Here is a 72089-nt window from a genome sequence, read left to right as displayed (position 1 = left end):
CCACTGAGCCATGCTGCTTCTCTAAGCATGTTTGCATGGCCTAATGGGTAGAACACGGGCCTAGGAATCAGAGGGACCTGAGTTCTAATCCCCCGCCCGCCACCTGTCTGCTGTATGACTTTGGGCAAGTCATTTCCCTTCTCTGGGCCTCAGTTACCTCATCTGTAAAATGGGGGTTAATACTGTGAGCTCCATGTGGGACATGGATTGCATCCAACATGATTATCTTTTAGCTACCCCAGCCCTTAATACGGTGCTTGGAATAGAATAAGTGTTTGTGTGGCCTAATCGATAGAGCCTCGTCCTGGAAGTCGGAGGGACCTGGGTTCTAATTCTGGCTCCGCCACTTGTCCGCTGTCTGACCTCGGGCAAGCCACTTCACCTCTCTGGGCCTCAGTTACCTCATCTGTAAAAAGGGGTTTAAGACTGTGAGCTCCATGTACTACAGGGACTATTTCCAACCTGATTTGCTTGTCTCTATCCCAGCAATTAGTACAGTGCCTGGCACCTAGTAAGCGCTTAAGAAATACCACAGTTATTATTACTGCTTAACCAATGCTACTTATTAGTGTTATTACTATTATTATTATCACTTAAAGTGGGGGCAACAATCACTTTAAAGTCACTATTTTTCTAGAAAACCACACAAATAAATCTGCTTCACTTTTCCAGTTCACCAAAGGCATTTGTGGTTCTGATACACAGTCCCCTGTTCTCTAGGGGCAGGTGGAGTGGGGCTTTATCTGATTTATTTACCAGGCTTTAAATAATAAACACAGGATAACGAGTGGAGCATGGAACCAGAGCCAGCCACTGAAGCAATTAAAAGTAAATCAGCTACCTAGGAAAATGTCATTTGCAGAAACAGTTGTCTCCCCGGCATGAAATACGGAAGAAATACATTAAAGCAGAAATTAATTTAATAAACATTGCATCTCATTTTTTAAAAGAGAGAGATTCCTATAATATACTTCATTAAGCAAAGTTACAGCAGGGAGACAAGAGATAAATATATTTGTTAATGAAAATGAGGAAAAATAACCAGGTGTGAGGGGAAACATTCTCTAGTTGGGATGTGCAGGCTTAAGGTGGAAGGGGAAAATGAGGAGAGGGAGGGAAGGAGAGAGAAAGACAGAGAGAGGATGGGAGGGCTGGAGAGAAGAGGGAGAGAGGAAGAGAAAGGAAAGGAAGGACAAAGGGTCAGGGAGAGGGAGGGAAGGAAGGAGGCAAGAAGGAAAGGAAGAAGGAATGGAGGTTAAGGAAGAAAGATGGAAAGAGGGAAAGCAACAGGGAAAAGAAAAGGCAAATATCCAACTGTCTGGCCCAGAAAGTGACCCAGTAAGTTTCATCATAAGCACTGGCATCCTCTCAATTGCAATGCCGAGGAGGAAACTCGGGTTAACCAAACAAATGACTATTAACATGGGCATCCTCTCAAGTGGAATGCCAAGCAGAAGCGCAGGTTAGCCAGACAACTGGGTAACTGACCGAGGGCGAGTGGAGTACATTTTTAAAAGCCTGGCTAAATGAGTAAAATCGGGTTTGTGCCTATTCGGGGTAGCCATCAACTAACCAAACATTCGGTTTAATGAATTAGCCAGAGACACAGTCGGTAGGGATGGCTGGCTTTCCACGAAAGAAGTAGCATGGCTTAGTGGATAGAGCACTGGCCTGGGAGTTGGAAGGCTCTGGGTTCGAATCCTGGCTCTGCCGCTTGTCAGTTGTGTGACTTTGGGTAAGTCACTTAACTTCTCTGTGCCTCAGTTACCTCATCTGTAAAATGGGGATTAAGACTGTGAGCTCCACGTGGGACAACCTGATTACCTTGTATCTACCCCGCCACCCCACCTCACCCCAGTGCTTAGAACAGTGCTGGGCACATAGTAAGTGCTTAACAAATACTATTATTATTATTACAGAATTAGGATTTGCACACTTTAATCAACCCATGCTCAGCCTCACAGCACTCATGTATGCATTCACAATTTATTTATATTAATGTCTGTCTCTTCCTCTAAACTATAAGCTCCTTGTGGGCAGGGAACATGTCTACCAACTCTGTTATATTGTACTCTCCCATTCGCTTAGTACAATGCACTGCACATAGCAAGTGCTCAATGAACACCACTGGTGGACCGATCTATTGAATTAGGGTCCCTTGTTTGCTCGGTGTTGGGCAGAATACTGTTGCAACAGAAATCATAATGATATTTATTAAGCACTTACTATGTGCCAGGCACTGTACTAAGCACTGGGGTGAAAACAGGCAAATCGGGATGGACATAGTACCTGTCCCACGTCGGGCTCACAGTCTTCAATCCCATTTTACAGATGAGGGAACTGAGGTACAGAGAAGTGAAGTGACTTGACTAAGGCCACGCAGCAGACAAATGGCGGAGCCGGGATTAGAACCCATAACCTTTTGATTCCCAGGTTCAGGCTCTATCCACCATGCCTGGCTGCTTCCTGACACTAAGCGCTTGGGAGTATACAATAAAACAAATTTGGTAGACACATGATTAAGACTATGAACCTGATGTGGGACATGGACTGTGTCCAACCTGATTGTTTTGTATCTACCCCAGTGTTTGGTACTGTGTTGGCACATAGTAAGCACTTAACAAATGCCATTTTTTTTTAAAAAAGATTAAACCCACCACCCATTATCACCCAACAAGTCTTCTCATGACAAATAGGGATTCATTCATTCATTCAATCGTACTTATTGAGCGCTTACTGTGTGCAGAGCACTTTACTAAGCACTTGGAAAGTACAATTCAGCAACAAAGAGAGGCAATCCCTGCCCACAATGGGCTCGCAGACTAGAAGGGGGGGGGAAACAGATTTCAAAACAAGTAAATAGGCATCAATAGCATCAATAAAAATAAATACAATTAGAGCTCTATATACACATCAGAAGAAGTGAAACAGGCTAGAGATGATGGAAGAACGCAGCAGAGTTTACCTAATCTGTAAAATGGGGTTTTGAGACTATGAGACTGTGAGCCCACTATTGAGTAGGGACCGTCTCTATATGTTGCCAACTTGTACTTCCCAAGCGCTTAGTACAGTGCTCTGCACACAGTAAGCACTCAATAAATACGATTGATGATGATGTAGGACAGAGACTGTGTCCAATCCGATTTGCTTGTATTGATTCCATGATTAGTACAGTGTCTGGCACTTAGTAAGTGCTTAATAAAGGATGGAATTATTATTACCTGAGCTAACGCTGTGGAGGCTGGGAAGCAGAAGGGTAGGAGGACAACCAGGCGGGGATTATCATTCATTCATTCCATCATATTAACTGCGCGCTTATTGTGAGCAAAGCACTGTATTCATTTGCTCATTCATTCATTCAATCGCATTTATTGAGCGCTTACTGTGTGCAGAGCACTGTACTAAGTGCTTGGGAAGTACAAATCGGCAACATACGGAGAGGGTCCCTACCCAATAGTGGGCTCACAGTCTAGAGCATATATCTGAGCATACTGCCCCAGCACAAAAGTGCTTGGAAAGTACAATTCAGCAACAAATAGAGGCAACCCCTACCCAACAACAAGCTCACAGTCTAGAAGAGGGAAACAGACAACAAAACAAAACAAGTAGACAGGCATCAATAGCATAAAAATAGACAAATAGCATTATAGATTACGCAACATTAATAAAATAAATAGAATAATAATTATATGCTAAGTGCTTGGGAGAGTACAATATAGCAATAAACAGACACATTTCCTGCCCATAAAGAGGACCCGTGGGTGCAGAGGCGCTTAGCAGAACCACAGTCTAACAGCTATCAGGACCAGTTTGGAGGGTGGGAATTGTAGTCTGTCACTGAGCCTTGTGTCTTAGAGGCCCATGCCGTGGATTGGTTGAAATAATAATGATAATGGTAACGGTATTTTTTAAGTGCTTACTATTTGTTAGGCACTGTACTCAGCAAATCGGGTTGGACACAGTCCTTGTCCCCCATGGGGCTCCCAGTCTCAACCCCCATTTTACAGATAAGGTCACTGAGGCCCAGAGATGTGAAGTGACTTGCCCACGGTCACACAGCCGACAAGTGTTGGAGCCAGGATTAGAACCCACAACCTCCTTACTCCCAGGCCCGTGCTCTATCCACTACGCCATGCTGCTCGTGCTGCAAAGCACAAGCAGAGCAAACCCTGAAGGGAACAATGCTTGCATCGTCTGAACGAAACCTTCGGGAACAGAAAACATTTCCTTTGGAGCCTGGCAAATAGGAAGCTCATTTGGACCCGCTGGCCCGGAGGCACTGGGAGAAACCGCTCCTTCACGGTGAATGAAATGTAAACTTCCAAAGCAAGTTCAGTCAACTCAATTTTTCAGGGGACGATAATCCACTTTGTGGATTTTCCAGGTCCTTTCCATCTCCTTCTCCCTCTGGCTCGCTCTGACTTGGGGGTCATTTCATTACTTATCAGTAGTTCCAGAGCCTAGGCATCAGTATGCAGAAACTCCTGGGTGACTCTACCGCAAGGACTTTCATACACACTCAAGAAGACACATACACACACACACATGAACTGCTTTGAGGAATTTGTTCGATGCTGCTGGCTGTTGATATTCCCAAAGAACGCTGAAATCCTTCATTAGACCACAGCAAGGAAATGCTAAAGATTTCCACTGACAACACTGAATTAAAGTCCAGCCCTGAATCCTGCTCCAAAGCACCATAGAATCCAACGGGGGCCGAGAAAAGACTCGATGGAAAGACGCTATCGTGTCCTTTGGTGAGCGGGGTCAGTCAATCAGCAGCAGATGCCTAACAAGATGGCACCAACGTGGCATCGGGCTTCAGACAAAATTGGAGGGTTGCTTTGTGGCTTAATATCCAGTCTTCTCTAGTCTGTGAAAACTGGTGTCCCGTTTGACCTCTTGAGACTTTCCACCTCACTATGGGCAGGGGATGTCTCTGTCAGTTTATTGTACTCTCCCAAGAGCTTAGTACAGTGCTTTGCACACATTGCGAGCTCATAAATACGACCGACTGACTGACTGAATTAATGTGTCACCTCGGGGTCTTCATAAAAAACAGATCTACACAAGACAGAGAAAATGACAGTTGAAAAAATTTCCCCAAATGTGCCTTGATCTCGTGTACCTCATAGCCCACCCCTTTCCCACATCCTCCTTCTGTCCAGGAACTCCCTCCCACTCCATATATACCAGACCACCACCCTCCCCACCTTTAAAACCTTGTTACAGTCACATCTCCCTGAAGCCTTCCCCAATTATGCCCTCTTTTCCTCTGTTCCCTCTCCCTTCCGCATTACCTATGCGCTTGTATCTGTACTTTTTGGGGTGTCAGAGTGGGAGTTCAAGTCAGAAAAACTCACTACAGAACACTAGCTCAGTAGAGCTGTAATTATTCTTTTGTATGCTGGGTACTGTACTAAGAGCTAGGGTAGACACAAAGTAATCAGGTTGGACACAGTCCCTGCCCCACACAGGGCTCACAATCTTAATTCCCATTTTACAGTTGTGGTAACGGAGGCATAGAGTAATTAAATGACTTGTCCAAGGTCACAAACAGCAAACAAGCAGCAGAGGTGGGATTAGAACTCAGGTCTTACTTGGAAACAATGCAGGAAAGGGAGTTAATTCTGCCCCTTTCTTTTTAACCATACTTGCAAGCATGGATTAGACTTCAGCTCAGTATCAGCTGCTCCTCTTCAAAAATGGACAGCTTTTTCATTTTGTCTACCCCACGGACAGGGCAGAGGGGATTAAAAAAGGAACCCCAAAACCAATCAATACTGTAATTTGATAAAGGTTTTGCTGGGAGAAGAGTTGATAATTATGGTTTCCATGACGTTTCAGAGATTATTTGTGGACAGCAGTTCTGCCCCCTTCCCCCCTCCCCGTTCACTTCTTGTCCTTTGTCAGTCAATCAAGTGGTCAATCATATTTATTGAGTGCTTACTATGTGCAGAGCACTGTACTAAGCACTTGGAAGAGTAGAATACAACAAAATTAGCACCCACGTTCCCTGCCCATAACGAGCTTACAGTCTAGAGGGGGAAATAGGTATTAATATAAATAAACTACAGATATGTACATAGCTGTACATAGAGAAGCAGCGTGGCTCAGTGGAAAGAGCATGGGCTTTGGAGTCAGAGGTCATGGGTTTAAATTCCGGCTCCACCAATTGTCAGCTGTGTGACTTTGGGCAAGTCATTTCACTTCTCTGTGCCTCAGTTCCCTCATCTGGAAAATGGGAGTTAAACTGTGAGCCCCCCGTGGGACAACCTGATTACCTTGGAACCTCCCCAGCACTTAGAACAGTGCTTTGCACATAGTAAGTGTTTAATAAATTCCATTATTATTATTATAAGTACTGCGGGGTTGGGGAGAATATCATGGGTCCAAAGGTCACTGACAGAGGTGCACAGACAGTGCAGAAAAGAGAGGGAGAGTCAGAGAAAAGAGGGTTTAATCAGGGAAGAAGTCTTGGAGGAGATGTGAGATGCTTTGAAGTCAGAGAGAGTGGTGATCTGGTGGTTTGGAGTGGGAGGGAGTTACAGACTAGGGGGATGATGGGGTAAGGGGCCAGCAGTGAGATAAATGAGATTGGGTACCGTGAGTAAGCCAGTGCTAGAGGAGCGAAGTCTGCAGGCAGGGTTTAGAAGATGAATGAGGTGAGGTAGGGTGTGGTGAGCTGATAGAGTGCTTTAAAGCTAATGCGAAGGAGTTTGTCCCAACATTTCGATCTTTATGCCGAGAAGCCGGGTACAGTGCTCTGCAGAAAAATGAGCTGAACAGAACGACTGAGGTAAAGGTCATTTACTGGACCATCTGGTTCATCGATCTGCAGGATCAGGGAGGGGAGGCCAAAATGAACACTGGATGTCTCCTGGGTGTGGGGTGTGTTCTGCTGCCTGTGACCCCTATAGAAACGAGGAACAAGCTCACTCATTTTTAGACTGCACTTTTGCACCTTTCCGCCAACGGGCAAACACAGGCTCCCTGCTTCCTCCTCATACTTCCTCCCAATTAGCAGTCAAGAATGATAAATGTAAGGGGGAAAAAGGGAAAATAGCAAAGCTAGGAGATCTATTTAAAAAAAAATGTTGGACAAAATACTTTATTGAGTGTAGAATTTAAAACACTACCAGCCTGTAAATTGAAAATAAATAGCAAAAAATATCAATTTTCATTTTCACATTCTCCCTCCCTCCCTCCCTTCCTCTCTCCCTTCCTCCCTCTCTTCCTCCCTCCCTCTCTTCCTCCCTCCCTCCCTCCTTTCCTTCCTTCCTTCCTTCCTTCCTTCCTTCCTTCCTTCCTCCCTTCCTTCCTCTCTCTTTCTCTCTCTCTTTTCTCTCTCTGTATTTCTCTTTTCTCTCTTTCTCTCTCCCCCAATCTCAGGCATTGACAGATTGCCACTACCCTGGTCCCACCCTCACCTATTTGGAAAACAGAAAGTGTTTTTCCTCTACCACTCCATGGCCAAGACATGAGCTTCTCACAGTGCTCAAGTGCTTAGTACAGTGCTCTGCACACAGTAAGTGCTCAATAAATACGATTGATTGACTGATTGATTCTCACAGCTTCTCTTGCTGTCTCTGAATATTTCTAGGATTTGTGTGTCCCTAACCTAAGGTACCCCTGTTCAGTCTGTTGAGAATCTGGTTCCTTTGATTGATTTCCCCAGATTTTAGCTCACCGTGGGCAGGGAATGTGTCGTTTATTGTTATATTGCACTCTCCCAAGTGCTTTGTACGGTGCTTTGCACATAGTAAGCACTCAATAATTATGATTGAATGAATGTATGACAGGGGGTAAGGGGAAAATGGTGGCAGTGGCACGCCCACCACATCACTTCCCCATCCCCATCTCTGTCCCTGTTGGCCTGTCACATTCATCTCCTCCCACCAGGGAACTCCAGGCTTGGTGCTCCCTATTAGTGGCTGGATGTGGAGAGAGCCCATTCATTCATTCAATCATAAGCGCTTAGTACAGTGCTCTGCACACAGTAAGCGCTCAATAAATACGATTGATGATATTTATTAACTGCTTACTGTGTGCAGAGCACTGTACCAAGAGGGCCAGGGTCAGGACAGGGGCCGACCCTGGAGACCTTCCCTGGCTCCCTCCTCCTTGGGAGAGGGTGGAAGAAGGAACCAGCATGGCTTAGTGGATAGAGCAGGGGACTGTGAGTCACTTTTCATTCATTCAATTGTATTTATTGAGCGCTTACTGTGTGCAGAGCACTGTACTAAGCGCTTGGAAAGTACAATTCAGCAACAGATAGCGACAATCCCTATCCAACAATGGGCTCACAAACTGGAATAGGGAGACAGACAACAAAACGAAACAAGTAGACAGGTGCCAATAGCATCAAAATAGATAAATAGAATTATAGATATATATACACAGCTAACCAGGTTGGACACAGTCCATGTCCCACTTGGGGCTCACAGTCTTAATCCCCATTTTACAGATGAGGGAACCGAGGCCTGGAGAAGTGACTTGACTTGTGTCACACAGATGACAAGTGGCGGAGCTGGGATTAGAACCCAGGTCCTTGTCACTTGTCTGTTGTGTGGCCTTGAGCAGGTCATTTCACTTCTCTGGGCCTCAGTTACCTCATCTATAAAATGGGGATTACAACTGAGAGCCCCACTTGGGGCAGGGGCTTTGCTAATATCCACCCCAGCATTTAGAACTATGCCTGGAACATAGTAAGTGCTTAACAAATAGTCCAATTATTATTATTATTGTTAAAAAGGACACTCAGAGCCTTCTACTCCTGACCCACTTTCTCCTCCACGAAACTCATGGCAAATTTCAGCACAGTGATGATTTTGCAGTCCAACTGGGTCCGGGTGGGGGATGGGGGATTTGCTGGCACAGTTTTAAACTAAGCTCATGCGGAGGGGTGACACGGTGACAGCAGCCTCTAAAGTCACTGTGGCATTTGTTGAAAATTCCATGTTTCATCATTTAAAATGTTCTGGAATCCCTGAAGGAAACAAGATCATGTTTTTGTTTTAAACTGCTTGGTGAAGACTGCAGCCCAACCGGGGAGGGGAATGTGAGAGGAGGAAGGAGGGCATGGAGGGGGACAGAGAGACGGGACGGGGGCAAGGGGACTTGGGGGAGACAGAAGGATGAGGGAGGGAACACCGGAATGACAGGGAGATGAGGGAAGGAGCATGGGAGGAGACAGGGGGACGAGGCAGGGGACACGGGGGAGAGAGGGGAATAAGGCAGGTGACAAAGGGAAGATGGAGGCTGAGGCAGGGGACATGGGGGAGACAGGGGATGTGATGGGGAAGCAGCGTGGCTCAATAGAAAGAGGCCGGGCTTGGGAGCCAGAGGTCATGGGTTCTAATCCCGGCTCCGCTACTTGTCAGCTGTGTGACTTTGGGAAAGTCACTTAACTTCTCTGGGCCTCAGTTACCTCATCTGTAAAATGGGGATTAAGACTGTGAGCCCCACGTGGGACAACCTGATCCCCTTGTACCCCCCGCCCCCAGGGCTTAGAACAGTGCTTCACACATAGGAAGTGCTTAACAAATGCCATTATTATTATTATTATTATGGGAGAGACAGGGGATGAGATGGGGGATGCAGGGAAAATGGAAGGTGAGGCAGGGCACGGGGAAGACAGGGGGTGAGACAGGGGACACAGAGAAGATGGAGGATGCAGCAGGGGACAGGGGGAGACAGGGGACGAGGCAGGGGCCACAGGGAAGATGGAGAATGAGGCAGGGGACACGGGAAGAAGGAGATGAGGCAGGGGACACAGAAAATGTGGAGGATGAGGAAGAGGACATAGAGGAGACAAAGGATTAGGCAGGGAATATCGGGGGAGGTGGCAGGAAGAGGGGACAATCCACTGGTCTGACCTTGCTTCTTTCCCCAACTCCTTCTTCAAGAGTAGCAACAAAAGTGATGTTCAAAGAGGCTTCAAGAAAGGAACAAGTTTGCTTGTTATACTAGCCTCATGGCCACTAATCTTTATGGGATTCTCCAGATAGCAGAATTTGCCATCCATAAAGGCACATTACCTTTACAGAACCTGGTTACACTGATTTCAACGCCCACACTGGGGGACAAAGTGACCTTCTCTGCAATTTCCTTATTTGCAAATAGGTTCTTCCTTATTTGTTTGCCAAGGATCCATTTCTGGTTGAACAGTGTTCTGAAATCAGTTTCACAATTGATTTGGGCCTTTGTAGTGAATTTTAAGAACTTTATCGAGCCCCTGGAGCCATACCTGCTTCAGAATCAGAGGCTGATAAAAGAGAGTTCATTCTGTCATTAGTTTGAAGATCTTTTAAGTGGCTCATGAAATGCTTTTTAGATTTTAAAATTGCTTCACGAACGTGGATCAATCAGGACAAATGCAACAGTAATGAGTTCCTTTTGCTAGAAAAAGAGCTTGTTAATTATTGTGCTGATTGCATAAAATAGCTTTTTTTAGCCAAAGAAAAGGCCCCTGTGGGCAATGTCCTTCTACCTGCCTACGGGGGGAAAAAAATCTAATTAAAACAATGAAAAAAGAAAAAAAAATTACCATTTGAGTTCATTTCCTCTATCCCCTTTACTGGCAAACCCTGGGAGAGTCTTTCTTGTATATAAATCCCCCCTAAGTGAAGGAAAAGAAATCCCCACTAGGAATCCTGAAAATTCAACAAAAATCTTCTCTTGCAATCAGAACATGCAGAAGAAAGCTGTAACGAGAGGTAAGGTAGATTCTGCTCTTCCAATGTGCCTGAGAGACACAGTTCCAAATAGCTCTTGAAAATCAATCAATCAACCAATTAATTGTAATTATTGAGCACTTACTGTATGCAGAGCACTGCACTGACAGCTTGGAGAGTACAATATAACAATAAACAGACACATTCCCTGCCCACAAAGAGCTTACAGTTACATTAAGCCAGAGAAGCAGCATGGCAGAATGGCTAGAGCACGGGCCTGGGAATCAGAAGGTCATGGGTTCTAATCCTGGCTCCGCCATTTGCCTGGTCTGTGTCCTTGGGCAAGTCACTTCACTTTTTTATAACTAATGATCTGGGCAGCAGAGTGAGGTATAGACTGGATGGGGAGAGACAGAAGGCAGGGAGGTCAGTGAGGAGGCAGATGAAGTTGTCAAGATGGGGAAGATAAATGATTAGATCAAGGCAGTAGCATTTGGATGGAGAGGGAAGAATGGACGTAAGCAATGTTGTGAAGACAAAGACTGTGAGGATTTGGTGTCAGATTGAATATGTGTGTGGAGTGAGAGGGATTCATTCATTCAGTTGTATTTATTGAGCGCTTACTGTGTGCACTGTACTAAGTGCTTGAGGGTTGAGTTGAGGACAATGCCAAGGTGAGATAGGGAGCATAGTGGCGCCGTCTTCAGTGATGGGGAAGAAAGGAGGAGGTCAGGGTTTGTATTCAAACAAGACAAGAAGACAAGAAGTTCATTTTTGGACATGCTTAGCTGGAGTTGTCTGGGGGACATTCAGGTAGAGATGGCTTGAAGGCAGAAGGAAATGCGAGATTGCAGAGGAGAGAGGTAAGGCCTGGAGATGTAGATTTGGGAATTGACTGCATAGAGGTGATGATGATGATGATGATGACATTTGTTAAGCACTTACTATGTGCCAAGTACTGTTCTAAGTGCTGGGGAGGATACAAGGTGATCAGGTTGTCCCACATGGGGCTCACAGTCTTCATCCCCATTTTCCAGATGAGGTAACTGAGGCCCAGAGAAGTGAAGTGACTTGCCCAAAGTCACATAGCTGACAAGTGGCAGAGACGGGACTTGAAACCACAACCTCTGGCTCCCAAGCCCGAGCTCTTTCCACTGATCCACACTGCTGGAGGAAATGAGTCCTCTAAGGGAGTGGGTATTGATGGAGAATAGAAGGAGCTGTAGAACTGAGCCTTGAGGGACACCCAGTGTCAGAAGAGGCAGAAGAGAATCCTGCAAAAGAGACTGAGAAGGTGAGGTCAGAGACATAGGAGGAGAACTAAGAGAGGACAGTGACAGTGAAGCTGAGGTTGGATAAAGTTTCAAGGAGAAGGCGTGGTCCACAGTGTCAAAATCATCTGAGAGGTCTAGGAGGATTAGGATAGAGTAAGGGCCATCTGATTTGACAAAAAGAAGGTCCTTGGTTACCTTAGAGTGGGCTATCTCTGCTTATTCTTTCATTACATTTTATTGAGTGGCCACTGAGTGGCTACCACTATACAAGAGACATGGGAGAGTATAATAGAAGGGAAAGACACAATCCCTGCCCTGAAGGGGCTTACAATTTAATGGCATTCAGTATTTGGCTCTGAGGTGGGGATGGGGATGTGATTAAGCTCCTTGTACTCAGCCCTAGACAGCCTGGTTGTTGGCTGATAGTCACAGCACAGGAGCCACCTTTTTATGGTATTTTTTAAGCACTTATTATGTGTCAAGCACTGTTCCAAGCGCTGGGGTAGATACATGTTAATTAGGTTGGACACAGTCCCTGTCCCACATGGGGCTCACAATCTAAGTAGGAGGGCGAACAGGAGAACTGAAACACAGAGAAGTTAAGTGGCTTACCCAAGGTCACACAGCAAGCATTTGGGAGAGACGGGACTGAAACTCAGGTCCTCTGACTGCCAGGGCCACGCTCTTTCCGCTAGTCATTCATTCATTCAATCGTATTTAGTGAGTGCTCACAGTGTGCAAAGCACTATACTAAGCGCTTGGTAGAGTACAATAGACCAAAAAACAGAAACATTACAAAATAAGCTTACAGTCATTTCAGTTTACAGTCCCATGATAATTCCTCTACTGAGCACGCTCCTTGTGGACAGGGACTATGTCTATCCCTATGTCTATCAACGGAGAAGCGGCGTGGCTCAGAGGAAAGAGCCCGGGCTTTAGAGTCAGAGGTCATGTGTTCAAATCACAGATCTGCCAGCTGTCAGCTGTGTGACTTTGGGACAGTCACTTCACTTCTCTGATCAGTTCCTTCATCTGTAAAATGGGGATTAAGACTGTGAGACCCCTGTGGGACAACCTGATCACCTTGTAACCTCCCCAGTGCTTAGAACAGTGCTTTGCACATAGTAAGCGCTTAATAAATGCCATAAAAAATCTGTTGTATTGGACTCTCTCACATGCTTAGTACAGTGCTTTGCACACAGTAAGCACTCAATAAATACCACTGATGGATTGATTGACTTTTCACTGTGGGAAATTCCCCTTCTTCCAACTTACTGCCTGATTCCAAGTCATTCACAGCATGGCCTGGTGGAAAGAACGTGGGACTGGGAGTCAGAGGAGCTGAGTTTGAATCCTGCCTCTGCCAACTGCTTGTTATATAACCTTGGGCAAGTCACTTAACTTCTCAGCTTCCTCACCTGCAAAACAGGGGTGTGATATCTGTTCTCCTTCCTACTTAGAATGTGAGCCCCTTGAGGGGACTAATGAACTGGGTCCAATAATAATAATAATGATAATGGCATTTATTAAGCACTTACTATGTACAAAGCACTGTTCTAAACACTGGAGCACTGTTCCAATCTGACCATCTTGCATCTACTTCAGCTCTTAGTACAGTGCTTGGTGTGTAGTAGTAAGTGCTTATCAAATTGCATTATTATGATGATGATGATGACCACCTCGGGAGAACTCAGGGCTTCTAGAAGAAGCTCTCCTGAAGTCTGAAAGGGCAATCGACCTACTAAACGTCCAGAAAGGGAGAAAGATTCTCTTACCCACAGAAGCATCAGGAATGATCACAAGCCCCCTGGCTCTGGGACCCTGGTTAAGGGTCACTTAAGGGAGAGCTGTTGACACTGCAGGTGACATCGTATTTGGGGAGCGTTACCTTTTTTATAGTCTCTGTCAAATGCTTTCTATGTGCCAAGCACTGGGGTAGATACAAGTTAATCAGGTGGGACACAGTCCCTATCCCACATGGGGCTCACAGTCTTAGTAGGAGGAAGAACAGGTTTTGAATCCCCATTTTACAGTTGAGGAAATTGAAGAAGTTAAATGTCTTGCCCAAGATCACACATCAGGCAATTAGTGGAGCCAACATCACCCCTCTGGGACCTAGACCCATGCTTTATCTCCTAGGCTGTGTTGCTTCTTTTGGAAGTCAAAAACAGGGTTTCCATCACCATAATAATCATTATAATTATGGTTCTGGTTAAGTGCTTATTATGTGCCAAACACTGTTTTAAGCGCTAAGGTAGATACAAGATACTTGGGTTGGACACAGTCCCACAGAGGGCTCAGAGTCTTCATCCCCATTTTACAGATGAGGTAACTGATGCATAGAGAAGTTATGTGACTTTCCCAAAGTCACATAGCTAAGTAGCAGAGCCGGGATTAGAACTCAGGTTGTTCTGACTTCCAGTCCTGTGCTATTTCCACTAGGCCACAATGCTTTTGTGAATGGCCCTTTTCTCTGGCCAGACTTGTGGTCTTGGCAATGGAAGACGCCAGCTCCAAATCATCCCAGGATTCTTGGCGGGGGTTCGAGCCATGGTTTGAAAGGAACCTTGTTTGTAAGTGGCTTGGGCCTTCCTCCCCAAGGGAATGATAACTAGAGGGTTTACAAATATTTTAAATGAGATATGGGTGCATCCTTTAAATCAAAAGATATTTTCTACCTCTGCTTTCTGGGTCGCCCTGAAATTAAAAGAAAAAAACACCAGATCTGAAAGCCCAGGCGATTCCATCTCAGGTAAATCAATCAATCAATCAATCAATCAATGGTATTTATTGAGCGCTTACTATGTGTAGAGCCCTGTACTAAGAGTATGGGAGAGTGCCTGTGAATAAGAGGCTCACAGCACTCTGAAAGCTGGTTAGTGGGAGGTATTTTAGCTAGTTTGATAGTGCTGTCAATTGAAGCAATGAAATTGACTCAGCACAAAGTGAAAATACAGAGCCCTTTGTTATCTCCCCAGAAAAAAAGAAACATTACTCTTTGTTTGAATAACATAATTTGAAAAGAACTGACTTGCTATTTATTTTCTTGGAGAAAATAATTTTAGAATCCCAGTGAATATAACTTTTTCTTTACTTGCATTTTTCCAGCTGCAAGAATAGTAGATGCATCATGGCAGAAATAAAAATGGGGGGAGGAGGCATTATTGTACATTTAATTTCATTCACCCCTCCTGCAGGTGTTAATTTAATTCATCTCTCTGTGCTGAAGGAATGAGAGAGCTGAAATATTAACCTCAAAGGCAACGACAATATAGGTAATGGGAATGCACCTGTAGTTCAGAATAAAGAGATGAAAGAAAGAGGACTTGCTACTTCCTGAGGAGAAATGAGAAAGGAGGGGGAAAGGCCCTTTTTCATAATGGTTTTCCTCCTCTTCAGTCCAAAGTGATAAAAGCAAATAAATTTGTGTTTGGATTCACAGATGTAACAGAAGGTCATTAGATAAAGATGTTATCTTCCTGGTAAAACTTTGTCAGAAGTTCTTAGTGCCAAAAGCATGAAAAATGGATTAAAATACCACAGAAAAACAGCAGAGATTATCAAAACGACAGAATGTTATTAAACCTGCATATTTATCACTCAATTTTCATCTCAATGGGAAACCCTAGTAGTATACTGAACTCCCGAACAAAACGAGTCAAAAGTTCTGACTAGCTACATGGTGGGAGAGGATTCGGGTTTGATGAAGTAAACATTGGATTTGATGAAACAGAAATGGCTTCTCAAATCACCATCAATCCTGTGTGTGGTTGGAAATGGGCTTGGACTAAATCCAATTCTGGTAGCAAAAGAAGTCCAGGAAAGTAATGCTTCTACCCAAATTCCCCTGGAAGCACCAGGAGAGCTTCCAGGAATTTCAAGGAGATAATGGGAGGATGAGAGCCAAGTAGGGTCGTGAGAGCGAGAGGAAGTTTTAGAAAAGAAAGGCCGGGTATGTCTGGTTCAAAGAACCCTTTTGTAGTTCTTGGAAAACTGGATGATCTTGAGTCTTTCCCTGATGGCTTCTTAAGGAGCAGAGAGCAGGTAATTAAAAGCACTGAGGCAAAGCCTGGGTGGAGTGATGTGAATGATCCTCTTCGTGTGTGTGTTTGTGTGTGTGTGCACGAGTGTATGTGGGAGAATAGAGTTGGGCAGGGCAGACGAAGAAAATTGATGGCAGGATAATATTCAGACAGTTGTGCGACAGTGAGTTCAGATGGGGAAACTGTAATAATAATAATAATAATAATGGTATTTGGTAAGCGCTTACTATGTGCCCAGCACTGTTCTAAGCACTTGGTTAGATACGAGGTAATCAGATTGTCCCACGTGGAGCTCACATTCTTAATCCCCATTTTACAGATGAGGTAACTGAAGCACAGAGAAGCTAAGAGACTTGCCCAAAGTCACACAGCTGACAAATGGTGACGTCAGGATTGGAACCCACAACCTCTGACTCCCAAGCCCGTGCTCTTTCCACTAAACTACCCTGCTTCACAAGTACAATCAATCAACCAATTAATCAGTGGCATTTATTGAGTGCTTACTATGGGGTGGTTCAGAAGAGAGGCTTCGAAAAGATGGCAGTCCCAAGTGACAGAAATGAAAATGGCTTCAGGTACCTTGAGAAACAAATACAACTGTGTGGCAAGGAAGAAAGAGGCTTTGCAAGCAGTGTGGAAGGAATTGGTCTAATCAGCCACTCTTACACACGCTGATAAAATCAATCAATCAGTCATTCAATGGGATTTATAAGTCACCTACTATGGGCAGAGCACTGTATTTAGTGATTTTGACACCTATTTACCTGTTTTGTTTTGTTTTGTTGTCTGTCTCCCCCTTCTAGACTGTGAGCCCATTGTTGGGTAGGGACTGTCTCTATATGTTGCCAACTTGTACTTCCCAAGTGCTTATTAGTACAGTGCTTTGCACACAGTAAGCACTCAATAAATATGACAATGAATAAATGATTGGAAGAGTACAATATAACAGAGTTGGTAGACATTCATTCATTCATTCAATCGTATTTATTGAGCGCTTACTGTGTGCAGAGCACTGTACTGAGCGCTTGGGAGGTACAAGTTGGCAACATGATCCCTGCCCACAATGAGCTTACTGTCTAGAGGGATAAAATGTCCCCAGGCATCATCTTCAAACTGGATAGCAAAGATCCTCCACTCCATTGTAAACTTCTCCATCAGACTGCAAACTCTGCCACTAGATTTTTATACACTCTTCCACTAGATTTTAAACTCCTCAAGGTCAGGATCATGTCTGCCTAATCTATCGTATTCTCCCGAGAATTTAGTACAGAGATCTGCACATAGGAAGTGCACAATAAATAACATTAATTCATGGAGTTTTTAAAATCTGCTAGTTGTTAAGTGCCACTATGTGCCAGGCACTGTATTAAGTGCTGGGGAAGATACAAGATAATCAGGTTGGGCACAATCCATGTCCCACATGAGGCTCACAATTTTCATCCCCATTTTACAGATGAGGTAACTGAAGCATACAGAAGTTAAGTGACTTGCCCAAGGACACACAGCAGAGCAGTGGTGGAGGCAGGATTAGAACCCGGGTCCTTCTAACTCCCAGGCCTGTGCTCTCTCCACTAAGCAACAGTGCTTCTCTAGACTCCATTGCTTCTTTATTGGAGAGTGGAGAATACTATGAATTCTCTGCATAGAATTCTCTAAGGATATATTGATTCAAACCTGAAAGACAGCAGAATATCCACATGTTGGCATATGCAGAGGTGGAAAACATTTTTCCCTAAAGTGAACTCACATCAACATTCCTCCTTGGAATCAGCCTTTTTCCTCACACAGTGGAAGAGGAAAGTAGAAAAGCCAGATCATTACCTCACTGGCCAAGATACAGTCCATGTCCATGGGAATTAATAGAATCCACTGATAGTAGGGACATATTGGGCTGGAATTTTCCAGTAGAATTGCTTAGGTGGGGAGAAAATTTAGTAAACATAGTTCAAGGCAACCAAGCTACAGGTTTCTTGACTCCTTATAAACATAAACCAGGGTCTGTCCTAAGACAACAAATGAAAAATGAGTCAAATAAAATTAAAGCATGTTAACATTTAATGCTTGGATGCATTTTACTTCTGCGATTGCTATTGATCACCCCTGTACAATTTAATCAGGAGGCCGCAGTCACATATTTACACATTAAGCTCCCACCACCAGAGCAGGAACTGTGTCTATGAACGCTGTTATATTGTTTTGTTGTCTGTCTCCCCCTTTTAGACTGTGAGCCCGTTGTTGGATAGGGACCATCTCTATATGTTGCCGACTTGTACTTCCCAAGTGCTTAGTACAGTGCTCTGCACACAGTATGCGCTCAATAAATACAATTGAATGAATGAATGAATACAACTGAATGAATGAATGAATGTTCTCTCCCAAGAGCTTAGTATAGTTCTCTGCACATAGTAAGAGCTCAGTGAATCAATCAATTAAGCACTTACAAAATACATCGATTGAGTGTAAGGACCTCCAGCAGAAAGTCGAATGAGTTTTATTTTTGTTTTTCTTTTGCCTTGAATCCTAGTCTAGGATAACTGCCCATAGCTTTTCTCAATCTCTTGCTGCCTTTAGAAGGTGTTATGGTTTGTTAGAAATTGAACTTGGTGTAACCATGGGGTTACAAATAAGCAAATTGGTAAAGTATCTATTGCCTCGTCTTGATTGTCTTGCCTTTCATTTTCAATGTTATTGTTGTCATTTGAGAGAGAGAGAGAGAGAGAGAGAGAGAGAGAGAGAAGGAAAGAGACAGAGAGAGAAAGAGAGGAGAGTTGTGTTTCAAAATGATAAGGGCCTCATTGTTCTCATGTTTAGCATTCTTTCCATTGGTTAGTTTTTAGGTTAATTACAAAAACTTAAAGCTCCATAATAATAATAATAATGATGATATTTGTTAAGCGCTTACTATGTGCCAAGCACTGTTCTAAGCACTGGGGGAGATACAAGGTAATCAGGTTGTCCCACATGGGGCTCACAGTCTTATTCCCCATTTTACAGATGAGGTAACTGAGGCATAGAGAAGTTAAGTGACTTGCCCAAAGTCACACAGCTGACAAGTAGTGGAGCCAGGATTAGAACCCATAACCTCTGACTCCCAAGCCCATGCTCTTTTCACTAAGCCACGCTGCTGAGTAACAAATTATTATGGGAAAGAACAATTAACTCATCAATCAATCAACAGTACATATACATATGCTTTTTAATGGCATTTATTATTCATTCATTCAATCATATTTATTGAGCACTTACTGTGTGCACAGCCCTGTACTAAGCACACTCATTATGTACCAGACACTGTGCTAAGCCCTGGAGTAGATACAGGATAAAATAAAAAGTACAAGGATACAAAGTCCATGCCCACATGGAGCTCACAGTCTTAATACCTATTTTACAGAAGAGGTAACTGAGGCACAGAGAAATTAAGTGATTTGCCCAAGGTCACACAGTAGATATGAAACAGAGCGGGGATTAAAACCCAGGTTCTCTGTCTTCCAGGCCCTTGCTCTTTCCACTAGCCCATGCTACTCCCTGTTTTGAGTGCTTATTGTACTCAGAGCACTGTACAAAGCATTTCAAAGAGTACAATGCAATAGAGTTAGTAGACATATTCCTTGCCCTTGTTCTTTCATTCATTCACTGTCGTATTTATTAAGTGCTTACTGTGTGCAGAGAACTGTATTAAGCACTTGGGAAAGTAAAATACAACAATAAACAGTGACATTCCCTGCCCATAACAAGCTCGCAGTCCAGAGGCGAGGCAGGCAGCAGTGTAAATAAATAAAATTACAAATATATACATAAGTGAATATGAATATGAATATGAAGAGAAGCAGCATGGCTCAGTGGAAAGAACATGGGCTTTGGAGTCAGAGGTCATGGGTTCAAATCCCAGCTCCGCCAATTGTCAGCTGTGTGACTTTGGGCAAGTCACTTAACTTCTCTGTGCCTCAGTTACCTCATCTGTAAAATGGGGATGAAGGCGTGGGGCAACCTGATTAATTTGTATATACCCCAGTGCTTAGAACAATGCATTGCACATAGTAAGTGCTTAACAAAAGCCATTATTATTATTATTATTATTATTATTATTATTCTCTGGGCCTCAGTTACCTCACCTGTAAAATGGGGATGAAGACTGTGAGCCCCCCGTGGGATAACCTGATCACCTTGTAACCTCCTCAGTGCTTAGAACAGTGCTTTGCACATAGTAAGCACTTAATAAATGCCATTATTATTATTATTATTATTATTAAGTGTTGTGGGGGAAGAGGGGGAAGAGCAAAGGGAGCAAGTCAGGGCTATACAGAAGGGAGTGGGAGATGAGGAAAAGTGGGGCTTAATCTGGGAAGGCCTCTTGGAGGAGATGCGCCTTCAATAAGGCTTTGCAAGGGGAAGAGTGTAATTATTCATTCATTCATTCAAACGTATTTATTTAGCACTTATTGTGTGCAGAGCACTGTACTAAGCGCTTGGGAAGTACAAATTAGCAACATATAGAGATGGCCCCTACCCAATCTAGAAGGGGGAGACAGACACAAAACAAAACATACAGACAGGTGTCAAGTCATCAGAACAAATAGAAATAAAGCTAGATGCACATTATTAACAAAATAAATAGAATAGTAAATATGTACAGGTAAAATAAATAGAGTAATAAATCTGTACGAACATATATGCAGGTGCTGTGGGGAGGGGAAGGAGGTAGGGCGGGGGGGATGGGGAGGAGGAGAGGAAAAAGGGGGCTCAGTCTGGGAAAAGGGTCAGATTTGAGGAGGGAGGGTATTCCAGGCCAGAGGCAGGACGTGGGCCAGGAGTCGGCGACGAGACAGGCGAGATGGAGGCACAGTGAGAAGGTTAGCACCAAAGGAGGCAAGTATGCAGGCTGGATTGTAGAAGGATGGAAGCTTTAAAGTAGTGCTTTAAAGCCAAAGGCTTGGAGCTGACAGTCTACACACACTATTAAACCGATGACAACTATTAAAATAGATGACCAAAATCCTGCACGAAGGAATCTGTACTTGTGCATGTTTTAATTTATTTATATATTTATATCTCTCCTATGAATAGATGTCTTATCATGGCAGGAGAGTTTGCATACGCTGATTAAGCTTGGAGCTATGCCATACAGGGCTACCCATAATGGAAAGCTCTAAGATGAAGCGCCAGACCAAGTTGATTCACCTGTGCTGGGCAGCAGCGGCGTGGGAAAGAGTCAAAAGCAGATGATCAACTGATCAAAATGCTGATCAAAGACAATGGCAGAGACTCACATTTTCACTGCGTGGAAGAAGGCAACAGGAAACCTCCTCTGTATCTTTACCAAGAAAACTCTTTGGATACACATACCAGAATTTACCTTATGACAGAAGATGACACCAATTGTCAGCTGTGTGACTTGGGGCAAATCACTTCACTTCTCTGTGCCTCAGTTCCCTCATCTGTAAAATGGGAATGAAGACTGTGAGCCCCCCGTGGGACAACCGGATCACCCTGTAACCTCCCCAGAGCTTAGAACAGCACTTTGCACATAGTAAGCACTTAATAAATGCCAACATTATTATTATTATGTTCTGAAGATTCTATGGAGCAGCTATTGATCAGAAATGATTCAATGGCAATTGAAGAAGATATATTTAAATGTATATATACATACATACTTTAAATATTTATGTATTTATTCGATTCATTCAATAATGCAATCAATCAGTAGTATTTCCTGAGCACTTACTGTGCGCTGAGTACTGTTCCAGGCTCTTGGGAGAGAACAATACATAAGAATTGGTAGACGTGTTTCCTGCTGGTAGGGAGCTCACTGTCTACAATGGGAAATGAACATTAAAATGAATTGCTGAATGGGGAATGGGAGAGCATAAAGCTATATACTTAGCTGGGGGTGGGTTGAATCACAAGGTCTTAAGGGATATAGTTCCAAATTCATTCACTAATTCATTCATTCAATCGTATTTATTGAGCATTTACTGTAAGCGCTTGGGAGAGCACAATATACCAATGAACAGTCACGTTCCCTGCCCAGAGTGAGCTTATAGTCTAGAGGGGGAGATAGACATTAATACAAATTAATACATTTCAGAGATGCATGTAACTTCTCTGGGGCGGGGAGGGGGGGATGAATAAAGGGAGCAAGTCAGGGGGAAGCAGAAAGGAGTGGGAGAAGAGGAAAGGAGAGTTTAGTCGGGGAAGGCCTCTTGGAGGATAGGCAAAATCAAAGGCCACATAAGGAGCAACACTTTGGTCCTGTTTCATCCTGATGTGTTCATACTGCTTCCTGGTTTATGTGTTCTTCCTCTGGCTTTCACTATCTCTAACAAATTTAAAACAGCCTTTGCATTAGACTGTAAGCTGATTGAGAGTAGGCCAACTGTGCATTCTGACTCTTGTACTCTCAGTGGGTTGAGCGTGTTCCTTCATGGAAATTTGCCCAATTCCCCGCAAAAGCCCACAGAGCCAGGTTTCACTATGGGCCAAAAGGAAATCATAGTGGTTGATGGCAGGTTGTCTGGGCTACTCTTCATTCAGAATGGTTCTCTGTTGAGGAGCTCAGGTAATCAATCAATCAGTCAATCATATTTATTGAGTGCTGAATATGTGCAAAGCATTGTCCTAAGTGCTTGGGAGAGTACAATATAACAACAGACACTTTCCTGCCCACAGCAAGCTCAGAGTTTAGAGGGGGAGACAGACATTAATATAAATAAACAATCAAACAAACAATCAATCAATCAATCAAACAAACAAACAAATAAATAAACAAACAAACAAATAAATAAATAAATAAATGACAGATACATATACAGACATATACATATATGCTGTGGGGTTGGAAGGGAGGTGGAATGAAGGAGCAAGTAAGAGTTATGCAGAAGGGAGTGGGAGAAGAGAGGACGGCTTAGTCAGGGAAGGCTGCTTGGAGGAGATGTGCCTTCAATAAGGCTTTGAAGTGGGGAAGAACAAAGTTCCACCATGTATCAGCTGTGTGACTTTGGGCAAGTCACTTAACTTCTCTGTGTCTCAGTTACCTCCTCTGTAAAATGTGGATTACGACTTTGAGCCCCACGTGGGACAACCTGATTACCTCGTATCTACCCCAGCACTTGGAACAGTGCTTGGCATATAGCGGCGCTTAACAAATGCCATCATTATTATAGGGGGAAGGAGGGTGTTCCAGGGAAGAGGTAGGATGTGGGCCAGAGGTCGTTGGTGAGAGACATGAGAATCAAGGTATAGTGAGAAGGTAAGCATTAGAGGAACTTAAGAATTTCCTTATCAAAGGCTGTTGTCTCATCAAAATCAATTACAGATGAGGATGCAGCAGAGTATAAGGATGCATGTATATTTTGTAGGGCGGGGGGTGAGTATTAAAGTGCTTAGGCAATTCGAAAGAGGGGGAGAATAAGGTGGAGCCATGAGAGGTAAGTTGGGGAAGGCTCCTTGGAGGAGATGTGATTTCAGTAGGGCTCTGAACATGGGGAAAATGCTGGGCTATCAGATGTGAAGGGAGAGAGAGTTTTAACCTGCAGTGATCATGACTTCAGTTTATCATACCAGCACCATCTCAGACAGCAATAGAAACCTGTAGGGAAAGGAGCCAGTATGTATTCAATTTCCCTCACTAGCTGCCGAGCTGAGCTCCTGAGTTCAAAGACATCTATCACACTGGTGATGGATTGTATTTTAGTACAAAAAGACAGTAGAAGGAAATTGATGAATTCTGCTTCGTTAGAAAAGGTTTAAAAACAGCAATCTGTCTTTTATAACTGTGTAAACCTTCTCCTCTTCACAACTGTTTCAGAGATTGTCATGTAGACAGAGAAACCACTGAAATATTTAAATTGTTTCCTTCCAAATCAGAACAATATACTTCATTTAGTCAGAGAGAAGGAATATTGAGAAATTCAATTGAGTTTCCAGGCTCTGGGATATATATATATATATATATACACACACATATATGTATATATATACACACGTATATATGTATATATATGTATGTGTGTGTATGTATATACATATGTATGTGTGTGTGTATATATATATAAACATACTATATATATATAGTCAGAGAGAAGGAATATTGAGAAATTCAATTGAGTTTCCAGGCCCTGGGTTTTATGTATACATATATATATATATATATATATATATATATATATATATATATATATATATATATATACAAATATATATACACACACACACATATATATGTATATATACACACACACACATATATGTATATATATACATACATATATGTATACATATGTGTGTGTATATATACATATATATATATATGTTTGCTTGCCAGTTTAAAAAGAGCAAATTTTATATGTTTCCTAAAAAAAAAGTCTGTTTTCAATGAAGGAAACATACTTCAACTTCACAAATACGGCAATACAACTTTTTCAAGTATATTTGGACTGACTCAATTCTCTGAATTTGAATGTACCTAGTGTTCTCAAGTGGCTTTATCTAAATTCAACATCTCCTATCACTGTTGGGGTGTGGATGAGTCCCTCGGAAAATCCATGGAAAACAAACAGAAACATGTCATCTGAAGCAGTAATTACATCCCAGAAGGATCAATTCCAATGGAAGTAACGGCAGTCATGCTAATTTACCCAGTGAATGTCATACAGCAAAGTTGGTCTGAATCGAGACAGAAAGAGAAATATCTGAGTTACCTGGAGAGAAATTCTATCTTCTCTTCGGCTTGTAAGGTGCCTAACAGGTATGCAATTAAAGTCAAATAATGGTTGCACTCTCTGTAGTAATAGCTCTCATTCTTTTGTTTTTGGGTGTTCTATTTCCAGAAGCAGGTTGGATTTAAGGGAAATTCTTGTGTTCTTGTACTAAATTTCCTGTGCCTCAGTTTTCTCATCTGGCAAATGGGGATGGCACTACTGAGTTACTTCTCAGAAGCGTGGCTCAGGGGATAGAGCAGGGGCTTTGGAATCAGAGGTCATGGGTTCAAATCCCAGCTCTGCCACTTGCCAGCTGTGTGACTCTGGGCAAGTCACTTAACTTCTCTGGGCCTCAGTTACCTCATCTGTAAAATGGGGATTAAGACTGCGAGCCCCCCGAGGGACAACCTGATTACCTTGTAACCTCCTCAGCGCTTAGAACAGTGCACATAGTTAAGCACTTAATAAATGCTATTATTATTATTATTATTATTATTATTCTCAGGCAGATTGTAAAAGAGGACCATAAGAACCTAGACTGTATCTTAGGGGGTTATGGCAACGGTCCGTTGAACCAGTATTGTGTCTCTGATGAAGGATGCTCTTCCTGAAAGCCATCTTCAGGGATGGTGATGGGACGTTTAAACCCCTGATATTTTTCCCCTCTCCAATAAACACACGAATACAGCTAAGCCTATCTTCAAGTTAGTAATATTCTCCATCTCTACAATATCCTGTGATAATGAATTTCAAATGTTTCCTCTTCCTTTTACCATGTTTAAGCTTCAGTGCAGAGAAGTAGCATGGAAAGAGCACAGGCTTGGGAGTCAGAGGTCGTGGGTTCTAATCCTGGCTCTGCCACTGACCGGCTGTGTGACTTTGGGTAAGTCACTTGACCTCTTTGGGCCTCAGTTCCTTCATCTGTAAAACGGGGTTTAAGACTGTGAGCCCCACGTCGAACAACCTGATTACCTTATATCTACCCCAGTGCTTAGAACAGTGCTCGGCACATAGTAAGCACTTAATAAATGCCATTATTATTATTATTATGCTTGCTCATTCCGATGTTGAGGGATTTGGGTGAACAAACACTTTCCTTTCCACTCTCTTTCCACACACTTCATGATTTTGCAAATTTCAATATTATCTTATTTCTGCAACTGTTATCTTTTTAGGCTGTGTCCAATCTGATTAAGCTATTATCTACCTCTGTCCTGCTTGGGGCTCACAGTCATATTTCCTGTCCTTGGCTCAAAATTCCTCTTGAAATGACCCAGGAATGTCAAGCACTGTCCAGGCGAAAAGAAAGGCCCATCAGTCCTGGAGCTAGAGCTACATTCTTTTGTTTAATCACCAGGCAAGCACTGCACAAAATGGTATCCTTGTACCCACGAAGCTGTTCTCTGGCTTCAAGGCCTTTCCTATTTCTCACTAAAGAAAAACTCAGTTGAGTAGCAGGTGCTATCAGTAGTTGGTGAAAAACCCTCATCTACCACTAAGCCTCGTAATAATTTTCCTTTTGGTTCGTTCTGATAACACAAATTCCGCTCTGACAGAAAATAACCGATTTAGAAAGCAAGCATCCCATACAAAAGGTTAGTGAATAATAAGTCAAAGAAAATTCCCAGTAAAGGTGGGTAGCTTTTTTTCTCCTGTGCTGAGACAGTTTGTTTGTTTCCACATCTATTTTAGTGCCATCCCAGCTCGACTTTCAATTTCCCTTTATAATGTAACTGTATATTCTGTAAATATTGGCGCTGCTGACAAGACCATCAATTCAGTTATTCATAAAGACTGTTCAGTATTCTAGCAATGAATAGAAAACAGAAGCAAGTTACAATTGCTTGTGTTTTTTAGCCCCAAACATATAAGCCTCTCCACTACAGAAAAGGAAGAGTGAAGCTACTGATGTTTTCCACATACCCAGAGGAAAGGGACCTCGGTGAACAGAAACCCAGACCCATGAGCAGGAAACAGCATGGTTTTCTTCAGCATTCCTGACAATAAATGTTTGTCTAAGAACAAAAATTGAGCAGGAGGAGAGGAGGTGCTGAATGACAGGATCAGGGGAAAAGAAAAGAACTGTGTGGACTTATTTTGCCTTGGGGGTTGAGAATATATTAGTAAAAGGAAGCAGCCAGATTGAGATTGGCCCTTATTCATCCATAGGGCTGTGGATGAAGTGATCTGGGGTCCCTTTTACCAAATCCGATACCGAGACAGTGTCTCCAACATGTCAGAAACACATCTTAGGCATTCCCTATAGGAACTGGGGGAAAGGGGTGGATGTTTATACAAAGCGAAGAAGGAGGGGCTTTTCAGAGATATGGCAGGGAGTTTGGGGGAGGTATGAGAGGGTTTTGTGGGAGGTGTGAGAGGGTCTCTCTGGAAGGTGTGGGACGGGACTTGGGGGAGGCGTGGGAAGAGTTCTGTGGGAGGGACTTTTGGAGAGGATCGTAAAGGGTTTGGGAGAGATTATAGCAGGTGTTTTTGGAGAGGCATGGTAGTGGTTTTGGAAGTGTGTGGGAAGGGCTTTTGGGAAGATTTGGAAGGGAAAGCAGCAGTGAAGCAACGTGGATAGAACCATCTGGGAGTCAGATGGATGTGAGTTCTAATTCCTGCTTTACCACTTGTCTGCTCTTTGATCTTGGGCAAATCATTTCACTTCTCTGGCTTCAGTTACCTCATCTGTAAAATGGGAATTGAGATTGTGAGCCCCATGTGGGACATGGATTGTGACCAACCTGATTGGCTTCTATCTACCCCAGCACTTATTACAATGCCTGGCACATAGTAAGTACTTAACAAATAACATTAAAAAAAGATTTGGGGGGAAGTGTTAGAGGGGCTTAAGGAGGGGTGTGGGAGGGACTTTCAGAGAATTGTGGGAGGGGATTTTGGAGAAGTGTGGGAGGGGAATTGGGAGAAGTGTGGGAGGAGCTTTTAGAGAGGCATGAGAGAGACTTTGGGAAAAGTTTGGGAGGGATTTTTGTGGAGGTGTGGAAGGAGATTTTGTGGAGGTGTGGGAAGGACCTTTGGAGAGGATGGGAAGAGCATTTGAAGAGGTGAAGGAGGTATTTTTGGAGAGGTGTGGGAGGGTCTTTTAGGGAAGAGTGAGAGGGACTCAGTCTCTTTATAATCAAAAAGCCCAAGGCATAGTGAAGTGAAGAATAGTAATAATAACAATAATGATGGTATTTGTTAAGTGCTTACCATGTGCCAAGCACTGTTCTAAGCATTGAGTTAGATACAAGGTAATCAGGTTGTCCTACATGGGGCTAATGGTCTTCAAAGCCATTTTCCAGATGAGGTCACTGAGGCCCAGAGAAGTGAAGTGACTTGCCCAAAGTCACACAGCTGACAAGTGGAGGAGCTGAATTGGAACCTTTCAAATCAGCAGATTCCATAATGTAAATTTCAGGGATAAAATGGGAAATGAAGGAGGCCAGCTGCTCACCCTCTTGGTGAACCTGTTAAAACTTCTGGGCCTAAGGGGAAGGATTTGGCTGACAGTCAGAGGCCTACTTCTGAGTCAGTCTGAGCACGAGTCATGATGAGGAATGGCCAGGCTGACAGTGATAAATATTTTGCCACAGGATTGTTTATAGGTGATACTGCAAGCTTTCCATTACTGAACAATACAGGCAGAATAATATTTATTAATCACCCGTGTTTGTCAGGCACTGGGCTAAGGGCTAAATCAAATTAACCCTCCCCTGAAGCCATCTTCCTCTGGGAGGGGAGTTAAAATCTAGGCAGGGTGGGTTATCTAGGCTGACAGGCTATCTGCTTCAGAGGAGAACTTCCCTGGGCAGAGTTAGTCACAAATACGGGAGCTGGGATGGGGCTTTCATGCTCTGATTCTTTGGGATATGGAGTAACTGGTATTTTCAAACAATCATTCAGTCATATTAGCTGAGCATTCACTCTGTGCAGAGTATTGTGCAAAGCACTTGGGAGACTATAAAAGAATTAGTAGACATGATCTCTGCCATCAAGGACTTTACATTCTAGGTAACGTGATCCTCCTCCCCAGTAATTATGGTGTTTCTTTAATTTAATTATGGCATTTGCTTAGAGGTTACTTTGTAACAATGCCAGCAAGATTAGATCTCTCATTTTGCAGAATGAAAGCGCTCTCTTAGCAGGTCCATCTTGGTTGAGAGATTTTCCTCTTTAGAGACGCTCTTTTCCTTAGAAGGACCCACGGAAGAGTTCCTCATCACTCCCTCACATTCTTAATATTCCGCAGCACACAATCCACCAAACCTCGATCCGGGCTCATCCGCACCTGGCCGAGGTGAAGGAGCACTAGCCTGAGAGTCCAAGGAACTGGGTTCTAGTTCTGGCTCTGCCACGTGTCTACTGTGTGACCTTGGGCAAGTCACTAAACTTCCCCTTGCCTCAGTTTCCTCATCCGCAAAATGGAAGCGAAGTACCTCCCTTAGACGGTGAGCCCCAGGTGGCTCAGGGATTGTATCCTTAGTCATTTGTATGTGCCCTGGTGTTTAGTGCAATGCTTAGCATAGAGTCAGTTCTTAATAAATACCATTATATTATTATTAGTATTATTAGTATTAGTATGGTACTATTACTATTACTATTTTCCCCCGGTTGCGACTTTGCTTTCTAGAAGATAATTCAAAGACTGAGATAACTTAAACCACCTCAAATCCAACCTCTCATGCTTCAACTCTGACCTCTGGGAAATAGGATTAGTGTTCCCTGATTTCATGGTAAGTCAGGATATGGAGACTGGGGTCTTGTCCCTACAAAAAAAGGCACCACCTATTAGCCGCTGACCCATTTATCCTCCAGGAAGCCAGGTTCCTTCCCCCCTGTAACTACCACCACTACCCAGGGGGTCTGTTACCTTGGCAGAGATTGCTGATCAATGGACACTTAATTTTCTCACTGTAGAAGCAGTAGTAATGACATTTATTGAGTGCCCACAAAGTGCAGTGTACTGCATTACGGTCTTGGGAAAGAACAACAGACAAACAAGGCACATTCTCTGCCTACCAGGAATTTCCATTCTAATGAAGGAGATAGACATAAAAATATTTACAAGCTGTGGGATCAGGATAACTGACTGAATGAACAATGAAATGTATTTATATAGTTATATAGGTATACCGCAAGTTATAGCCGCCACCTGAATACATCTGATGGCTCTGGCAGGGGGGGAAAGGGAGGTTCTTTTTTTTTTTTTGGTATTTGTTAAGTGCTTACTATGTGCCAGGTACTGTAATAATGATAACAATAATTTTGGTATTTTTTAAGCACGTACTTTGTTCCAAGCACTGTGGTAGACACAAGATAATCAGGTTGTCCCATGTGGGGTTCACAAGCTTCATCCCCATTTTACAGATGAGTTAACTGAGGTGCAGAGAAGTGAAGTGACTTGCCTAAGGTCACACAGCACACCGTGCTCCACGCAGAGGGCATTTCCTAATGATTGTTTGATGATGTTGTTGATAATGGTGATGACAATGATGATGAGTGAGGAGTTTCTAAGCACAGACCTGACTTGGCTTGGCCTGGTGGATAGACCCCAGGTCTGGAATAATAAAGTTGTGGGTTCTAGTTCCGGCTCTGCCACTTGACTGTTGTGTGATCTTGGGCAAGTGACTTCACTTGTCTGGGCCTCAGTTACCTCAGCTGTCCATTAATCAATCCTATTTATTGAGGGCTCAGAGCACCGTATGAAGAACTACCTGTCAAATGAGGATTAAGACTTTGAGCCCCATGTGTACAGTGACTGTGTCCGCCCTGATCATCTTGTATCTACCTCTACCCCAGCCATTAATACCGTGCCTGGCACATAGTAAGCACTCAATAAATACGACTGGATGAATGACTGAATGAATAGTAAGCGCTTAACAGAGATTACAAAAAAAGAAGAGCAAATGGATAACAGATAATAAGTGGGAAGAGAGAAACAGGAAGAGAAAGAGAGGAAGGGAGATGGAGAGAAAGAGGGAGGAGTGAAAGAAGCCCCAACATTGGGGTGACACCATTGTAAAGACAAGAAAATGGAGCTGAGGGAAGAAAGTAGCCCAGAGGCTATTGCTGTCACTCTATTGAACCACAATGGAGAAGAAAGGGAAAGGTAGGATTCTGTACTGCCCTCCTTTCCTCTTCTCCCACTCCCTTCTGCATCATCCTGACTTGCTCCTTTATTCATCCCCCCTCCCAGCCCCACAGCTCTTATGTTCATATCTGTAATTTATTTATTGATATTAATGTCTGTCTCCCCTTCTAGACTGTAAGTTCACTGTGGGCAAGGGAATGTGTCAGTTGTTATATTGTACCCTGCCACAGTAAGCAGGCAGTAAGCGCTCAATAAATACGATGGACTGACTAAATGAGAATTTCTCTCCCCGACCCAGCTCTGAGGATTGAAAAGTAATGGGTAAAATATGCTATCCATCTCTTCTGAGCCTTCCGACCTAGATATAGTACGCTTATGAATGGTTGTCTGTGAAAAATGTTTGGTTTCTCAGCTAGTCATTTCCAGTTCTGAATTTGGGTAGCCAGCAAGGGCAAGGACAACTTCAAGATTGAACCAGAAGGGATGAAAGTTAAGCTTCCCCTCAGAGATGGTGAAGCTACAGTTCTTAGGGTCCTATGAAAAGGTCACCTGTATTAAAGCATTTTCAGCTCTTCATGTACTACCGTTTCTTACCCTCCTATATAAAGGATATCCTGGAAAAACTGTGGGAGACATTACATACATGATTTGTAGCCGGGGATACCTTTGAAAAGAAAGCCCTCCATATTTGTATTGGCGATTGCATTTATTGAGCGCTTATTGTTTGCAGAATACTGTACTAAGCACTCGGCAGAGTACAATACAACAATAACAGACACATTCCCTGCCCGAGATAATTATCTTTAAACCACACTATTTTTCACATATCGCCAATTAGAAGACAGTTTTAACTGAAGTATGTAATGGTCAAAGTTTTATTCTTAATGTGTATGAAAATAAATGGAAAATGCAAAAACTCCCATTGGTCTTTGATTAAAGTGGAATGAAAATGCTTTAGAGTATGGGAATCTTGAGTCTTAGGTCAAAACCTCCTTCGAGTTTACAATCCAAAGACCCCCATTAATGACACTGACCTGGTTCCACACTATCTACAGAAGTTTACCGGAGGATTTTATGGTTATTTAATTGAAACAAACATATTTTCAAAAAGCTTTCTCACTCTCACCAACCACCTGCAACCTTTTCTCCGCAGACACGAATGTCCCGGAATGGATTTGCTTGCCGGTTGTCAAGACCTTCAGAAAACAATAATCTTAGCTCTGGCAACACATCCATTCCATCAACAAACTGAAATGACAAAATACCTACAATTACTCACTTAGAGGTTTAATCAAGGCTATTGTAAGAAGGCATATGGGAAAGGTAACAAAAAGGCGCCGTGTTTTCTGAATTCCTTAGCGAAGTGGAAAGAAAGTGGAAAGAGTCTTTCCCCTCTCGCTGGGTGTTCAAGGACACAATACTAATTCAATTTAAATACTTTTCTCAAATGTGTGTAAACCAGCAATCAACTGCATTTACTTTTAGGAGAAGCAGAATGGCCTAGTGTCAAGAGCACAGGCCTGGGGGTCAGAAGGTCATGGATTCTAAAACCGGCTCCACCACTTGGCAGCTGTGTGACCTTGGGCAAGTCACTTCGCTTCTCTGGGCCTCAGTTCCCTCATCTGTAAAATGGAGATTAAGACTGTGAGCCCAGTGTGGGAAAAGGACTGTGTTCAACCTGATCAATTTGTATTTGTAATTTGTAAGAGAAGCAGCGTGGCTCAGAGGAAGGAGTCCGGGCTTTGGAGTCAGAGGTCATGGATTCAAATCCTTACTCTGCCACTTGTCAGCTGTGTGACTTTGGGCAAGTCACTTAACTTCTCTATGCCTCAGTTACCTCATCTGTAAAATGGGGATTAAGATTGTGAGCCCCACATGGGACAACCTGATCACCTTGTATCCTCCCCAGTGCTTAGAACAGTGCTTTGCACATAGTAAGTGCTTAACAAATACCAAAATTATTATTATTATTGTTTTGTTTTGTTGTCTGTCTTCCCCTTCTAGACTGTGAGCCCACTGTTGGGTAGGGACCGTCTCTATATGTTCCCAACTTGTAGTTCCCAAGTGCTTAGTACAGTGCTCTGCACACAGTAAGCGCTCAATAAATACGATTGATTGATTGATTGATTGGAGGCTGGACACAGATGCTTGGGCTGATCTTGGTAGCCCAGATCCCGCTCACCTCCTTTCCTCTTCTCCCACTCCCCTCTGCATCACCTTGACTTGCTCCCTTTATTCATCCCCCCTCCCAGGAGAAGCTGCGTGGCTTAATGGAAAGAGCACGGGCTGAAGTGTCAGAGGATGTGGATTCTAATCCTGACTCTGCCACTTGTCTGCTTTGTGACCTTGGACAAGTCCCTTCACTTCTCTGTGCTTCATTTCCCTCATCTGTAAAACAGGGATTAAGACTGTGAGCCCCACGTGGGACAGGCTGATTAGCTTGTATCTACCCCAGCGCTTAGAACAGTGCTTGGCATGTAGTAAGTGCTTAACAAATACCATAATTAGTATTATACCTCTAACTTATTTATTTGTATTACTGTCTGTCTCCCCCTCTAGACTGCAAGCTCACTGTGGGCTGGGAATGTGTTAATTGTACTCTCCCAAGTGCTTAGTACAGTGCTCTGCACACAATAAGCACTCATTAAATAAGATTGAATGAATGAATGAAGAGGCTGGGGAGGTAGGGTTGGGAGCCCCTCATTAGAGGGAGGATGGGGCAGAGAGGGGGAAAGAAGAAGCAGAAAGATGCTTCCCACCTTTCCTCTCAACCACACACACACTCTCTTTATATAGATGTACAGAGAGCTTTGAAGATGGCTCTAGGTGAAAATTTAATCACTATGGTAAGATTGATACACATCCAATAATCCTTTCCATGTTGTGTGCACCAAAGATTGCCTCCCCTTTCAATACTGGTGCATTTACTTCTTGGGAGTCTAGTGCTCTTTTTGCTTTTCCCTCATTTTTTGTGGGGATCTTCTCGCAGCCTCCGTTCTGTGAAAATCATCCCATTTCTAATTTCTATATACTAAGGTGATGTGCTACTGGAGTTCCCTTCCAGTCAGTTAATCATTCAAAGGCATTGATTGAGTGCTTACTGTGTGCAGAGCACTGTACTAAGCACTTGGAAAGTACAATTCAACAATATAGAGAGACAATCCCTGCCCACAATAGGCTTACAGTCTAGAAGAGGGGAGACAGACATCAAAACAAGTTAACAGGTATCAGTATAAATAAATAGAATTATAGATATATACTGCTCTCAAACAGTTTACATTCCAGTGGCCTCTCACTGTCCCCTACTATTTAATAATAAAAATGATGGTATTTATTAAGCTCTTACTGTGTGCAAAGCACTTTTCTAAGTGCTGGGGAGGTTACAAGGTGATCAGGTTGTCCCACGGGGGGCTCACAGTCTTTATCCCCATTTTACAAATAAGGTAACAGAGGCACAGAGAAGTAAAGTGACTTGCCCAAAGTCACATAGCTGACAAGTGGCAGAGCCAGGATATGAACCCATGACCTCTGACTCCAAAGCCACATATTCTGTCCACTTCTGTCCATTTCTGTCCACTTGGATGAGACTTATAAGGCTTAATAATTGTGGTATTTGTTAAGCACTTACTATGTTCCATGGACTGTTGTGGATACGAGCAAATTGGTTTAGACACGGTCCCCGTCCAACATAGTCTTAATCCGAATTTTACAGATGAGGGAACTGAGGGAAAGAGAAGTGAAGTGACTTGTCCAAAGTCACACAGCAGATAAGCGGCAGAGCCGGGATTAGGCCAAACTAGGCCACACTGCTTCACTACATCTAATTAATGGTGTCCTCATTCAGCTCACAGTAAAACAACTATTTGGGTAAGCTATTATCATCCGTTCTTCTCAGATATCTTGCCCAGAAAAACTGTCAGTCAGTCAATGATATTTATTGAGTGCTCACTGTATGCAAAGCACTATACTAAGTGCTTGGGAGAGTACAATATAGCAATATAACAGACACATTCTCTTGGATCAGCATTGCTTCAGTGCTAGTGGACTGGCTGTGTTTCAGGGCCTTGTTGCTGTGTGAGCCCTACTTCTTATCTGACGTAAAGCATGGGTCATACAATTTTAAACAGTTTGCATAATTGCCTCATCTCTTTTCCTTTTAACCATATAGACCTAAACATCCTTCTTCAAATCTACCTACCCTCAACCCCGCCTTCTGAAATCTAAACCACTGTCTCTTGTTCTGCCCTCATTGGAGTTAGGGGAGAAGAGCTCACCATTTGCAGTAATAATAACAATGATAATGCTAATAACAATCTCTTATCCTTTTCCATCTTCAGGTACTCTAGCTCCATTCATATTCATTCATTTATTCATTCAATCGTATTTATCGAGTGCTTACTGTGTGCAGAGCACTATACTAAGCGTTTGGGAAGTACAAGTCGGCCACATATAGAAACGGTCCCTACCCAACAACGAGCTCAGAGTCTAGAAGGGGGAGACAGACAACAAAACAAAACACGTAGACAGGTGTCAAAACCATCAGAATACATAGAATTATAGCTATTCATATTTCATATCCTTCCTAGGGCCTGTTTTCCAGCATTAAACTTTTGTTGTTCTTTTCCAAAAAAACTATCAAATTCTGTAGCCAAATCCAATCTTATAAGAATGATTCAAAAAGCCAGTGAAGATTACATCCCACATGTGAATGCACTGTAGAGCTTAAAGAGACAAACAATATACAACACAACCGACAAGAAAGAAAAGGTAGAGATAGATGCTTTCCAATTGTGTTATAAGGAATCAAAACAGTCTCTTCAGTTGGTCTTTTAGACTGTATCAGTGTTTGGTTGGGAAGAGTGCTCAGTGGGGAACCCACAAGACCATCATTATCATCATCACATATTTATTGAGCATACCAGGGGCAGAGTGATGAATTAAAATTCAGGGGCTTCCTTTAAAGAGCCTTTTAAGAAACTTACAGTCTAAAATGGATCCCAGGTACTGCCAGTCTCAAAAAAAAAGCTGGGAAATGTTGTCCTCAGTGGATCAAGAAGGATCCATTTGGTTTCCACTTACACCTAGTAGGCACTGCATGTACTCTCCATGAACATCTGTAAGGAAAGGAGCTGGTGCTTTTGTGTTGCTCTGTCACTTTTCCAAAATTTCCAGTAATAAAAACATCCCTCTGCCTAGAACATCGAATAAGATTCCTGACTAATGATGAGGCCTTCAATGCAACCTTTCTACTGTTGTTCTAAGCATCCGTCGTGCCTGAGAGACAGCATGAGCTGAATAGACCATTTCTCTGACCCAGTATGGCATCTCTCAGGCCTGAAATTCTGCCTGTCTAGCTACAGCATCCTATTGATTTGGGATTTGTGCATTTGTCCCTGTCTCATTTTTTTTAGTGCTTCACTGTTCCACTGCTTCTTATGTGTCCATCTCCAAGTCCTTCTCTTCCATTCTATTCTTAGAAACTGAAGATTCTTGAGGGCCAGGGACCATTATCTAACTCTCACCACTCTTTTCAGATGCTTAATATGCTTAATAAATACCATTAAGGCTACAACTACCGTTATGCTGAGTCTCTCTTTCTCATTCAACTGCATCTTAGATGCAGTTGAAATCGATACGCTGTACATTAAAAGCTGAAAAGCCTTCTCCAGTTATCAGATACACTTCCTCACTTTTAAGGTGGGCCTGACATAGCCTATCTCACCATCTCTGGATTATTTTGAATTTGATCATTTGCAAACCAGAGAATTCACAAGGAATATGGAGACGTTTTCATCCCCATGCCTTTCAGAGAATTAAGCTGTGTTGCTATTATCCTCACCTCTAATTGTATTTATTGAGGTGCTACTGTGTGCAGAGTGTTAATCCAAGCAGATGAGAAAGTATGAAAGAAAAACGTTACGGTCTCTGTCCTGCAGGACCTTACGGTCTAATGACGAAATCTGTAGCATGGAGCGTGTACAATCTTAACTCACTTAAAAGCTGCCACACTTTCTCCCCAAGTCTTTATTCCATTCTCCCCAACTGGGGTGATTAGACATGATATTTGACCATAATATATTGTAGCTTTTAACTTCTCTGCCAGAGTTGTTGATTCAGCATGCTTTAATCAATTTTATTTGCTACGATCAGGGCGATGTCATCTATAATAATCCAAGCTGACCTCCCAAAGTCAGGCAGCTAGAAATATTAATGTCACTTTTTACCAGCTTGACAATACACAACACCCAGCTTGACAAGAAAACAAACGATTTAAATCCGTACGCTGGACACTGATGAACCTATGCTAATGAATAGCCGCGTCAATGAAAGTTAAACTCTTAAGCAACGTTCTCCAAAAAGCCCACCAAGCAGCAGTGGACAGCCTGATGGCTTTATTGATAGTCACGTGTTTAGCTATAGAACTGTGCTACAAATCAATTAGCTGTTTCTGCTAACGACGCCTGATTAACTCGGTTCAGTGACGTTGTTCGATTCAGGGGCTTGGTTTCTTAGGTCAGGGCCGCAAAACTCTTAAATTGCTTTTTTAAAACCTCCTGTTACAGTTTAACAAATTCATCACCTCCACCCTCTACGGAGGCTCTGCTCTCTGAAGGATGAGTTATGCACAGGACAGGCATTCCGATGGACAACCAATTTCACCAACCTTCCTCTGAAATTCGGCGACAAAACTCCCACGAGAATCTTCCCATTCATCCGCCTCTGTGCGGAGAAGACTTTTGACCATAGGGTCAGCCAAGAAGTCCGAGCCTTTTAAACTCTGATAAAGTGGAAGGGACAATTGGTTCGAAGGAAGTTTCCAAAAGGGAACTGTCAACAAATTCGAATCATCAATCAGTCAATCAGTCGTATTTATTGAGCACTTACCACATGCGGAGCACTGTACTAAGCAGGTGGGAGAGTACAACATAATAGAGTTGGTCCACATATCCCCTCCCCAAGATGAGCTTATAGCCTAGAGGGGGAACATGGTATTTTCGATAGAGCCTGGGGCCTGGAAGTGAGAAGGTCATGGGTTCTAATCCCAACTCCGCCACATGTCTGCTGTTTGACCTTGGGCAAGTCGCTTGGAGAAGCAGCGTGGCTTAGTGGAAATAGCACGGGCTTGGGAGTCGGAGGCCGTGGGTTCTAATCCCGGCTCCCCCATTTGTCTGCTGCCTGACCTTGGGCAAGCCACTTCACTTCTCTGTGGCTAAATTACCTCATCTGCAAAATGGGGATTAAGACTGTGAGTCCCACATGGGACAACCTAATTACGCTGTAACTACTCCAGCACTCAGAACAGTGCTTGGCATATAGTAAGCTCTGAACAAATACCAATATTATTATTATTGTTCTCTGTGTCTCAGTTACCTCATCTGTAAAATGGGAATTGACACTTTGAGCCCGATGCGGGATAGGGACTTTGTCCAATGCAATTTCCTTGTAAATAATAATAATAATAAATAGTAATGGCATTTATTAAGCACTTACTATGTGCAAAGCACTGTTCTAAGTGCTGGGGAGGATACAAGGTGATCAGGTTGTTCCACGGGGGGCTCACAGTCTTCATCCCCATTTTACAGATGAGGTAACTGAGGCACAGAGAAGTTAAGTGACTTGCCCAAAGTCACACAGCTGACAATTGGTGGAGCCAGGATTTGAACCCATCACCTCTGACTCCAAAGCCCGTGCTCTTTCCACTGAGCCACGCTGTCCCCCAGGGCTTAGTACAGTGCCTAGAACCCATTAAGTGCTTAACAAATTCATTCATTCAATCATACTTATTGAGTACTTACTGTGTGCAGAGCACTGTACTAAGCACTTGGAAAATATAGTTAGGCAACAGATAGAGACAATCCCTACCCCAAAACGGACTCTTACTACTATTATTTTTATTATTATCACAATAGTTTTAATGATGGCATGTGTTAAAGGTTTACTGTATGTGAAGCTCTGTGTCAGATGCTGTGTAGGTATCCTATAATAAGATCAGACAAAGGGTAAAGGTACTCCCGTGTGAGTCCCACATGGGACTCACAATCTAACAGGTAGGAATAGTAGTTGTCCCCATTTTAAAGATGAGGAAACTGAGACCCAGAGTGGTTAGGTGAAGCATCCAAGGTCTTGCAGCATGGCGAACTGGGATTAGCTTCTCAGGGTACCTCATTCTCAACTCTTCACCTCCATCCTCTCATTCACACTGTTAATCAATCGTATTTATCCGGCACTTACTGTGTGCAGAGCACTGAACTAAGTGCTTGGGAGAGTACAGTATATTCATTCACTAGATTCATTCAATTGTATTTATTGAGTGCTTACTGTATGCACTGTACTAAGTGCTTGGAAAGTAAAATTCAGCAACAGAGTGACAATCCCTGCCCACAACTGGCTCACAGCTCCACTCACAACAAGCTTGCTCTGCTTCCTTTGCCTGGATCTCTTTCCTCCTGTGCCATCCACCGGTCGCCAGCTTTCCTCCCTCTTCAAAAGCCCTCTTAAGATTCATCTCCTCCTAGAAGATTTTGCCAATTAATTAATCACCCCCAGCTGTGTCAGCCCAACGTCTACCCATATCATTTATGTATTCAATCAATCAACACCATTTACGGAGCACTTACTGTGAGAGCTGGTAGTCATGTCCCCGGCTCACAATGAGCTTACAGGCTAGAGTATTTTATTTTATTATTTTTGAGACTTACATATTGTATTCCTGTCATCAGTACTCATGTACATCTGCATATTTTATTCACATATTTTATTTATATAGTTATCCGCACATTCAGTTATTATTTGTTCAGCAGTTTCACCCTGTACATTTGTATTTCTTCCTCCTTTGTCATTATTCTTCCTCCCATTTTCACTCTCCAATTTTGCCTGTCATCTCCCATTTAATTGTAAGCACTTTGAGGGCAGGGGCCGTGTGTCTCACCACTGTGGTACTCTCCCAAGAATTCAATATAGTGTCTAGCACTCTACAAATTCCACGGATTATTTTTTAAAATGGTATTTAAGCACTTACTACGTGCCAGACAATGAATTAAGCCCTGGGATAGTTACAAGCAAAGCAGGTTGGACACAGTCCCTTCCCCACGCGGGGCTAACAGTCTGAATTCCCATTTTACAGATGAGGTAACTGAGGCCCAGAGAAATGAAGTGACTTGCCCAAGCTCACACAGCAGACAAGTGACAGAGCCGGGATTAGAACCCAGGTCCTTCTGATTCCCGGGCCCATAATTTATCCACCAGGCTGTCCTGCTTCTCTATTATTTGATAGATGAGGAAATGGAAAATGAATTCAAGAAATCCAGCACATCTTTTGGGTGGTTGTCAGAGAGACGCGGCAGCATTGGTATTAAGCTCCAGACAATAGCACTGGTCTGAGTGCTATGAAACCTCTCTATAACACTGAGAACTAGAATCCCCATTCCTAAAAGCATGACCGTCTCCTACAACTGAAGAAGTAATCAATCAACCAGTCAATTAATCAATCGTATTGACTGAGAGGTTACTGTGAGCAGAGCACCGTACTAAGCACTTGGGAGAGTACAATATAAGAGCACTGGTGAACACATTCCCTGCCCACAACAAGCTCACAGTTTACAGGGGGAGACAGACATTGATATAAATAAATAAATTATGGATATGTACTTAAGTGCTGTGGAGCTGAGGGAGGGATGAATAAAGGGAGAAAATCAGGGTGACGCAGAAGGGATTGGGAGAAGAGGAAATGAGGGCTTAGTCAGAGGAGGTCTCTTGGAGGAGATGTGCCTTCAACAAGGTTTTGAAGGTGGAGTGAATAATTGCCTGTCAGATGCGAAGAGGGACATGAAGCAGCTTGGCCTAATAGATATAGAGCACGGGCCCTGGGAATCAGAAGGATCCGGGTTCTAATCCCAGCTCCGCCACATGTCTGCTGGATGACCTTAGGCAAGTCACTTAACTTATCTGTGCCTCAGTTACCTCACCTGTGAAATAGGGATTAAGACTGTGAACCCCATGTGGGACAGGGACTGTGTCCAACCTGATTAGCTTGTATCTATCCCAGACCTTACTTAGTACAGTGCCCGGCACATGGTAAGCACTTAATCTCATTTAAAATGGAAACGAATCTATTCTCACCTCAACAGAGCTGTGCTGGGTGTGATGTAAGAGGAGAATGGGCAACAATAGGCCAAACAGCTACTGAAAGGCGTTAAAATTGGGAAACCCAAATCAAGGAGGATAAAGAAACACCTGGAGGATTGAGTAAAACAAAGCCCCAGAGGATGCTTTTTCTCAGCTAAAATTGGGGAATCCATTGCCACAGAGAGACCACATATAAGGCTGTCAACCAACTGTTAATGCACACAGTTGTGCCCACCACAACTGGTGCCAAAATAGCTGAGCCACTGGGATCCTGCCTCCACAAAATTTAGCGTTAGTCAAATATTTTTAGAGCCATTGCAGACACAGCCAATTGAGTTCATTTTTAGACTGTCAGTGGGTTTATGGGTGCTTGTGAGTTCATTATGAACGGGGAACATGTCTGCTAATTCTGTTGTGTTGTACTCTCTCAGTACAATGCTCTGCACATTGTGAGTGCTCAATAAATATGATTGATTAATTGATTGACAACACTGGCGCCACTGCTCCAGCCTTTGTAAGCTCGTTGTGGGCAGAGCAGGGAATGTGTCTGTTTGTTGTTGCATCCTACTCTCCCAAGCGCTTAGTACAGTGCTATGCAAACAATAAGCACTCAATACGGTTGAATGAATAGAGCACAACCGATTCAGGCTTTTCAATGGCAGCTCCAGTGAGCCCAGCTGTGGGAATTTTCAGTCGGCAACCCTGCCAACATAGCGCCCCACAATCAACAAATGAAATGCTATTTTCAAGCAGAGGCTTCATAAGGATCATGAGACACAGGGGCAAAAGTGAAAACAGAAGCAGCATGGTTTAATGGAAAGAGCACTGGCCTGAGAGTCAGAGGACCTGAGTTCTAATCCTGGTTTCACTTCTTGTCTGCTTTGTGACCTTGGCCAAGTCACTTCACTTCTTTGTGCTTCGGTTACCTCAACGGTAAAATGGGGATGACGTCTGTGAGCCCTTGTGGGACAGGGACTCTGTTCAACCTGATTAGCTTGTATCTACCTTAGTGCTTAGCACAGTGGCTGACACATAGCCCAGCACTTAGAACGGTGCTTTGCACATAGTAAGAGCTTAACAAATACCATCATCATCATAGTAAGAGCTTAACAAATATGATTAAAAAGTGCTTAACAAGTACCATTAAAAAAAATAATAAAACCCATCATCAAGCACAGCCAACAACAAAAAAGTTGGTGCATTACAGTTTTTGTGTGTGCAAAAGACTGCCAATCTCTCCTTGGCCTTGTCAGCTACATGGGCACCAATGGTGACTTTAATAAACAGTGGTTATCTTCTACACAGATGAAGGAAACATACATATGTGACTATACAAACATATGTAACTCCACCTCCAATGGAAATTGGTTAATAAACAGGTTAGCAACGTTGTTACTTCAAGCTCAGTCTTCTTTTCAATTGAGTGCTTAGGTTTCATTGAAAGCAACATCGGGGGCTAGTGATTTCATTGAAAGGCAGCTGTACCAAACCCATGGTCTCAAACTGAGTTTCCCTGCAAGGCTGAAATGGGTTTGTTCTGGTCTCCCACATTGCCACGTTCCCTGTTTCCTGAAAATCTCCAAGGTTGGGGAGCAGAGAATACGTGAAGGAGGGGCATAGGTGGGAGGAAATTTCACAACAGCATAGCTGACTTTTATTTCATTGGAATTAAAATGGATGTCGACCCTCCCATCCTCTTCTCATACCCAGGTTTGTCCCACTCCACCCCCACCTTCTTTAAACTTTTTCCCTCATTCCTCCCACACTATTGTGGACTTCCAATTTGTTTCTCATTTCCCCAGCCTCAGCCACCTGCCACGTTTATCCCCAGAGCTGGTTTCATAAAGGAGGCTAGAATATAAGCTCCTCAAGGCCAGGAATCATGCTTATCAACTTTATTGTATTGTACACTCTCCAGTGCTTAGTACAGGGTTCTCCACTCACAGTAAGCCCTCAATAAATACCACTGATTGATGGATTGATTGGGCTGTAACCATTCGGTCCCAATCTGTGGGGGTGGTAAAATTTGTAAATACTGTCAGTATCATCTGTCTAAACTTGCAAAGTCTCGAGTCAGGGATTCCCTGAAGAAAAGTACAGGTGCATGTTTTCTGTATTAGAAAGAGAAAAGCACTCCAAATAAAATCAATCCTATTTATTGACCACTTGTCATGTGCACAACACGGAACTAGGTGGTTGGGAGAGTACAATAGAATTGGGAAGACGGGGTTCCTTGTCCGCAGGGTGTTTACAATCTAGTTTACAATCCCCAAAAACATAATTGCAGGGAGAACCACTAGAAGGAGGGGGCATAGGAAACTGGGAAATCTGTCAATTTAGATGCGATTTACTGGCCAACTTAGTCCAAAAGCCCCCCAGAATCATCCTCATGATTTTGCCTTGCTGCAATCTGAACTCTATTGTGGCATCAGTTGGCTTTTGACATTGATTTTTTTTGGTTGACTGCAAAACCTCAGTTTTAAACAAAGATAAATGGGAGTGCGGTAGGAAAGTATCAGATGGGCTTTTAAAAAGCTGGTCTTTCATTTCACCCCATTTGTGTTTACTTCTTATTTCCCCCGGCGACGGGAGAGCATAGAGATGTCGTGTTTGGTGCCATCTCCTTGCATCGTTATAAATAACCGGGACTTAAATCCAGAGGGATGGCAGAACCAATTCTATTGTTTTTCCCTCGGCTTCGGCACAGAGACCAGGGACGATGAAATGAACCTCGGCTGACACGATGGTCAGAGACCAGGCTGGTGAGTGGGTTTGTTTAACTCTTCAACCACTACAGGGAACATTTGCACGCACTTTCCATTTCTGCACACTACTGATGTCTCTACAGAGATTCCATGAATTTTTTTCCAGACATCAGGCAGGGCGGAACCCGTCAGAGGAAGGGAGCAGGGGTAGAGATCAGGATGTGTGTGTAGCTTCCAGGGGGATTGTGTCCACAATCTCACAATGCTGTTCGGTCCCACAATGCCCCTGCCTGCCCCCCGAGGAAGGGACAGACAGGGAAGAGCATCATCATCATCATCAATCGTATTTATTGAGCACTTAAGAGCAGGAGAACGACCTGCTTCAAATGTGTGGTCTCCTATGGAAACGCTCCAAACTCAAATAATACTAATAATAACAGTAATCATTAGAGTCACGATGGTATTTGTTTAGCACTTTCTCTGTGCCAAACACTGTACTAAGCACTGAGGCAGATATAAGATAATCAGGTTGGACCCAGCCCCTGTCTTTCATCATGCTCACAGTCTAAGTAAGAAGGAGTACAGGTATTCAATCTCCATTTTACAGAGGAGGACTCTGAGGTATACAAAGGTTAAGTGACTTGACCAAGGTCACATAGCAGGCAGGTGGCAGAATCGGAACCCAGGTCCCCTGGCCCATACCCAGACAGCATGGCCTGAGCAGAGCCACTACCATCAGAAATGTGCATTGAGGACCCAGGTTGGAAAGAACCCAGTGGGCCAGTCAGCATGGTTTTGCATACCATTCATTCATTCATTTGTATTCATTGAGCCCTTACTGTGTGCAAAGCATTGTACTAAGCGCTTGGGAGAGTACAGTATAACAATAAACAGACACATTTCCTGTCCACAGTGAGCTTACACCACCCCAGGGTGTTGACCTGAGGGGCTATTCTAGCTCAGGCAAAATATGCAGACATCTTCAGCAGCTTGATTGAGAAGCAGTGTGGCTTAGTGGAAAGAGCCCGGGCTTGGGAGTCAGAGGTCATGGGTTCAAATCCTGGCTCTGCCACTTGTCAGCTGAGTGACTTTGGGCAAGTCACTTCACTTCTCTATGCCTCAGTTACCTCATCTGTAAAATGGGGATTAAGACTGTGAGTTCCCCTGATCACCTTGTAACCTCCCCAGCGCTTAGAACAGTACTTTGCACATAGTAAGCACTCAATAAATGCCATCATTATTATTCAGCAAATGAAGAATGTTCCACACCCCTAAGTTGTAACATGGAGAGAATTTACTGGATAGGACAGCCACAAATCCCCAGGTTAGAGGGCTCCCCTCTCCATCAGGAGACACAAGGCTCTAAGCACTTAGTACAGTGCTCTGCACACAGTAAACGCTCAATAAATACGATTGAATGAATAAATGAAAACCTTAAATCACATGGCACTATGAATCTATCCATAATTTATTTATTTCATTCATTCAGTCGTGTTTATTGAGCATTTATTGTGTGCAGAGCACTGTACTCAGCATTTGGGAAAGTACAATACAACAATAAGCATTGACATTTCCTGCCCACATATTAATGTCTGTCTCCCTGTCTAGACCATAAGCTTCTTGTGGGCAGGGAACAGGCTTACTAATTCTCCCAATTGCTCTGCACACAAGTGCTCGATAAATACCATGGATTGATTGATTGATTGGTGGGCTGGGCTGAAAACCTTTATCAAATGTGCCATCAGTTCCACATCAAAGCAAATGACGGGACTTCCCAACAGAGTAACCGAGAGACCTCAGAACCAGAGTCTATTGCAAACTCTTTGAAATCGAGTCAATACAAGCTCTTAATATTAGTTATCCTCCAATTTCTTACAGCTCCATTCATCCTCTAGCATTTTCCTATCCTTGCAACATTCTTCAAACATTCCTTAGTTTGCTCATCATCCTCCTGAAATCTGATGTACACGTTCATTCAAAGCCCACTGTTGGGTAGGGACTGTCTCTATATGTTGCCAACTTGTACTTCCCAAGCGCTTAGTACAGTGCTCTGCACACAGTAAGTGCTCAGTAAATATGATTGATTGATTCATTCATTCATTCAATCATATTTATTGAGCACTCACTGTGTGCAGAGCACTGTACTAAGCGCTTGGGAAGTACAAGTTGGCAACATATAAGTCGGCAACATATGATTCTCGATTCTACTCTACTGTGTGCCCGGTTCATTTTGCATTCATATGTCCTTGCACGGCATCAGAATTTTTCTCATCATACTTTGGTCTGTGAACTTCTCTTTCCTCCACTTCTCTAGGCTGTAAGCTCCCTGTGGCAGTTCTGTTGTAGCGTACTCTCTTAAGTGCTCACTACAGTGCTCTGCATGCGATAAGTGTTGAATAAATACCACCGATTGATTGATTGATTGACTAAACTGATAGGGCATATGGAAGAGTTCAACTTTGACGCCTCAGCAGTGATGCTGTCTCCAGTCCAAATCAGTATAGTATCTTTAAGCTTTGTTTTGTTTTACTATTTGTCAAGCGCTTACTATGTACCAGACCCTCTACTAAGATCAGGGGTCAATCGGTCTATGTCCAGTATGGGGCTGACAGTCTTAATCCCCCTTTCAAAGATGAGGTAACTGAGGCACAGAAAAGTGAATTGATTTGCTCAAGATCACACCAGCAAACAAATGGAGGAGCTAGGATCATAACCCACGTCTGCCTGACTCCCAGGCTTGTGCTCTAATCATCAATCAATCGTATTTATTGAGAGCTTACTATGTGCAGAGCACTGTACTAAGCGCTTGGGAAGTACAAATTGGCAACATATAGAGACAGTCCCTACCCAACAGTGGGCTCACAGTCTAAAAGACTCTAATGCACTATGCCACATTGATTCTAGTTCTTCATTAGTTATTTCTTTTATCCCATTCGTAGGAGGAAGGTACTTAGATATTTGAATTCTTAGCGCCACATAATTTGCATTCCTCTTCAATGGCTCAACCTCTCACAGATTAAAAAAGAAAAAGATACAACCCATGTCTTCCTTCGAGTCATGTAATGTAGGTACATGTTAGAATAGTAAATTAAAAGATCTTTTCATATTGATTTATTATATTTTCTTTGGGATTATTAGCACTGACATAGAATAATATGCACATAATTAACCAGCTTCCTCAATTCATTCTATATTCTTATTCTTCTTTTTAATCCTCCCCCAACCCTGGCCCCGACCTGGATTTACGTAGCATCTCGATCCAACTGGCTTTTAAATTTGCCCTATTGTGACAAAACGCACTAGACAATCAGAGTTAAGGCTACCATACTTTTGAAATGCTAACGAATTTTTCATCCTGTTAAATGCAGAACAATTTCTCAATGTATTATTCATAATATAACTACAGCAAAAACAAAATATGATTTATGATGAATTTTAATATGGCTAGCTAATGCTATGCAATAAAGTGTTTTAATTTTTAATATAATCTGTAAATTACAGATTTTTTTTCCTTGAAGATCTCATAGTTTTAAACTAAATTAAATACAGTAAGTGAAAAATGTACCCCAGCCAGATGCACTGTGGGCTGGTTGAGCCAGTTCAATGTGACTGGAATTTTTAAGACAGCAAACCCTTTTGCAGAGTAGAGGTTTGGAGTAGGGTTAGGCATTTCATAAATGGAAATGCTATTAGAGGAAGCAGTGATTATTTTGTAAATGGACTGTTCGTTTCCAGCAGAATTATTTTCCAGATCAGTGTTTTAAAGGGAGAGTTCCCAAATGCTTTGGTGGCTGTCCCGTGGACACTCTCATGGCTTGGGGCTACCTTATGTCTTTTCACCGGTGGAGGGGGAGGGAAGGGATGAAAACTGAAACACAGAATGTCTGCGATTTGTTTTCAGGAGAACAGGAAATAGGTTCCATCTGTCATGTAAGTCATTTCTTTTTGGCATAGCCCCATTGTTCTAAACTGTTATTTCTCGACCTGTTTCGGAGTCTTGATTAATGTTCCAAAGGAAAACCTCCGAAGAACGGTCACAGGGCAAGACCTCCAGATCCATCAGGAAATCTATATGATACTATTTGATTGGATGGATCACTGTGGGAGAGCCATCTTGGTCTGAGAATGAAGCGCTTAGTTCGGTGCTCCTCACACAGTTAATGCTCACTAGATACCATTTATTGAAATGAAGGATGGACATTAAACCCATCTGAGGTAGGTTTACGGTATATTCCATTAAGATTGGGAGGGCAAAGATCATATTTCTCTCTGCCTTATCACTGTGTTATTATTATTATTGCATCTATTTCCAAGGAACTCAATTGTGCTCTACAGAATTACCTCTTTAATCTTCCCAGTGTTGTGGGAAGGCCATGTATAATTGGTCTCCTCGGTCTTTCGAACTGATCATCAACTGCTCCATCGCCTTTGTTCTAATGACTTCACCCAACATTATAGATTACCTGATCTCTAAATACTCTTCTCACCCTTGATCCTTCAGCTGAGGAGGCAAAAGGTTGTTTCTTCAAAGGCAGAGTAAAGAAGAGGAATTATCCAGATAATATAATGTGTATGCAACCCGCCTAGATATTCAGGCTAACAGAAAAAAAATCCCCAACAGCAGACATGTCTTTTCTTGAACAATCCAGATAATAATAATATTAACCCTACCACTAGTAATGATAATAATTTGTATCTGTCAAGTGCTTATTATGTGCCAAGCACTGGACTAAGTGCTAGGGTAGATACAAGCTAATCAGGCCCTCCATGGAGCCCACAGTCTAAGTGGGCAGAAGAATGGATACCATTTTTCCGATGAGAGAACTGAGGCACAGAGCAGTTAGATGGCTTGTCCAAAGTCACACAGCAGGTAACTGGTGGATCTAGGACTAGAACCCAAGTCATCATCATCATCATCATCAATCGTATTTATTGAGCACTTACTGTGTGCAGAGCACTGTACTAAGCGCTTGGGAAGTACAAGCCGGCAACATATAGAGACAGTCCCTACCCAACAGTGGGCTCACAGTCTAAAAGGGGGAGACAGAGAACAAAACCAAACATACTAACAAAATAAAATAAATAGAATAGATATGTACAAGTAAAATAAATAGAGTAACAAATATGTACAAACATATATACATATAAACAGGTGCTGTGGGGAAGGGAAGGAGGTAAAATGGGGAGATGGAGAGGGGGATGAGGGGGAGAGGAAGGAAGGGGCTCAGTCTGTGAAGGCCTCCTGGAGTAGGTGAGCTCTCAGTAGGGCCTTGAAGGGAGGAAGAGAGCTAGCTTGGCAGATGGACAGAGGGAGGGCATTCTAGGCCCGGGGGATGACGTGGGCCAGGGGTCGACAGCGGGAAAGGCGAGAACGAGGTACGGTGAGGAGATTAGCGGCAGAGGAGCGGAGGGTGCGAGGTGGGCTGTAGAAGGAGAGAAGGGAGGTGAGGTAGAGAAGTCCTCTGATTCCCTGGCCCATGTTCTTTCCAATAGGCCATGCTGCTTAGATAATGCCTCAGTTCTTCCTAGAGTCAGAGGAGACACAGTCAAGAACCTCCAATGGCTGCCCATCCACCTCCGCATCAAGCAGAAACTCCTTACCACTGGCTTTAAAGCACTTAATCAGCTCGCCTCCTCCTACCTCACCTCAGCTTACTCCAGCCCAGCCCACACATTCCGCTCCCCTGTTTCCTGATCTTGTCTTTCTCACCGTCAACCCCTTCTCCACATTCTCTCCCTAGCCTGGAACCCCCCTCTCCCTCCAGATACGTGAGACCACCGCTCTCCCCACCATCCAGGACTTACTAAAGTCACATCTCCTCCAAGAGGCCTTCCCCAGTGAAGCTCTATTTTCCCCGGCTTGCTCTCCCTTCTGTGTCGTCTGTGAAGTTGGGTCATTTGACCTTTGGTCATTTGATATTCATCATCATCATCATCAGTCATATTTATTGAGCGCTTACTATGTGCAGAGCACTGTACTAAGCGCTTGGGAAGTACAAATTGGCAACATATAGAGACAGTCCCTACCCAACAGTGGGCTCACAGTCTAAAAGGGGGGGACAGAGAACAAAACCAAACATACTAACAAAATAAAATAAATAGGATAGATATGTCCAAGTAAAATAGAGTAATAAATATGTACAAACATATATACATACATACAGGTGCTGTGGGGAAGGGAAGGAGGTAAGATGGGGGGGATGGAGAGGGGGACGAGGGGGAGAGGAAGGAAGGGGCTCAGTCTGGGAAGGCCTCCTGGAGGAGGTGAGCTCTCAGCAGGGCCTTGAAGGGAGGAATTATTCACACCACCCCCATCCCCACAGCACTTATGTCTGGTCTTATGCCGTCGAGTTGTTTCCGACCCATAGCGACACTATGGACTCATCTCTCCCACAATGCCCCGCTCTTCATTTGCAATCGTTCTGGCAGTGTATCTATTGAGTTTTCTTGATTTACTATTGCCGCCTTCCACACAGTAAACTCGAATCTCTGCCCTCGACTCTCCCATGCCGCGGCTGCCCAGCATAGGGGAGTTCTGACTTGTAGCAGATGGCCTTCCACTTGCTAGCCACTGTCCAAGCTAGGAATGGAATGGGTAGGCCTCTGCTTGACTCTCCCTCCCATAGCCAAGACTGGTAGAGTACTGGAAACTCTCCAGGTGCGACCCTGAGTGGGGCCAGCACATATGTACCTATCTTTATATTATAAACTACTTATTTATTTGTATTAATGTTGCCCTCACCTTCTAGACAGTGAGCCTGTTGTTGGGTAGGGACCGTCTCTATATGTTGCCAACTTGTACTTCCCAAGCGCTTGGTACAGTGCTCTGCACACAGTAAGCGCTCAATAAACATGATTGAATGAATGAATGAATAAACACATTTCGGGTAGGGCACGTGACTGTTAATTCTATTGTATTATGCTCTCCCAAGCCCTTAGTATGGTGCTCTGCAATGGTAAGCACTCAATAAATACCAATGATTGATTGATCAAGGTGACACCCTCCATGGTGGGAAACAGCTGAATGACAGTAGCACTGTACTAGACACTTGGGAAATACTGAATAACCAAGTGGCTTGTTCCCTGCCAACAAGAAGATCCACAGAGCTAAATTCAGGCAATCGAAAATCTCGTCTTTCACAACCTTCCCCTCTCGTTTCTCCCAGTCCAACAGCACCAGACTGTACTGTGTGACTGCATCGGAAGCTCCTCAAGGGCAGCAATTATGTCTACTGACTCTCTTCTATTAGGGCAGTGTTTTCCACACAGTAAACATTCAATACAATACCACAAGTGATTTTTTCGACGGTATTTGTTAAGTGCTTACTATGTGTCAAGCACTGTTCCAGGTGCTGGGGTAGATATGTGAAAATTAGGTCGGACAGAGTCCCTGTCCCACAGTCTAAGAGGGAAAGTTGGTGTTGAATCCCTATTTACAAAGTCAAGGAAATGGACATGCAGAAGTTAAGTGACTTGCCCGAGGTCATACAGAAGGCACATGGCGGAGCTAGGATTAGAACCGAGTTCTTCTGACTCCCATGCTTATGCTCTTTCCACTAGGCCATGCTGCTTCCCACTGATGGGAAGTTTCTAGAAAACTTGTAATCCCCTTGCACCCCATTTCTCCTGAAGCACCTGAAAGAACTATTTCAGGTGCTTTATCAGCGTGGCTCAGTGGAAAGAGCACGGGCTTTGGAGTCAGAGGTCATAGGTTCAAATCCTGGCTCTGCCAATTGTCAGCTGTGTGACTTTGGGCAAGTCACTTCACTTCTCTGTGCCTCAGTTCCCTCATCTGTAAAATGGGGAATAAGACTGTGAGCCCCCTGTGGGACAACCTGATTGCCTTGTAACCTCCCCTGTGCTTAGAACAGTGCTTTGCACATAGTAAGTGCTTAATAAATGCCATCATTACAGGAGAAGCAGCATGGTTCAGTGGAAAGAGCACGGGCTTTGGAGTCAGAGGTCATGGGTTCAAATCCCAGCTCCACCAACTGTCAGCTGTGTGACTTTGGGCAAGTCACTTCACTTCTCTGTGCCTCAGTTACTTCATCTGTAAAATGGGGATTAAAACTGTGAGTCCCCCGTGGGACAACCTGATCGCCTTGTAACCTCCCCAGCACTTGGAACAGTGCTTTACACATAGTAAGTGCTTAACGAACATCATCATTATTATTATTATTTCTTTCCTGGGTAGGGGCAGAATCTAGCAGCTTGTCCCATTTCTACAGTCCTCTGAGTGGAATATTCATTCATTCAATCATATTTATTGAGTGCTTATGGGGTGCAGGGCACTGTACTAAGCGCTTATGTGTCTCTGGAATCTGATAACAGGTACTTTCAGGAAAAGCAGGGTGACTTGTTAGTGCCAAGTTCTGTAGCTGAATTACAGCCAAGTCAATATCCCCGAAAACCAAATGTAAAGGAAAACAGGAATGAAAATGACAGAAATCCAAACAGCCAGAATGCTCTCTTAGGTTTTTAAACTTCAAGAGAACTGCTGAAGTTCCCTTCTCCTAATTTATTCTACTCAGACACAAACACTATGAATCTTTTACTAGGCTACTTGACAGTGCTTAACCATTAGCCCTAGCTAGTACATCCTCATAATACAAAGACAAGTCCCTTTCCACCATTCTGCAGCAAAATGCAAACTTAACCAACATCTGGAATCAGCACAAGAAAGAATGCCAGTCTACAAATCTAGTATGCTAGAGACAGAAACAGTGTGCTCTGAATCATTCAAATGGCATCTCATTTTGCCACGATGTACCATGGTCTCACTACCATACTGTTAAATAAACTAGCAGGACAAGACTCTCCTATATGGTGTGAGGAAAGGGGGTCTGTCTGTTCAGTAGCAGCAAATGGTATCTCATTTTTGCCACAATGCACGACAGTCTCACTACCATTCTGTTAAATAAACTAGCAGGACAAGACTTTCCTGCATGGTGTGAGGAAAGGGGGCCTGTCTGTTTAGTAGCAGCAATATAATCCCTTCTCGCCATCCACTGATTACCTTTGAACACTATTGACTAATTCAGTAGAGTCAATCCTGAAGATATGATCTAAAGATTGCAAAAGTCCAGTTTTTCTAAGGTGCAAGTCTTTCTGGAATTATCATGATCTCCTTCACTCCACAGAAACCACCCCTCGAAGGTCACCAGTGATCTCTTTCTAGACAAATGCAATAGCCTCTACTGTGTCCTAATCCCCCTCAACGTCTCAGCTCCCTTGAAGACTGTTGACCATCCCTTTCTCCTGGACTCATAATCCATCCTTGGCTTCACCTACACTGTCCTCCTCTGCTTCTCCTCCTATCCTCTCTGGCCGCTCATTTCCAGTCTCTTTCATGGGCTTCTCCTCTGCCTCTCACTCCCTAACTGTGGGTGTCCCTCAGGGTTCAGATTTAGGTCCCCTTCTATTCTCCATCTACACCCACTCCCTTGGAGAACTCACTCCCTCCCATGGCTTCAAATACCATCTCTACACAGATGCTTCTCTAATCTACATCTCTAACCCTGATTTTTTTTTCCCTCTCTGCAGTTTTATATTTCCTCCTGCCTTCAAGATACCTCTACTTGGGTGTCCTGCCATCACCTGGAACTTCATATGTCTAAAACAGAACTTCTTATCTTCCCACCCAAACCCAGTCCTTCCCCTGAATTTCCCATCACTGTAGATGCCACTCATAGTTCCTGTCTCACAAGCCTATATCCTTGGCTTTATCAACCCACATATCCAGTTTATCACTAAATCTGCCTTTTCCTCTCCATCCGAACCACTACCACATTAATCGAAACACTTATCCTATTCTGTCTTGGTTATTATTATATCAGGTTCCTTGCTGACTTTCCTGCCTCCTGTCTCTCCCCAATCCACTCTATACTTCACTCTGCTACCCGGATCATTTTTCTATAAAAAAGTTTAGGCCATGTTTCCTCACTTCTCAAAAACCTCCCGTGGTTGCACATCCACTTCCTTGTTAAACAGAAACTCTTTACAAACAGCTTTAAAGCATTCAATCACCTTGCTCCCTCCTACCTCACCTGATTACTCTCTTTCTATAACGCAGCCCACACATTTTGCTCCTTTATTGCCAACCGCTGACCCCTAGTCCAAGTCCTGCCTCTGGCCTGGAATGCCCTCCCTCTTCATATCCAACAGATAATTAATTATTCTCTCCACCTTCAAAGCCTTATTGAAAGGACATCTCCTCCAAGAGGCCTTCCCTGACTAAACCCTCCTTTCCTCTTCTCCCACTCCCTTCTGCAATGCCTTGACTTGCTTCCTTTATTAATCCCCCCAGAGAACTTAAGTACATATCTGTAATTGTATTTATTTATATTAATAGCCTCTTCTAGACTATAAGTTCACTGTGGGCAGGGAATATGTCTGTTATAATGTTATACTGTACTCTCCAAGTACTTAGTACAGTGCCTGCACACAGTAAGAACTCAATAAGTGCGATTGACTGGCGACTATTTGAATTGTTATAGGTTAGATCATTTTCTCTTTTGACTGAACAATTTTTGTGAGAATTAGAAGAGGTTTTGTTTTAATAATTTCTCTGTTTTATCAGAGATTGGATCATACTGTGCTATTCTGATCTTTGTTTTAGTCCTTTAATTAATTTGCCTGTGTAACTTTATTCTTCTCCGCTACTGAATCTCAGCACACTGTTCGTACTGCACAAATATTGAATAATAGTTGTAATGAACCCCAGAAATCAGTGAACTGACTTATGAAAAATTCAACTGTAACTATGTTGGGGAAAATGAGCCTACTTAATGAATTCTCTTAGGATCTGCGGAAGTCACTAAGCAGCATGTCTTTAGTGGATAGATTAAGGGCTTCAGAGTCAGAAGAACCTGGGTTCTAATCCCGACTCCACCACATGTCTTCTTGTGACCTTGGACAACCTCTCTGGGCCTCAATTACCAAATCCGTAAAATGGGGATTAAGAGTGTGAGCCGCCTGTGGGAAAGGTACTGTGTCCAACCTGATTAATATGTAATGACCCCAGGATTTAGAACAGTGCTTGGCACATGGTAAGTGCTTAACAAGTATCACAGTTATTATTATGATTAATTCCTTTGTTAAGCACTTAGAATTGATTCTAGTAGACCAGAGCTGGTCCACAAGACTAGATATCCACCACTAGGTTATCTAGTCAGTCAGCATTTGGGAGCTATCCAATTCAGACCATCTCTTTGCCTTTATTTACAATAGCCTGCTTTAGAGGACCTGGATGGACCTGTGGTGTGACCTTGGGCAAGTCACTTAACTGTGCCTCAGTTGCCTCATCTGTAAAATGGGGAATAAATCTGTTCTTCTATGCACTTAGACTTTGAGCACCACAGCGCAGAGGGTCTATGTACAACCTGATGACCTCATATCTTCCCCATATAAATAAATACAATGACTATTGATACCAATATAATATTAATGTCATATTGGTATCAATAATATTCATATTTATTTATATCAAGTTCTGTTTCTCCATCTAGACCGCAAGGAAACCTGTCTACCAACTCTGTTGTATTGTACTCTCCCAAATGTTTAGTCCAGTGCACATAGTGAGCACTCAATAAATGTCATTGATTAACTGATCTATCCCAGCACCTAGTACAATGCTTCACATAGTAAACGCTTAACAAACACGACCGCTGCCATTTTTATTTAACAAGTCACAAAACCAGGTCATGGTCAGTGGGAGTTCAAATACTTTGCCAACCTACCACAGGTTACAGGGATATTACCGAGCCCTACAGGAATGTGAATCATTCCTGGACCCAACATCAATCCTGTTTTTGAGAAAATGAGAACACATCTCATTAATGAAAATGAAACAGAAAATTCACAAATGCTTGACCCCAGCCCATCATTTGGCTTCTCCCCCGGAACTCTGTGTTGTGTTCTTTCAGCCACCTTCTCTGGACAGAGTACTTTCTATTAAAAGAGGAAGGAGATTGTGCCAAGCTAGGATCAATACAATTCCGCAGGCTTTTCCTCACCTGTTCAATACCAGAGTCTTGAGTCAAAAATCCTAGGGGATATGTAGGGAAAGGATATGATTAGCAAAGAAAGAGAAATTCAGGAAAAGAGAACCTGTTTCAATGACTTCTTCTTTTAACAGGTCCTCAGAAGTTGAGACTGTTCAAACTGCCCATTATCAGTTTGAAATGACTACAATATCAAGCTTGATCACAATGCATCCCCCCAAGCATGATCTAACCTTAACCATCAAAGAAAGTGAAGAATCCAGAGGCCCAAAGAATTTAAATGAGAAAACTGACCAAGAATAATATCGATTATTGTTGAGCAGTTATAGGTGGAACCTTGCAGAACCAAAATGCTTTATAACCCCACAGTATATGTTAGTTTGTTAACTTTCCCATATCCAGGGCTCTTTTCTGGATTTGGAGATTTATTGCACTTCCTCTTTCTCGCAGCCAGACTTCAGTCCCTACTATGTGGATTCACCCTTGGTCTCTGCTGACTCAAATTCCCCTGTCTTCCCCGCTAGACAGTAATCTCACTGTGGGCAGGGGAATGTGTCTGTTATGTACTTTCCCAAGTGTTTAGTACAGTCCTTTGCACACAGAAAGCCCTCAATAAATAAGATTGAGGGCTTCCTCAGTTTTGGCTGTCAGGTCTGTGCCTGGCCCTTCAGCCAGGGCTTGGCCAGAACCTTTGTCTCTTTTGAATTACCACTTACCACCTCTAGACCATGGCATAATAATAATAATGATGATGATGGCCTTTATTAAGTGCTTACTATGTGCAAAGCACTGTTCTAAGTGCTGGGGAGGTCACAAGGTGATCAGGTTGCCCCACGTGGGGCTCACAGTCTTAATCCCCATTTTACAGATGAGGGAACTGAGGCCCAGAGAAGTGAAGTGACTTGCCCAAAGTCACACAGCTGACAATTGGCGGAGCTGGGATTTGAACCCATGACCTCTGACTCCAAAGCCCGTGCTCTTTCCACTGAGCCACGTTGCTTCTCCTAATCAGTCTTCTCACTGGCCTCCATGCCTCACCCTTCTCCAGTCCACACGCCACTCCAACACACCGACCATTTTTCTAAACCACTATTCTGTCCACTCTTCTAAAACCTCCAACTGTTGTCCATCAAGTCTCCTATATCGAGCAGAAACTCTTCACCTTTGGCTTTAATCGTTCAATGATATTTATTAAGTGCTTACTGTGTGTGGAGCAATCAATCATTCAGTGGTATTAGAGAAGCAGCGTGGCTCAATGGAGAGAGCCCAGGCTTTGGAATCAGAGGTCATGGGTTCAAATCACAGATCCGCCAATTGTCAGCTGTGTGACTTTGGGCAAGTCACTTAACTGCTCTGTGCCACAGTTACCTCATCTGTAAAATGGGGATTAAGACTGTGAGCCCGCCGTGGGACAACCTGATCACCTTGTAGCCTCCCCAGTGCTTGGAACAGTGCTTTGCACATAGTAAGTGCTTAATAAATGCCATCATTATTATTATTATTCATTAGTGCTTACTCTATGCATAGCACTGTACTACGAACTTGAGAGAGTACAAATGACAACACAAGCAGTGTTGCCTAGTGGATAGAGCAAGGGCCGGAGAAGCAGAAGGACCTGAGTTCTAATCCCAACTCTGCCCGTTGTCTGTTGTGTAACCTTTCTGTCTGATGCATAGGTGAATGGGCAACCATTGGAGGTTTTTGAGTGGAGTGGAGAAATGGAATGAGCATTTCTTTACAAAAGTAATCCAGGCAGCAGGATGAAGTATGTACTGGAGAGGAGAGAGACTGGATGGAGGGAATTCAGGGAGATGGCTGATGCAGTAGTCAAGGTGGGATAAGTGCTTGGATCAGTTCAGGGTGGGATGATAAGTGCTTGGATCAGTGTACTAGCAGTTTGGGTAGGAGAAAGGGGAAAATTCTAAAGACGTTGTGAAGATAGAACCAACATAATTTGGTAACTGATGGAATATGCAGGTTGAATAGACAATGCCAAGATTATAAATTTTGGAGACAGAGAGGATGGTGTTGTTTACAGTTATGGTAAAGTCTTGGAGACGTTAGGATTTGGGTGGGAAGATGAGGAGTTCTGCTTTGTAAGTGTAAAATTTGAAGTTTCGGAGGGACAACCAAGTCAAGATGTCCTGAAGGCAGGAGGCAATGTGAGACTGCAGAGAAGGAGAGAGGTCAGGGTGGGAGAAATGCATTTGAGAATCATCCATGTAGAGATGGAAGTGGGAGCCATGAGAATGAATGAATTCTTCAAGGAAGTACGTGTAGATGGAGAATAGAAGAGGATTCAGAACTGAGCCTTGAGGGACTCCCACATTAAGAGGGTGGGAGGCAGAGGAGGTGCTGGTGAAAGACATTAAAAAGCAGAAGCCAGAGAGTTACGAGGAAAGGCAGAAGAAGAAAGTATCAGGGAAGCCAAGGTTAGATAGTCTTTCCAGGAGAAAGGGATGGTCCACAGTGTCAAAGGCAACTGAGAGGACAAAGAGGACAAGGATTGAACTAAAACCATTGGATTTGGCCAGAAAGAGGTCACTGGTAGCCTTAGAGGATTGTTTTCTGGGAGAGGAGGTGGGGAAAGCCAGATTGCACTGGTTCAAAGGGAGAATTGGAAGAGAGGAATCGGAAAAAATGAGTTTAAACTTCTTGCTTGAGGAGTTTGGAGAGGAATGATAGGAGGGAGATGGGTTGATAACTAGAGGAAGCATGTGATCAAGGGATGATTTTTTTTAGAGTAGGGAATACATGGACATGTTTGAAAGCAGAGGGGAAGAAGTCACTGAAGGGTGAGCAGTTGAAGGTGATGGTCAGGGAAGAAGAAAGAGAGTGGTGTTTTAATAAAGTGTGAAGGGATAGGGTCAGAGGTGTATGTGGAGCAGGTTTTAAGGGGACTTGAAGGAACTCTATAAGCTCTCCCCCTCCTACTTTTTTTATACGGTATTTGTTAAGCTCTTACTATGTGACAGACACTGTACTAAATGCTGGGGTAGATACAAGATAATCAAGTTTGACCCAATCTATGTCCTACAAGGGCTCACAGCTTTAATCCCCATTTTACAGATGAGGTAATGAGGCACTGAAAAGTTTAGCAACTTGACCAAAGTCACACAGCAGACAAGTGGCAAAGTCGGATTAGAACACAGGTCCTCTGATTCCCAGGCCCGTGCTCTTCCCATTAGGCCATGCTACTTACCCTCACTCCTCTCCCACTTCAGTACCCCTTCCCCCATGCCTGGAATTCTCTCCCTCTTCACAACAGACACAGCGTGAGAAGCAGCGTGGCTCAGTGGTAAGACCATGGCTTTGGAGTCAGAGGTCATGGGTTCAAATCCCTGCCTCACCAGTTGTCAGCTGTGTGACTTTGGGCAAGTCACTTAACTTCTCTGTGCCTTAATTACCTCATCTGTGAAATGGGGATTAAGACTGTGAGCCTGTGGGACAACCTGATCACCTTACAACCTCCCCAGCGCTTTGAACAGTGCTTTACATGTAGTAAGCACTTTATAAATGTCATTATTACTACTATTATTATTAACAGACAGACCAATGCCTTACTAAACTTACATCTCCAAGAAGCCTTCTGAGACTAATCTCTCATCTCCCCATCCTATTTTCCCTCCCCTCTGAGTTATCTATGCACTTGATTCCAAATCCCCTAAGCACTTAGGTACTCACCTCACTGGGCTTGTATACTTTTACCTTGGTTGTTTGCCACCTCCTCAAATGGATGGCCCAAGGACTTAGCCATGGTGGCCTAGATCAAGATCTGCCACTATTTATGCTCCTTTCACAAGAAGCCAATCATCCTGAGATGGAAGAGAACTGATTAATGGGAGAAAAAAAACCCATTTGTCCTGACACTCTCAGCCTACATTGAGTCAGAAGTGGGAAGACAGAGGTTTGCCCAATCTTTTCTCACACTTCCACTGTTCTTTTTCTTACCACAAATTTCTCTGCTTCTCCCTGACCCCATGGAGACTAGGGCCAAGTTGAAACTTGGGAAATCCTTTGGGTTTGGGGTTGAAGTGGGTGGAATAACCCATCGTAATCAACCAGTCAGTGTCTGTGTGTCCTTAGGGAAGGTCTTCAAAGGCAACGTGAAAGGGAGGTGAAGGGGGAAGAATTCTCCTGGAATTTCAGAGTGCGCTGCCAGCGAATCTGCCAGGTGTTTGGGACTGAATGCTGCACTTATAGCCAGTAATTGTGGCACCCACTAGCCTGTTTTATTTTGGTCAAAACTTCTCAGAGCGAACAGGAATTTGTTCTCTGCTGTACTCATACCTAAGTTGCTTGGGGATCTTTTATATGATATTTTAAGCATTTACTATGTGCCAAGCTGTGGCAGATACAAGACAATCAGGTTGGGTTCAGTCCATGTCCCACAAGGGCTTAACAGTCCCAATCCCCAATTTACAGATGAGGTAACTGAAAAGTGAAGTGACTTGCCTAAGGTCACACGGCAGATATGCAGCGGGGTCAGAATTAGATCCCAGGTGCTTCTGAATTCCAGGCCCAGGCTCTAACCACTGGGCCAGGCTGCTTTTCCCCAAGCTGAGCCAAGGCACAGCTATTGAGAATTGAGCTATTCAAGTTTTACAAACTCAAGCAGCAGTTCTCTGTAGGACTCTTTAAAGCAGAGTTAGGAAGTAGCTTGGCTATTTTTACAGGGTGGCAAAGGGGAAATGGAGTATTTCCAGACTGAAATTTATGGGTTCTGTAATGACCAGAGGTCTCAGCTAGGAACTAGGCAGCTCGTTACAGGGAAGATAAAGTGTCAAGCAGGGGGCACAGAGTTCTCTGGACACAAACAGAAGTGGTTTTGCTGTTTTTTGGTCCTAAACCTCTCTGGCAAAATACAGAACCTTTCTACATTTCTCGACTTCCCCTAACAAGCCATGGAAGCGTGAACCAAAAATGATAGGTAATGAATTTTCGATGCTCCTCTTCAGACAGACACACCATGTAGATTCTTGGGCTCTATCGTCATTTGGAGGCCATTGGAGAGTTATTTGATAAAGAAGTCTCTGTTTTCTCTTTGTCACCCAGGAATTACTCTTAGCCCCATTTCAGGCCTAGCAGGAGACACTTTCTGGATGAAACAAAGCTTTCAAAGTTGCGGTGGCCAACACATTTCATAGTTAGAATCTATCTGAACTCCCTTCAAATAGCTTTGCTTATCTCTTCATGAGTAAAAGAGGAAAGTCAGTGAAAATGTTCATTTGGAATAACTGACTTCTAAAGTAATGGATAATTTATTTACAATTATGGCCCCACCCTGATGCCCAAATGATAGAGTTTAGGGAGAAAGGGTATCTGCTAAATCATTACCTGGGTTACAGTGTTGATTTTTTACCTCTACGAAGTATCACTCGAGATTGTAAGCTCCTTGTGGGTAGGGAACATGTCTACCACCTCACGTTGTACTCTTCCAAGTGTTTAGTTCAGAGCTCTGCACCCAGTAAAAACTCAGTGAGTGCCATTGATCGATTAATGATTGACACTTAGATTGTGAGCCCCATGTGGGACAGGGACTTTGATCTGATTCTATTGCTTTTTTTATCTCAGCGCTTAATCTCAGCCTGGTGTATAGTAAGTGCTTAGCAAATGCTGCTAATATTTTTATTATTTTAACAAGACCCATTGGGATCCAAAGGGATTGCAACATGGTGCCGACGTTGTCAATCCCTTGAAAAGCATCAGGCTGCTGTGGACCTCTCTATGCTCACTATCCTTATTGCACCATTATAGTTATTCTTCATCTCAGTGTGTAATAGTGGCTTGCAAGGCTGACGGTCTCTTTGTGTTGATGCCCCAGGCCTGGACCAACTGGAATCCCACTAGCTGGTGAGGGTTTTCCCGATTCTCCAACTATAACAATAGACCTACCCAGCCAAAGGGGAGCAGAGGTTGTTGACCTAATTACCTCAGCCACGGTGGCCTAGCCAAGGTGAATGCTTGCCCAGCAGTCAGCCCAGCAGGAAGGCTCTGCTTTGCTGGTGAGAGGGGAGATCTTCATTCGCTTAGAAGAAAACCCTGCAGGCAAAAAAATGGGGAGAGCCAATGGTGAGCAGAAAAATGAAGCAACATGTTGCTGACTGGAATTGTCTACAAATTCACCATAAGGAAGAATTCCATAGCCGTACATTCAGCATACATTTAGGCAGCTATGGGTCACATGTAGAATTTCATTCCTCATTCCATAATTCCTGTTGTCTCTGGCAAATATTAAAATTCAAAAGCGATTCTTTTTTTTTAATGATCCCTGGGGTCTTTGGGGTTCTTTGTTTTTCGTGAGGTCTGGTGTTCCAAAGCCACCCCCGAATCATTTTTCTTAACTTGGGAGGCAAAACTAGTTCAGTAATTACTCCACTGTTTGTCATTTCTGTCCTCTTGTTAGAAGACACCCTCAGGATGCTCTGAAATCAGATGAGCATAGAAATTTCATTTGAAAATCAAAATTGAACATGTTCAGGTTTCTTAGTACCCACAGACTATTTGGCTTAAGATGCAGTTAAGAAACAAAGAGAAGAAAATCACACATCCTCAATTCTAGCTGTCAATTCTCATTTGGATTCCCTAGAAACTAGACTCACAGCTTCTGAAGATCTTGCCCTTAGACACAGACTTTGGGGAGGGAGCGGGGGGTTTAACTGGCCTCATATAACAGTCAATAATCATATTCTAAAATCAGCTGGATAACATATTGGAATTCAGAAGAGGCGATTTTGTGCTGGGGCAGTATGCTCAGATATATGCTCTAGACTGTGAGCCCGTTGTTGGGTAGGGACTGTCTCTATATGTTGCCAAATTGTACTTTCCAAGTGCTTAGTACAGTGCTCTGCACAGAGTAAGTGTTCAATAAATGTGATTGAATGAATGAATATGCTCAGATACTGGGGAAGCAGCATGGTCTAGTGGAAAGAGCACGGACCTGGTCTGAAGATGTGAGTTTTAATCCTGGCTGTGCCACATGTCCGCTGTGTGACCTTGGACAAGTCACTTCACTTCTCTGTGCTTCAGTTACCTCATCTGCAAAATGGGAATTAAGGCTGTGAGCCCCATGTGGAACAAAAACTGTGTCCAGCCTGATTACCTTGCATATACCCCAGCACTTAGAAGAGTGCTTGATGCATAATAAGCACTTAACAAATCCCACAATTATTATTATTATTATTAGATATCTGATCTCTTTCATATTTATAGTTGGCAGCCCCAGTCTTCAGGCAATCTGAGCCTTCAGACTTGAGAATGATAAGCTTGTTCACTGCAGAGAAAAAGGGGTTCATTAGCATCCCCAGATCCATCTGGCTGAAGAGTAATTTTGGCCAATCACCAGAACAGACAGCGGGGAGATATTTATCAGAAGATAAAGTCGTCACCTTGCCCTGGGCATCTGGAAGAGAATCCCAACCCAGGTGGTTCTCTCTGTCGGTATCTTTTTTCTTTGTAACCGAAGCGTGAGCCAGAAATAACAGCCCTACGTGTCTTCATGTGCTCAGTAAATAATAATAATAATTAATAGTAATTATGGTATTTGTTAAGTGCTTACTATGTGTTAGGCACTGTACTAAGCGCTGGGATGGATACAAGCAAATCGGATTGGACAGAGTCCCTGTCCCATGTGGGGCTCACACTCTCAATCCCTATTTTACAGATGAGGTAACTGAGGCTCAGAGAAGTCAAGTGACTTGCTCAAAGTCACTTAACAGACACGTGGCAGAGCCGGGATTAGAACCCATGACCTTCTGACTCCCAGGACCGTCCACTACAAAAATACCTACAGCTTCATGTTACCTGTTTGATAGTCATCCCCCCCGACTTAGGGGAGATCACTGAGCAGTTCTCCCTGGGCAGAGACGGTACTGGAAGATGTTTAGACTCAATGGTAATAATAATAATCATCATCAATCGTATTTATTGAGCACTTACTATGTGCAGAGCACTGTACTAAGCGCTTGGGAAGTACAAATTGGCAACATATAGAGACAGTCCCTACCCAACAGTGGGCTCACAGTCTAAAAGATAATAATAATGTTATTTGTTAAGTGCTTACTCTGTGCCAGGCACTGTTCTAAGTGCTGGGGGTAGATACAAGATAATCAGGTTGGACACAGTTGCTATCCCACGTGGGGCTCACAGTCTTAATTACCATTTTACAGATGAGGGAACTGAGGCCCAGAGAAGTGAAGTGAGTTGCCCAAGGTCACGCAGCAGACAGATGGTGGTGGCAGTGGTGGCAGTGGATTCTTCTTGTTGAAACAGAGGCGGCCCTGGAGTTGTATGGAACTAGGAAAGGTAGGATTACCAAGCTTGAATCAGTTACCCAGTGAACTGGGAAACAATATTCCAGTCACTTTCCGTTCCTTCTTTCTGGGAATTCTTGTTCAAGGAAGCAGTTGTGACTGACAACTTTCCCCACAACCCACCCACCAATCCTCTACTATGTGAAGATTGAGGAGACACAGTATTAGTAGCAGTAGTAGTACGCTTAGTACAGTGCTCTACACACAGTAAGCGCTCAATAAATACGATTGAATGAATGTGAAGGGACACATTCTCTGCACACAAGGAGATTGCACTTTAACTGGGGAGAAAAATATCAATCAATCAGTGGTATTTACTGAGCCTTTACTGTGCACTGAACAGTGTACTAAGTGCTTGGGAGAGTTCAATACTATAACAGAGCTTATAGACTCATTTCCTGCCCACAGTGAGCTTACTGTCTGTAGTGGGAGATAAAGATTAATATAAATAAATAAATACTACCAAGTGCCCAAAGAGTACAGATCCAAGTGTAAGGATGATGCAGAAAGGAGAGGGAGTGGAGAAAAAGGGGTCTATTGGGGAAGGCTTCTTGGAGAAGATGTGCAGTGTGGCTCAGGGGAAAGAGCACGGGCTTTGGAGTCAGAGGTCATGGGTTCAAATCCCAGCTCCTCCAACTGTCAGCTGTGTGACTTGGTAAGTCACTTCACTTCTCTGTGCCTCAGTTACCTCATCTGTAAAATGGGGATTAAAACTGTGAGCCCCCCGTGGGACAACCTGATCACCTTGTAACCTCCCCAGTGCTTAGAACAGTGATTTGCACATAGTAAGTACTTAACAAATACCATCATTATTATTATTATTAATAAGGTTTTGAAGGTGGGGTGAGTGGTGGTCTGGCATATATCGAGGGGGAGGGAACTCTAGGCTAGAGGTAGGGTGTGGAAAAGGGGTCAGCGACAAGGGAGGTGAGATCAGGGCTCAGTAAGCAAGCTGGGGCTAGAGGAGCAAAGTGTGTTGTCTGAAGAGATCAAGAAGGTAAGGTAGGAGCTGATTGAGTGCTTAAAAGCTGATGGTATCAAATTATTTACAACTAGAGAGGTTAAAAACAAGCAAACAGATATATGAATAAAACAGACATGCCTAAGTGGTAAAGAGGGTGTACAAAGTTGGCTGAAGGGATGATATGGCTCAGGGGGCCCAGAAGTTAATTAGAAAAGGCTTGTGGGAGGAGGGGCAGACAATTACTCTTCCTGCCTTCAAAGCATTTTTAAAGGCACATCTCCTCCGAGAGGCCTTCCCTGAAAAGGCCCTCCATTCCTCTTAATAATAATAATAATAATAAATAATAATAATAATAATAATAATAATGGCATTTATTGAGCCCTTACTATGTGCAAAGCACTGTTCTCCCACTCGCTTCTGCGTCACCATGACTTGCTCCCCTTGTTCAGAAGCAGCGTGGCTCAGTGGAAAGAGCACGGGCTTTGGAGTCAGAGATCATGGGTTCAAATCCCGGCTCTGCCAAATATCAGCTGTGTGACCTTGGGCAGGCCACTCAACTTCTCTGTGCCTCAGTTACCTCATCTGTAAAATGGGGATGAAGACTGTAAGCCCCCCGTGGGACAACCTGATCACCTCTAACCTCCCCAGCACTTCGAACAGTGTTTTGCACACAGTAAGTGCTTAATAAATGTCATTATTATTATTGTTATTATCCCACCACCCAACCCCTGCAGTGCTCATGTATATATGTGTCATTTACTTATTTAGTTATATTAATGTGTGTTTCCCCCTTTAGAGTGTAAGTTCATTATGGGCAGGGAATATGTCTGTTCATTGCTATACTGTACTATCCCAAACGCTTAGTACAGTGCTTTGCACACAGTAAGTGCTCGATAAATATGATTGAACGACTGACTGAATGAATGAGAGGGATGTTTAGGAGGGATTTGAATGAGAGGAGAACTGTGATCTGCCTGATATGGGCAGAGAGGGAGTTCCAAGTTGGGAGAACAGAACAGCTGGAGCAAGAAGGTGGAGGAAGGAAAAATAGAGAGTGAGTTAAAACTGGAAGGTTGGCTTGGGAGGAAAAAAGACAGCAAGTTGGGGAATAGCAGGTAAAGAGAGCAGAGAGGTTAAGTTGGGGTCAGGTGACGGAGAGCCTTGAAGCCGGCTGTGAGAAATTTTTGTTTGATATGAAGAGGCACGAGAAGTCAGAGTAGGGTTTTGAGGAATGCTTCAGGAAGGTGATCCGAGCAGCAATAATAATAATAATGGCATTTATTAAGTGCTTACTATGTGCAAAGCACTGATCTAAGTGCTGGGGAGGTTACAAGGTGATCAGGTTGTCCCACAGGGGGCTCACAGTCCTAATCCCCATTTTACAGATGAGGTAACTGAGGCACAGAGAAGTTGAGTGACAACAGCTGACAGCTGACAATTGGTGGAGCCGGGATTTGAACCCATGACCTCTGATTCCAAAGCCCGGGCTCTTTCCACTGAGCCACGCTGCAACATCTAGAATGGATTGGAACGGGGAAAAGCTGGGGATTGGGAAACTAGCCAAGAGGGTCATGAAATAGTTAAGCTGTGGCAAGACTACAGTGTGTACCAGTGAGGTAGCGGTATGGGTGGAGAGGAAGAAGTGGATCTGGGAAATGTGCAGGGTTTGGCAGTGGAGTAGATGTGAGAGCTGAATGATAGTGGACAAAGCATGAGCCTAGGAGTCAGAGGGAACTGGGTTCTAATCCCGGCTCTGCCACTTGTCTGCTGGGTGACCTTGGGCAACTCACTTCACTTCTCTTTGCCTCAGTTCCCTCATCTGTAAAGTGGGGATTAAGACTGGGAGCCCCACATGGGACAGGGACTGTGTCCAACCTGATGATATCACATCTACCTCCGGGCTAAATACAGTGCTTGGCACATAGTAAGCTGGGAGCAAAGCATCTAGGATGACACCAAGGTGGAAAGTTTTGGGGATGGGGAGGACAATGGTGTTATCAACTAACATGGGAATGTGAGGGGCCAGTGAGAGGGGGATGGAGGGGAAGAAATGTGGGTTTAGGAAGATGAAGAGTTCTGTTTTTGACAGGCTGATAGGACAACCAAGTGGAGATTTCTTGAAGGTAGGAAGAAAAGCCAAGGAGGATGAGATATCGGGGGCTGGAGAGATAGATTTGGGAATCATCTGCATAAAGGTGGCAGCTGACACCCTGAGAACGGGAGTTCCCTGAAAGAATGGGTGTTGTGACATGAAAAGAGAACATACAACAGAGTCTTGGGGGAGGCCCACAAAAGCAGCATGGCTCAGTGGGAAGAGCCCGGGCTTTGGAGTCAGAGGTCATGGGTTCGAATCCCAGCTCCGCCACATGTCTGCTGTGTGACCTTGGGCAAGTCACTTAACTTCTTTGAGCCTCAGTTACCTCATCTGTAAAATGGGGATTAAGACTGTGAGCCCCACATGGGACAATTTAATCACCTTGTATCCCCCCAGCGCTTAGAACATCATCATCATCAATCATATTTATTGAGCGCTTACTGTGTGCAGAGCACTGTACTAAGCGCTTGGGAAGTACAAGTTGGCAACATATAGAGACAGTCCCTACCCAACAGTGGGCTCACAGTCTAAAAGGGGGAGACAGAGAATAAAACCAAACATACTAACAAAATAAAATAAATAGAACAGATATGTACAAGTAAAATAAATAAATAAATAAATAGAGTAACAAATATGTACAAACATATATACATATATACAGGTGCTGTGGGGAAGGGAAGGAGATAAGATGGGGGGATGGAGGGGGGACAAGGGGGAGAGGAAGGAAGGGGCTCAGTCTGGGAAGGCCTCCTGGAGGAGGTGAGCTCTCAGTAGGGCCTTGAAGGGAGGAAGAGAGCTAGCTTGGCAGATGGGCAGAGGGATTGGGGGCATTCCAGGCCCGGGGGATGACGTGGGCTGGGGGTGGATGGCGGGACAGGCGAGAATGAGGTACGGTGAGGACGAGGTACGGTGAGAGAACAGTGCTTTGCACATAGTAAGTACTTAATAAATGCCATTAAAAAAAAAGGAGAGGAAAGACAGAGGAAGAGGTAGCAAATACCTCGGGAAGCAGCGTGGCTCAGTGGAAAGAGCTGGGGCTTTGGAGTCAGAGGTCAGGGGTTCAAATCCCAGCTCCACCACTTGTCAGCTGTGTGACTTTGGGCAAGTCACTTAACTTCTCTGTGCCTCAGTTACCTCATCTGTAAAATGGGGATGAAGACTGTGAGCCTCCCATAGGACAACCTGATCACCTTGTAACCTCCCCAGCACTTAGAACAGTGCTTTGCACCTAGTAAGCACTTAATAAATGCCTTTATTATTATTATCATTGCTATTATTAAATACAACTGAGAAGGGATAGGTAGGTAGGTAGGTAGGTCAGATAGCAATAATGAAGGTTGATAGTGTTTCAAGGAGGAAGAAGTGGCTTGTACTTCCTAAAGCAGTGGAGAGAAAGGAGAGGAGCAGGATGCAGTAAGCTTGTTGCGGGCAGGGAATGTATCTGGTTATTGTGGTATTGTACTCTCCCAAGGTCTTAATTCAGTGCTCTGAACACAGTAAGTACTCAATAAATACGACTGAATGAATGAATGAACTAGTAGTCTCATTTGTAAGAGCTGTAAGGACATTGTTGGCCTATAAGAGAGCAGTTCCGATGGCGTAACGAGATAATAATAATAATGATGGCATTTCTAAAGCGCTTACTATATGCAAAGCACTGTTCTAGGCGCTGGGGAGGCTACAAGGTGATCAGGTTGTCCCAAGTGGGGCTCACACTCTAAATCCCCATTTTACAGATGAGGTAACTGAGGCACAGAGAAGTTAAGTGACTCGCCCAAAGTCACACAGCTGACAAGCGGCAGAGCTGGAATTTGAACCCCTGACCTCTGACTCCCAAGCCCGGGCTCTTTCCACTGAGCCATGCCGCTTCTCATCTAAAGCTAATGTGCAAAGGGTCAAGAAGAAAGTTGATGGAGAGGAAATCGAGGCAGCATGTGTTTATGGTGTGTTCTATGACTTTGGATATTCACTGCAACGAGAGCCGGAAGGAACAGTACGAGCAAGAGAGGGTGTTCTTGAAGTGGGAGAAACCTGGGCATGTTAGTAGGCAGGAGGTGGCAATGAGGGAGGAGAGAAGAGGAACAAGTAACTGTAAGAGATGAGAAGGAACTTTACTGTTTCTATCTGAACGACTCACATCCCCACAACCCCCAGTAGCTCTTTCAAACATTCAGCCCCTTCATGAAGCCCTCCTCCAGCTTCCCTCCCTAACCCAACTATTTCCTCTGTTGGAAAAATTGAAGCCATCATACATGAACTTCCCCAGATCTTCTCTTCACACCTTCAATACCCTATTCATCTTTCTCCTGCTTCCCAGCTGACTCCCACCTGCTTCTTAAAACCACCCCCTCTACTGCACCTCTGATTCTGTCCCATCTCAGCTCTCATAATCACTTCCTCCTCTTTTTGTAAACTGTACAAAATGTCCCACCTTCAGGGCCAGTTACCGGGGTAACTGATATTTCCACCTTGCACCAATCTCCAGGAGCTCTTGCTCACTTTAGACACCTGCACCTTTCTAGAATGCTGGAAAACTTTATCTCCAAACTTCTTTGCTTTCTACCATATTTGAGAAGCAGCACAGCCCTAGTGGATAAGTCACAGGCCTGAGAACCAGTGGCCCTGCATTCTAATTCCAGCTCCATGACCTGCCTGCTGGGTGACCTTAGGTAAGTCACTTCAATTCTCGGTGCCTTAGTTTCCTCATCTGCAAATGGGTATTCAATACCTATTCTCCTACTTAGACTGTGAGCCGCATGTCGGGCAGGGACTGTGTCTGACCCGATTAACTTGTGTCTACCCTAGACCTTAGAACAGTGCTTGACATGAAGTACATGCTTAACAAATATGATGAAGAAAAGAAAAAAAAAACCACCCACCTCCAAAAAATATTATCCTGGTCATCCAGAAGGAAGGAGAAACTAGGCCAGCTTTGCCCAGCTCTACTTTCCTCATATGGATTTGATCGGCAGCCTTTAGATGATCTTTGTTTTGGGTTTTAGAATTTGTAAAAGACTCTGACAGAACCTCATTGACAGGCCTTGGAGAGATTCATCACAACAGAAACATCAGAGAATTTGGAACCACGGATTTTCGGTTCAATAAAGGCAATCATTTTTCCGTATTGAACCTCAGCAAAAAAAACCCAGCAATACCCTGGACACATTGATATGTTTCTCCCTGGTCTTCCAAGATCAACTCTGGAAAGCTGGGGAATCGGTTAAACGTGTTTGTCCACCTGTACTTGGATGAGGGAATCCTTGGACCAAAATCATCCCCGTTGTTGGAATGGCAACAGTGAACAAATGCATCTATTTCAGTATAACCCGTCAGAACGGAGGCCTTCCTATATTAAACTGCAGATTTACTGTAGCAGGTTCTTGGATATTGCCGACTACTTAAAATGAATTGTTACAGAAATGTTCCCAGAAAACCATAGATTAAGTGAATTGACTATGTTTCTTCTTTAAGTATTAGTTAAAGGCAATAACAATAAAGGAGCAGTGGAATATATATTTTTTATCCCTCTATTATTAATAATGTTCATCAACGTACAGATGGAGTGCCATCCTTGATGATGAAGGGTTGTTACGGGCTCTCTTTGGAGTGCTGCTGGGGGATGGAGAAGGGCGGTCAGACTTGGATTTGAGATGCTCCTGGGTTCTGATGAATAACCTAGGCCTAACTCCGAGCCCAGTAGACAGACAAATCAGTATGCAGGGGAGAACCAACCCCAAAGGAGGAAATGATCTTCCGTCTTCATTTCTCCTCCCGCAATCCAGCCTTCCAGTCACCCTGCAGTGACGAGCTAATGCAGTGCTTGGATTTGAACTCCTCATCACTCCAGAAATAATACAAGACCTCTTTGGGTTCCAAAGTAGTAGTAGTAGTAGTAGTAGTGGTAATAATAATAATAATGATAAGAAGAACTGTGGTATATGTTAAATGCTTACTGTGTGCCGGGCACTGTACAGAGAGCTAGGGTAGATACAAGGTATTGGATTGGACATAAAGGGTTCATAGCCTTAATCCTCATTTTACAGGTGAGGTAACTGAACCACAGAGAAGTGAAGTGACTTGCCCAAGGTCACACAGCAGACAGATGCCTGAGCCTGGATGAGAACCCAAGTTCTTTCTGACTTCCAAGCCTGCGCTCTATCCATTAGGCCATGATATTTCCCTGTGGTAGTTGGTAGTGGGAGGAGGTGGAGGGTGAGAAGGAGGAGGAGGAAAAGGAAGAGGAGAAGGAGGAGGAGAGCCCTCTTTTGAGGTTGCAAAGCCTCCAGGGGTGTTACCTAGAGTCTCTTTATAATGACATTTATTAAGTGCTTACTATGTGCAAAGCACTGTTCTAAGTGCTGGGGAGGTTACAAGGTGATCAGGTTGTCCCACGTGGGGCTCACAGTCTTAATCCCCATTTTACAGATGAGGTAACTGAAGCACAGAGAAATTAAGTGACTTGCGCAAAGTCACACAGCTGACGAGTGGCAGAGCTGGGATTTGAACCCATGACCTCTGACTCCAAAACCCGTGCTCTTTTCACTGAGCCACGCTGCTTCTCTATGAATCCTTCATACCAAGGATTCATCTGCAGTATCCCCAGAAACATTTATTGAGCGCATACTGTACTCAAAGCTTGGAAGAATAGAACTGATGCAGAATCATGGTCTTAGAACCCAAAGGTGAGAAAGGAAAAAACAAAATGATTTACTAACAGTGGGAGCAGAGTGAAGTAACAGGGGTACATTGGGTAGTAGCCAAAATAAGGAAAGGTGAGCAAATGTAAAAAATAGAACATGTGGCTCAATACGAAAGCAAGGGCCTCCATTAAAGTCAAAGCTCTTTGTGGGCAGGGAATGTGTCACTTCTCTGCTTCACACCTTTCAAAAGCTTAGTTATAATAATTTCAGTATATGATACCTACTATTCCTCCTCTTACTGCTACTAGGGATGGTTATAGGTGTAGAAGAGCAGATAGGGGACTGTTGGAATGGTCCAATCTGGGAAGCGGGAAAATTAATCAAGGAAGGCTTCCTGGAGAATCTGGGGAGAGCTGTCATCTAGCAGTTTTGAGGAAAGAGTTCCAGGCCTGGGGAAAGG

At 43.5% G+C, this 72089-nt stretch overlaps 1 non-coding gene across 1 annotated transcript; it reads right to left on the bottom strand.

Annotated features, from left to right (window-relative positions):
- Positions 1–50154: 50154 nt before the first annotated feature.
- LOC119935252 lies at positions 50155–50292 on the bottom strand. The gene has a single exon (XR_005453139.1). It is a non-coding gene; the product is annotated as a small nucleolar RNA SNORA7 (small nucleolar RNA).
- Between the last annotated feature and the right edge of the window lie 21797 nt (positions 50293–72089).

The sequence above is a fragment of the Tachyglossus aculeatus genome, chromosome 11 (genome assembly GCF_015852505.1).
Source record: "Tachyglossus aculeatus isolate mTacAcu1 chromosome 11, mTacAcu1.pri, whole genome shotgun sequence".
Classification (NCBI taxonomy): Eukaryota; Metazoa; Chordata; class Mammalia; order Monotremata; family Tachyglossidae; genus Tachyglossus; species Tachyglossus aculeatus.
Note: the sequence above shows the minus strand (reverse complement) of the source record. Positions and strands in the feature narration are given on the sequence as shown.